This window comes from Neoarius graeffei, chromosome 19 (genome assembly GCF_027579695.1).
Source record: "Neoarius graeffei isolate fNeoGra1 chromosome 19, fNeoGra1.pri, whole genome shotgun sequence".
NCBI lineage: Eukaryota > Metazoa > Chordata > Actinopteri > Siluriformes > Ariidae > Neoarius > Neoarius graeffei.
The window spans coordinates 25,220,029-25,292,117 of NC_083587.1; the positions used below are offsets into that span (position 1 = coordinate 25,220,029).

General features: G+C 40.9%; 1 protein-coding gene across 1 annotated transcript; it reads right to left on the reverse strand.

Annotated features, from left to right (window-relative positions):
* Positions 1 to 7,799: 7,799 nt before the first annotated feature.
* On the reverse strand, positions 7,800 to 45,820 carry LOC132867158 (ferroxidase HEPHL1-like). The gene is made up of 20 exons (XM_060899923.1): positions 45,506 to 45,820; positions 38,253 to 38,497; positions 26,797 to 27,009; positions 26,531 to 26,707; positions 26,001 to 26,255; positions 24,952 to 25,123; positions 24,670 to 24,809; positions 22,683 to 22,814; positions 22,321 to 22,526; positions 21,995 to 22,148; positions 20,536 to 20,748; positions 19,943 to 20,162; positions 19,689 to 19,828; positions 14,143 to 14,271; positions 13,921 to 14,021; positions 11,952 to 12,177; positions 11,597 to 11,736; positions 11,365 to 11,518; positions 9,449 to 9,478; positions 7,800 to 9,331 (listed from the first exon to the last, which is right to left on the reverse strand). Exons 1-20 carry the CDS (start codon positions 45,652 to 45,654, stop codon positions 9,264 to 9,266), a joined length of 3,264 nt encoding a protein of 1,087 aa, XP_060755906.1. The 5' UTR covers positions 45,655 to 45,820; the 3' UTR covers positions 7,800 to 9,263.
* Positions 45,821 to 72,089: the final 26,269 nt, after the last annotated feature.

Sequence of the window (72,089 nt, forward strand, 5' to 3'; positions counted from 1 at the left end):
TTGAGCCTGACCAAAGCCCTGGCTTCAACCCCACTGAATACTTTTATAATCAATCAGAATGCCAAGTGTGTACCAGGATTCCTTGCCTGACCTTACCAATACTTGTGTGGCTGAATGAGCAAATCCCCACCACCATGCTCCAAAATCTAGTGGAAAACCACCTAAGAAGAGTGAATATTATAACAAAAGTAAATATGGGACTAGACCTGGAATGGGATGTTCAGTAAGTACAGATTGGTGCAATTGGTGAGGTGTCCATACTCTTTTGGCCATATAGTGTGCCTTCTGGGAGGGCTGTCGTCTTGGTTGAAAGGTCAAGTTTAGTATTTTTGTTGTTGGATTTTTGAATTCAAATATGGTGGTTTTATTAGTCACTAGTCTTGATAACTTTATTCATGCAGTGTTACTGGTACAGATATGGTGCTTTTCTTGCAGTATTCCTGGTCCCAATAGGGCTCATCTTATGCCCTGTTACTGCTTTCAATATGGTTATTTTCATACAGTGATGGATGTAAACCTTCTTCTCTTGTGAACATGTCAGTAATTAGAGATGGGTATCAAGAACCCGTACTCAGTTGGTACCACTTTCTAACTGGTCAGTCTGGAAATGTTAATAACCTCCTGGTTAGCCCTGGATATGACTTTAAACTACAACTGGTGGTGAGTCTCAGGTCTGGGAGGACTTGAGTATTGGGGAAAGTGGAGTTTCCTATTAATCGCCATTGCTCCCAAGTCTGCTCTGACCTGGAGTGGTAGCACCTGCCTGGGTTCCAGCTATGGGTTAAATAGTACATCACCAATAAGGTGCTGGCAGCAGGGTGCTTTTTGGTGCAATGTGGCAGATGAACCCAACAGGATCAATGGCACACCACCAGATGGCATGCGGAAGAGCCACTCAAATGGCCAACAGATGGCATCACTTGGAAAGTCATTTGTCACTGCGGGGCAACTTCTATACCCATCAGGTTTGTGGCACTTTTGTGCACCACTTGGCATCAGGTCTGGAGGTCCAGAGAGACAACACGATGGGGCACAACATAGTTTGTCTTACCTTACTGTGCAAGGCTCTTTGTTAGGAGAGGAGACTAGTATGTGAGAGCTCACAAGGCCAGACATTCCATGGTGGCTTGGCTGAGCCATTCATGCCTCTGGTGCGGGCCTCATGGCCCATCTGCATTTCTGTGCATCCTAATGAAGCAGTTATCATTGCTAGCGATGGACAGCCAACAATTAATAACCTCCTGGACAAACAGTGGTGCTACTGGTATTTGTCTAAACTACCATTTTCAAATTTTTGGTGCTCGATTGGATCAGTGGAAGGGACTGGAGGGATGCTTTGCTCCTTGTGATGAAAGTGTTCACATGCCTCTGATTAGCTAACCCTTACCTCACCCTGACCTTAACCATTCTGAATGCTGAGCTGAGCATCATTCTGTGCTCTCCAGACATGGTAAAATGTTCAAAAGGTGTGAGCTCACTTTACCAAATTTAATGAAAATGCAGCTAAATGCAATATATGTTCAAGATAGTTGAGGATTCCAGTTGGTTTAGGTACGTTTGTTAGCCAATTGCTAGCATAGAAGAAATGATCCTGACAATCAGTGATCACTATTCTGAATGTGTTTGTGTTCAAAATTAGTAAGGAGAGATCTCCAATTCCTCCTCAGAAAGTCAACACGATTATTTTACTTTGAAACAAAAAAGTTTAGCTGCTGGTAGTGAAGCAGCATTAAGGCACATCACCAGACGTTTGGAGTAATTACTCCTTCATTAGATTCGATTCGATTTGATTCGATTCAACTTTGTCATTGCACATGTCACAGGCACAAGGCAACAAAATGCAGATTGCATCTAACCAGAAGTGCATAGCAGTAAATAACGTGTAATATACAAATATAAATGTACTGGAATTACAGTATATGGAATAATGATATGATAGATATTTACAGTATGTACAAATGTGTGATATAAATGTACTGTAGTGCAATGGTATGATATGGTATAGATATTTGCAGTATATACAAAACGCGGTATGAATAAACAGTAGTGCAAATGGTGATGGTGCAGTGAAGTCAGTTCAAGTCAATTCAGTTTGTTTGCGGGTGTTGGTTGGTGAGTGTGTGTGTGTGGAGGGGGGGACCATGGAGGGGGGGACGGAGTTCAGCAGTGAGACCGCTGAAGGAAAAAAAAAACTGTTCCTGAACCTGGTGCTTTTGGTCCGAAGGCTCCTGTAGCGTCTTCCAGAGGGCAGGAGAGTGAACAGTTTGTGTGCTGGATGGCAGGAGTCTTTGTTGATGTTTATGGCTCTCCTGAGACATCGCTTCCTGTAGAAGTCCTCAGTAGCAGGAAGTGAGGCTCCCATGACACGCTGGGCGATTTTCACCACCCTCTGCAGTGCCTTCCGGTCTGAGACAGAGCAGTTCCCATACCAGACTGTAATACAGTTGGTTAGGATGCTCTCGATGGTATAGCGGTAGAAGTTCACCAGGATGTCTGAAGAGAGGTGGTTTTTCTTCATTCATTCATTATATATACAAGAAAAATTTAACGTATTATTTCTGTGAAAAAGTAATAATAAAAAAAAACTGTTGAATCTTTTCACATCTTATGTCATGTCTTGATTTTTTTGCACCAAATTATGAAAAGTGGTATCAATAAGAAGATCTGGATGAATGAGCAGTATCAGTATCTTTATTGGTATCAATAAAATCCGAACGATACCCATCCCTACCAGTGATGCACAAATTATTCCTGTGGAGCAATTTTCCAAATATTGATTTCTTTGATGAGTTTTTGATCAACAGAAAACCATAAAAATACCATTTTATGTTTCACATCTAATGCATTTCAAAATATGAAAAACCGATCAGTAAAAGCATTGAAAATATTCAAAAATTGACAAATCATAAACTTCTACAAAGCCTTAAATATTATGTTTATTTAGCCAACTTGTCTTTTCTTTTCTTGCTTTCTGTCCTTCCAGTCCATGAGCACTGCAGAACGTTCTTCATCAACAAATGTGAGGTTCATGGTCCACCTCTCTTCATCCCTGATATTCCTGTTCCTCTGGGCTGCACTAATCGAGCCAGACAAACCCTGCCGCTTGGTCTAGAGTTTACACAGAATGGTGCGAAAAACAAAAAACACAGAGTGAGTGAGTGACAGTTCTGTGGGTGGAAACAAATGCCTTGTTGATAAGAGAGGTCAGAGGAAAATGGCCAGATTGGTTTGAGCTGCCAGGAAGGATATAGTCACTCATAGCAACTCATTACAACCGTGGTGAGCAGAAAAGCATCTCAGCATATAACAGCAGAAGATCACATTGGGTTCCACTCCTGCAACCAAGAACAGGAATGTTCGAATCAAGAACAAGTTCCTATTAAAGTGGCCAGTGTGAAACCAAATTAAATAGCGTTCGAGCCTAGTGTATCAGTTTTGCTCTGATTCAGACTCAGCAAAAGGACTAACAGATGTGAAAGCACGCTAAGAAGGATTTGGAAACGAAGTTGCTTTCTTTATTGAGAATTCAAATTCAAATTATTTTTTATAAAATTAGTTTTGTGTTTCCTGATTATTTGTGGACTGATTATAAAACTGGAATCGAGGAATTGTGGCCAAGCAGGGTCCAGTCAACCTACCAAAATCTACTTCATGTCCACTTTAACATTCTTCTTGTTTTTATTGAATATAATTATAGTTTCATTGCATTTTGTACATTGAGTTCCTAATGCTGTAGTTCACTCTCTGTTCCAGGGAAGAGCAATTTCCTGCTGCAAGTCTTCTCCTGCTCCTGGCGTCCATTTTTATATACATTTGAAATGTACCTTGACGAACACGTCAAGAGATGCCACCGTGAGGAACCCGACAATCTGCGGAAAATAGCCGAGACAACAAGCTCGAGTCAGCAAACATCATCTGATACTCTGTGCATTAAAACCTCTGGCATCCAACTTCAGAAAAAAGGGTTCCAGTGCTCATATTGTGAAAAGAGTTTTCCTCACCTGAGTAATTTCCAAATCCACACATGCGTTCACACCGGAGAGAAGCCGTATCAGTGATCAGAGTGTGGGAAAAGTTTTGCGCAAGAGAACAACCTTCAGTCACATCAACGCATTCACACGGGAGAGAAGCCTTATCAGTGTTCTCACTGCGGGAAGAGTTTCAATCGAGAGGATAACCTACGGATTCACTGGCACGTCCAAATAGGACAGAAACTGTATTGCTGTGGAGTGTGTACAAAGAGTTTTGCTCACCGGAGTGCTCTTCAAATAGACCAGCTGTCCACCAGGGCAGGAATTTCACGAGGGCCATGGCCCTCGTGCCCTCTCAATTTGGCCTTGTGCCCTTGGAAAAAAATATCTGCTGTAAGGCCACAGTGGCCTTGATGCCCTGTGGTTTTGTAGTCTGCCTCGTGACTGCCAATAGGCTTTAACATCACCTGCGTCTATTGAGAAAAAAATATGTCTTTTGATGACATTCTGGATTCTTATTGGGCAACTCATCAGTGGTGGATTGGACTCGAGCCTGGCATGAACCGCTCCGACGTGCTATAATGACACCAATCTATCACCAGCCAACCAGGAGACTTAATCAAACGCATCCCCTGCCCACTTGTGTCCGCATCTGAGATGTTGAATTTTCACAGAAGGAGGGAAGAAGTTGACTGAGGTAAGACTGTGTGATAAATTAACGAACGAATAAGAGAGGAATTTCAACATATAGGGCTTAAGTTTGTTACCGTTAAATAAGCATTGCTTGTACAGTAACGTTATGTCGTTACAACGTTGACCCACTTTTAACGTGCCGAGTACCGGCTGTAGCCGGTAACAAATGCTAATTAGCTTGCTGTCAAGTTTTTCCTTTGTCAAGCTTTAAGCGTAAGGTCATGGATGTTACTACTGCTTGTTCCTGCCTTAATATGATACGTGATATGTGCTGTTGTCTGTTCATAGCCACTTTTTTAATCTATGCAGTTAGCATTGTTTTGTTACTAGTATTGTATGTTTCTTTTTGCTGTTTAACCGAAGTGTAACTGCTGCCATCTTGACGAGATCACCATCGCAAGAGATTTTATCTCATTGTTAAAAACAGAAAAATGCAGGCATATTGTCCAAGGAGCATGCAAAGTGCAAAGACCTTAATTGCTCTGTGTAAATTAGAAAATGGCGCAACTTCCTCTGTAGCCGTCAGCAGACAAGCACAGACTTGTCTTGAGTTTTGAGCCAATCACAACAGGGCAGCACTGTGGCCTGAGGTAAAACATGATAGTTTAAGTTTGTTTAAATTACAAAAATGAGTACACCCAATGACTGTCTCATATACTCTTCATATGCTCATACTGTTTAAGTAATGCAATAAAAATAATCTTTAAAAGTGGTATTTCCTCAAACTGTTTGCATAGAATGAACTTTCGGGTTAACAGTGTAATAGTGTTGCAGTGTTCTGCAAATTTGCAATTTAATATTTCAGATCTTGAGACATGAAAGTGCTATTTTAAAAAATAAAAGGTCAGAAATGTTTTCTTTGTCGTCTATTTAGTTCATTTTATTTCCTCAATAATTTTCCTTGATTGAGAAATCGGTCTGGGCTCTTATGGGTTAATCAGTAGCCTGCATGCTAGTATATGTTCCATTTACAGTCAAACATTTTGATGGACTCCAGGCTCAATTTTGATTAATCAAAAATCTGCGTAGTAGTACAGTCTGAAGATGCTCTTGCACATTCGGTGTCAATTGAACAAAAATTATGGGAGGATATAGGTTGAATAAGTTTTACAATTTTTGAAGTGAGTGATGGATTGATAAGTTTCGATGTGTTCAATATTTTCTTATCTTCAGACATAATAGTGTAGGAGATGTTTCTTTACCTGCTTGATAGTTTCGACTGAGACTCCAATCTTCCTCAGAAGAGTCATTAGTCCTTAAATTAAATTCATTATAGACGTGAACTTAAAATCATTGTTTTATTTTATGGCCTTGGTGCCCTGGCTTTTGGCCTTCGTGCCCTCAAAAAATTGACAGCACAAAAGGCCAAGTGGCCCTGCCCCTAAAATGACAAAATTCCAGGCCTGGTGTCCACACAGGAGAAAAGCCGTACCAGTGTTCGCAGTGCGCCAAGAGTTTTTCTCAACTGACTCATCTCCAACAATACAAGCTCACACACAACAGGGAAAAGCTGTACCATTGTTTAAGCTGCAGGAAGTGTTTTACTCAGCAGTGTTATTTCCAAGCGCACCAGCGCATTCACATGGGAGAGAAGCTGTATTGCTGTGCACAATGCGGGAAGAGTTTTACTCACCAGAGCACCCTGCGGCGACATGGGCGGGTCCACAGTGGAGAGAAGCCGCATCACTGCTCGCACTGCGAAAAGACTTTTGCTCACAAGAGCACTTTCCAAATACACCAACGTACTCACACAGGAGAGAAGCCATATGAGTGTTCGGAGTGCGGCAAGCGTTTTACGCACCAGAAAGCCCTGCTACTGCACCAGCGCACTCATACTGGACAGAAGCCGTATCACTGCTCGCAGTGTAAGAAGAGCTTTCATAACCAGACTCATCTCCAGCGACACCAGCGCACTCACACTGGACACAAGTCATATTATTGCTCACGGTGTGGGCGAAGCTTCTGTTATACAAGTACGTTTAAGACACACAAGTGTGTTGCCGCTATCACTATGGAGCCATCAGCTCTTTCCTAGTGAGTCACAAATCACAAAATCAAACATCAAAGTAATCTTTTGGATTGTCTAAAATATATATTAAACTTTGACCTCTTCTTGGAGGCACATGTTATGTTTTTTTTTCTTTTTTGTCACAACCATTCAGAAAAGCACTGTTATTCTAAGTGCTTTTTTCTTCTTCCTACCAGCCAATCAGGTTGCAAGTCGAAGAGCATTTATATCGCTTTATGACACATTGAATAGAAAATATTTCATCGTCGTTATTTTAATTTTAATGTTGGTACAAACTGCTACAGTCAAGTCACACAAACAGCTCCAGTTTTCTTGAGTTTTCTTGAGTTCCTTCTTCCAAAGATAAGTTTCTTCACTTCCAAAGTGAAAGCAATCAAGCTCCTTATTATCACTTAATCTTTATTGCCAATAATAATAGCTAGAAGGGCACTCGGTAGAGTCCATACGTCCACCAAGCCACATATTATCAACGTCAAAATCAAATCACTTAAACCGAGGATAATACTAAAGCTGTACACCAAATTTCATTCAAATCTGTTCATTACTTTTTGAGCTACGTTGGGAACAGACAATGAAAATCCTGGATCCACATACAGTACATATCCAGATTTTCATTTGAAAATATTGTTCCTTGACCCATGGCTCATCTTTCCTCCAAATTTCATCCAAATTCGTTCATTGCTTTTTGAATTACGTTGGGAACAGACAAACAAAGGCGAAAACATAACCTCCTCCATCAACATTGGTGGAGGTAATAATAATAATAATAATAATAATAATAATTCTACATAGCAAACTAAAACTGCACCCCAATCTATCCCTAACTTGGTTTTTGACCTGTAGTACTGTTCAACTTTGGAAGAAAAGAGGTAGAGGAAAATAAAATCGGTTGTAAACAGAAATGTTGACTTGCATGAGTGATATTTTGAGGATTCAGTTTTCCGTTTGTAGAGACTTGACAACAAATTCATCTGAACATACACGTACAGATATAGTACAGATGCTTGTACTACAAATACTGAAGATATGAGAACACAAGAGAGAGTCGTTTGTCAACTCATAATTTTATCACTATTGTGAGAGAAACTTAATCAAACACTCAGGACTGAATAGTAAATGTTGTTTATTAAATAGCAGTCACATTGATCACTGTTCAACAGCAAAGGCAATACTGAAAGATGTAAAACTCTAATTCAAGTTTGTGGAGTAAAAGGGCTAGAAATCAACCCCCCAAAAAACAATAACACACTCACAGATGTAATGCATGCACTGTATATAAGCATCACTAGAAGACTGAATGTATTTTTTTCCTGCTCAAACTTCAGTGCAACACTATGCTTTTGGTATGTGTAATAAAGTTTAAATACAAGAATGCAGCCATGTGGTCAGTTCTGGCATCATCATTTCAGGCAGGTGGCACGGTGGTGTAGTGGTTATCACTGTCGCCTCACAGCAATAAGGTCCTGGGTTTGAGCCCAGTAGCCAGCGAGGGCCTTTCTGTGTGGAGTTTGCATGTTCTCCCCATGTCCGCGTGGGTTTCCTCCGGGTGCTCCGGTTTCCCCCACAGTCCAAAGACATGCAGGTTAGGTTAACTGGTGACTCTAAATTGACCGTAGGTGTGAATGTGAGTGTGAATGGTTGTCTGTGTCTATGTGTCAGCCCTGTGATGACCTGGCGACTTGTCCAGGGTGTACCCTGCCTCTCACCCATAGTCAGCTGGGATAGGCTCCAGCTTGCCCGCGACCCTGTAGGACAGGATAAGCGGCTACATGGATATACACACACACACACACGATGGTCAGTCAAAATGTTCTCAGACAGATGTTATAATTTCAAAAAGTGTGAAAGACATCCCCCAGAATTCTACAGAGAAGGAATTCTCTGATGGAAATACCACTTGCATTAGTGTTTAGACTTAAATGGAGGATATGTAGAGAAATAGCTTTGTTATTTTCAGAAATAAAAATAACAAAGCTATCTTAGAACTTTTTGACTTACCCTATATAACACTGCACCTATAAACATGCATAAGAGAAAAGTACTTTTGGCAAAACATACTTAAGGGGGTCAGGTTAGCCCTTCACAGTTTGTTCCAGCTCATTGTTTTTATTTTGAAAGCATGTGACTGCTACCTGCTCGTTATTTGTACAGCCAAACCTCTGCAAAGTCACCATTAGTGATCCTTCAAAAGCCGTCTCAAACTTTTCCATTATCCAAGTGTCATATGTAGAAGCTTAGAACAAAATATGCCTTATCTTTGGAATAGTCAGGACTTAAAATATAAATACTGTGACAAAGTATCTTAAATTTTAAGATACAATTTAAGATCTATAGCCTGGAGTTGTTGTGGATTGTTTTAGAAATATTGCTAGCATTAAAAATGGCGACTCACTCCTTGGCGCAGAGGATCCTGGGAAAGGTGAGTCGGCCCCGTTAAGGCATTCATTCTGTCAGCTGGCTGAATGTCCACAAACATAGTGTGCAATTTGTAGTGTACTTTTCTGCCTCCCACTTGTCTCTGTTCAAACCACAGTTTGGAGTGAAGTAGATTCCGATTAATCTTTTGTGAGTCACTGAAGCCAGAATGCCACTGCGACGAATAGTGGGATGAGGGGTAAACTGTGCAAACATGTGCAGCCTGAAAAACAGTGGAGTTTTTAAAAATAATTTCAACAGAATATGCAACCAAGGAAAAAAAAGATACCATTGAATATTCACAGTACATCATGGTATAGTCACAGAAAAATGAACCTACCATTTCCCCCATGTTTCCTTGTTTCTGACTCTGCAAATGCATTGGGAAGAAAAAAAAAGAAAAGTTGAATTAAAGTATGCTAAATGGAAACGAGTTTCTTTGTGCTTTTATTATATATGGCTATTTTTTGTTACTACAGCTTGTTGGCATAAATACAATTAATTATAGAATAATTCACAAATATAGGATACTTATATAATATATTGAGAATATTACACGGTTGCGCGAAAAAAATGAAGTTTATCTTCGAGGGGTGAAAGTAGTATTTTTCACCATGAAAAGATAAACTTCACATCTTTGTGCCACCGTGTAACGTTCTTTATATTATATTGCCACATCCACAAAAAATACGCAAGCTAATCAAAAGAATTTTAATTTTGAACCGGTTCGCCATTTTGACAATGCACGTCTAGTCAGCAGGAAAACACTGGGAGTGATGCCATCAGAGTGAAATATCAGGAATTGTTATACATACAGGACACTTTTTCGATGGAATAAAAATGTGTTATATTCCCTTCTAGCAGGTTTCATTCATTTGGTTTGATAGCATGCAATATTGTTAGCATATCGCTTATCCTACGTGTATTATGTCACTCTACCCAATGGAGAATGAGCATTGAATATGGTTTACGATACTGCACGGTTGTCAAGACAACATGACGTCACACATCAGAGAAATAAAACTTCCACGCTAGCGAGCGACTGTGACAATTTGTAAACAAACATGGCCGCCAGGTTTGCTTCGTTAAATACAGAAGATTTTGAGAGAATTTTGAATGAGAAAGACGTGTTGAACACCTGAAAGGAATGTGTATGTATAATCCATCCATCCATCCATCCATCCATCCATCCATCCATCCATCCATCCATCCATCCATCCATCCATCCATTATCTGTAGCCGCTTATCCTGTTCTACAGGGTTGCAGGCAAGCTGGAGTCTATCCCAGCTGACTATGAGTGAGAGGCGGGGTATACCCTGGACAAGTCGCCAGGTCATCACAGGGCTGACACTGTATGTATAATAATAATAATAATAATAATAATAATAATAATGGCTTTTTTCGTGGTCTATCAGATATATTCCATTCAGCTACTCGTCTTCGACTCGTTCAATATCATGCTAGCTGAATGGAATATATCTGATAGACCACTCAACACCAGCCAATATTATTTAAATATGTCACTCAGATCCGCGATGTATTTTGGATGAGAAATAATAAATAAATAAATAAATAAATAATAAGTTACATTTATATAGCGCCTTTCTCAAACTCAAGGTCGCTTTACATAGATCAGAGAAAACACCACAAAAAAAAAAAAAAAGAGTTGCTAAAGAGTGGTGAGTTTATGCACTGGTGGAGAAATGCTCATGAAACAGAAAAATGGGAGTTTTTCAACAGGAGAAGATAAACTTCATATCTTCAAGCCAACGTGTGATTTTCTTTTTATTATATCGACACATTCACAAACAAAAAGTATGCAAATTTATCAAAACAATTAATCGATTTCTTCACGAGTGACATATAGAGGAATATGTCACGGGTTTGGTTCTCCATGTCCCGGATGGAGCTCGTATGAAAAATACGAGTGGTGTATTTCCCAGTGAAACACTCGTGTCCATATAATGGTACAAGTCCTAGTTGTGTTTATTTAGCTATATATTAGGAGTATAATGCAGCGCCAATATCTGTATCCAGATTTAACCTTGAAGTGGGTGCAGCCTTTAGGAACACTACATAGAAATGCCAACGCAGTCAGAAAGGATCCAATTCTTATTTTTGTTTTACCTGGTTCTGTTTCAATATCTATTAGCCTAATTTAAACCACCATTACAGATTTACATTACAGATCTTGAAAATGTTAATATTTACCAATAATATGAGGCCTACATTAAAAATGTGTTTGTAAATCTAACCGTTGATGGTGAAGGTTGTCTCCATGCCGGCATGAATGTGGTCTGTCACATGGCAGTGAAGGAGCCACGTTCCAGGAGTTCCAGCTATCAGATCCACCCCTTTAAATGTTCCAGGGAACAAGTCGTACACATCAGCACGGTGGGGGTAATCCGTCTGATAGAGGAGAGAAAAGATATCAATTACAGAGTGGACACTGTAAAATATGAAATAAATAATGAAATAAATGTGTACCTTGTATATGAAGCTCTGAGCGTGAAAGTGCACTGTGTGCATGTCTATCTCGTTTCCCAACCCCATTAAGTGCCACGTGGTCCTATCTCCTCGCTGCATCTTCAGACCGTGCAGGTTGCCATACAGTTTCCCGTTAATACCTGATCAGCACATGAAGAAAAGATTATCGTGAGAAATAATTTCAGTTCAAGTCGTATAGTGCTTTTATATACAATGTACATTGTCACTAAGCAGCTTTAGAGAACTCTGAATATAGATTTAGATCCCTAATGAGCAAAGCAGAGATGGTAGAAAATGGCAAGAAAAAACTTAGGGTTTATAATGTCAATTGAATGCACAGACAAAAGTGACTAACCATGCATCATGTTGCTCTCCAAAAATCCCTCATCGTCTTTATCAAAAGTGTCTGGGTCTTTGCCTAGATGTGTTTTAATATTGTCGTTCAGATACCAGGATTCATTCTCATCGAAGACCATGAAGAGCAGAGCGAATTCTTTGTTCACATCCATTCGGTGTCTGGCTTTGTTTAGAGTGCCTTTACGACACACCAGCAATGGTCCAACCAGGCCACTCGCCAAATCCTATCCCAGTCCAGCAGACACAACAAAAATCAGACAAACAACAACCACAACAGCAACATACAGTGTATAGAAAAAGTGTACACAACCCTGTTAAAATGATAGGCTTTTCTGATGTAAAAAAATGAGACCATGATAAATCATTTCAAAACTTTTCCCAACTTTAATGTGACCTATAACCTGTACAATTTAATTGAAAAACAAACATCTGTTGGGGGAAAAACATAAAAAACAAAAAACATACAATAAGCTGGTTGCATAAGTGTGCACACCCTTAAACTAATACTTTGTTGAAGCACATTTTGGTTTAATTATAGCATTCAATCTTTTTGGGTCGAAGTCTATCAGCCTGCCACATCTAGACTTGGCAATATCTGCCTACTCTTACTTGCAAAAGCGCTCCAAATCTGTCAGATTGCGAGGGCATCTCTTGTGCACAGCCCTCTTCAGGTCACCCCACAGATTTTCAATTGGATTTAGGTCTGGGCTCTGGCTGGGCCATTCCAAAACATTTTTGGGGTCATTGTCATGCTGAAAGATGAAATTCCTCTTCATCTTCAGCTTTCTAGCAGACACCTGAAGGTTGTGGACCAAAATTGACTGGTATTTAGAACTGTTCATAATTCCCTCCACCTTGACTAAAGCCCCTGTTCCAGCTGAAGAAAAACAACCCCAAAACATGATGCTGCCACCACCATGCTTCACCGTGGGTATGGTGGTCTTTTGGTGATGCGCAGTGTTGTTTTTGTGCCAAAGATACCTTTTGGAATTGTGGCCAAAAAGTTCAACCTTGGTTTCATCAGACCATAACACATTTTTCCCACATGCATTTGGGAGAGTTGATGTATTTTTTTTTTGCAAAATTTAGCTGGGCCTGGATGTTTTTCTTTGACCCTACCTCATAGTCCAGACATATGGAGAATATGGGAGATTGTTGTCACATGTAGTACACAACCAGTACTTGCCACAAATTCCTGCAGCTCCTTCAGTGTTACTGTAGGCCTCTCGGCAGCCTCCCTGACCAGTTTTTGTCTTGTCTTTTCAGCAATTTTGGAGGGATGTCCAGTTCACGGTAATGTCACTGTTGTCCCATATTTTCTCCACTTCTTGATGACTGTCTTCACTGTGCTCCATGGTATATCTAATGCTGTGGAAATGTTTTTGTACCCGTCTCCTGACTGATACCTTTCAACAATGATGCTTTGTAAGCTCTCTGTGAACCCTGGCTTTTGCTGGAAGATGCAACTGAGTAAATGTCTGAACTTTATTTGGGGTTAATCACAGTCATTTTAATTGATGGTAGGTATGTACATAAAAAGACTGAATGCTGTAATTAAATCAAAAGGTGCTTCAATAAAGTATTAGTTTAAGGGTGTGTACACTTATGCAACCAGCTTATTGTACGTTTTTAATTTTTTGTGTTTTTCCCCCTAACAGATTTGTTCGTTTTTCAGTTGAATTGTACAGGTTATAGGTCACTTTAAAGGTGGGAAAAAATTTGAAATTATTTATCGTGGTCTCATTTTTTTACATCAGAAAAACCTATCATTTTAACAGGGTGTGTACACTTTTTATATCCACTGTATTTTCCTTTTAATGAAAAGAATACAAACAACAAACTAGCACTCTCCAGACACAGCATTACACACACACACACACACACACACACACACACACACACACACACACACACACACACACACAGAGCGCAAAGAAGTACACAGTATTATCTAAGGTGTGCTGTACCTTGACAAAGTTTGCTGATGAGTAATAAACAAAGGTTATGCAGTTGGGATCAGAACGCCCAGGTCCTGAACTGATAGTCAAGTTATACTTTATAACATCACCTAGAACACACACAATATTATTAGCACGCAAAATACATGGTAATAAAACCGCACCAAAGTGTGTACAAGTTGTCTGAGAACATCATTTGTCATCAGTAATATAGAGTCGTCTGTGAGGTACCTGGAGCAACAGGTTTCAGGTTTTTCTCTCGGGCCTTCACACCATGAGCATGAACTGAATATGGCTTGCTGGCATTGTTCTTAAACACAACTTGAACCTTCTCCCCAACCTCCACCCTGAGAATGGGACCTGCCAACATAAAGAAATAAAGGTACTTTCTTTGTACCAGGGTTGTGCCATCAAGGGTACATCTTTATTCCTTTGTCGGTGAATGTAGTGTACCTTCAAATGTGCTTTTAGGATAAAGCTTTGAAGGTGGTTAACCATAAGGTTCAATTATGTACCTTTTCATTATTTCTAAAGGTGAAACATATGCTGTAATTGTACAAAAGACATACCCTTGACCCTAGCATCAGTTTAGGACCTTTATTTCTGTGAGTGTACTGTGATTAACATGATCTTGTATTAATAAGTCTAGAAATAGAAATCAAGTTCTCAAAACAGTGATTTAGCCAACCAAATCCCTCTGATTTTAAAACTCAATAGGTTCAATATTCAAATACATTCCAATATGAAGTATTCAATCATTTGAAACTACCTCAAACATCGCAACACATTAGCAGGATCACTATGTTTGCATTGTTTTTTGTTTTGCAAGCTATAAATGTTATTCTATTGACAGATAAGTTTGTTTCTTTCTAGAAATAAATACTTACACTGAGTAAAATTATCTGCCCATAGAACAAACTACAGTATCATGCTTGAAATGAGCAAAAATGTCTTCAAATAGGCTTAAAAACCTTGGTTTATTTTAAACTTTTAATAAGAAATACTATAGTTGATACATTTGACTATATTCAAGGTATTTCCACTTGCTAAGATGTCATCTTAGCTGTATGTTTAGATCAATTACAAAATTGAATGGTGCTGGTTAGAATAATAATTCAGCTGAGGCAGGTGTGTGTGTGTGTGTGTGTGTGTGTGTGTGTGTGTGTGTGTGTGTGTGTGTGGTGAAAAAACTCAGAATTTCCAAAATTAAAGTCAGACATTTACGAGAAAAAAAGTGGAATATTCTCCAAGATCATACAGTCATAAATTTTCAAAAAAAACAACAACACCCCTCTCTTGCTTCCTGGCTGTAGTGCATTCTGGAAAATCTCTTAGCGCTAAATTTAAATAATATTGGCTAGCGTTGAGTGGTATATCAGATATATTCCATTCAGCTAGCATGATACTGACCGAGCTGAAGATGAGATTATATTAATAATAATAATAATAATAATATTAATAATAATAATATTATACATACACATTCCTTTCAGGTGTTCAATGCGTCTTTCTCTTTCAAAATTCTCTCTAAATCTTACGTATTTAATGAAGCAAACCTGAATGCCATGTTTGTTTACAAATTGTCACAGTCACTCACTAGCATGGAAGTTTTACTGCTCCGACGTGTGACATCATATTTTCTTGACAACCATGCAATATCATAAACCATATTCAACGCTCATTCTCCATTGGGTAGAGTGACGTAATACACGTAGGATAAGCGATATGCTAACAATATTGCATGCTGTCAAACCAAATGAATGAAACGCACTAGAAGGGAAGAGAACACATGTTTTTATTCCATCGAAAAAGTGTCCTGTATGTATAATAATCTTTTATATTGCATGATCGAGGAGGAAAGACTGTATTTCCTATGACTCTTGGCTCAGCCGTTTCAAAGTAACAGAGATTTGGGCAGATGTGAAGAAGCCACACACTGATAGTATAATGAAACTGCTCTTGCACAATAATTATACATTTATAAACAGCTAAGGCAAAAAAGGTTTATACATTCATCTCCTGTCGCATCCAGGAATTGCAACAATCGATCACCTCCTGGCTACAGTGCATTCTGAGAAATGCAGTCTGTAGGGATGGACTGCCACGCCGTAGCCATAGTAACCAATTCCCTTTCACTGTACAGCATTGAACACACCAATCCCTGTACTCAATGCCATGTTCTATCTCTGCCCATTCTTCTGACTCCCTGTAATGGTATTGGATACAGAGATGATACCGGATACCAAATACAGTGACGTCACGACTGTGCTTTAAACCCGTGGCGGAATCAAAATTCTTTCTCTCTAGCGGTGGGTTTCCACGTGTGAAAGAGAGGCCGTTGCATCTGTGCTACAGGAGAACAAAGGACAAAGAACGAGCTATTGATACCGGACCTTTAGCCAAAGTTCAATGTATTTGCTCTTCGCATAGTTGTAATAATAACTGAACTGGTTAGTTACTGCAGCCCACACAGTATTTTAAAGAGGAAAGGCGACCGGATCCCTTTTCCCTTTCACAACGTCAACGAACTATAAACAAGATTCCTTCCAGATCATCAGACAACCGAAGGGACACCGAAGATCTTCAGCTGACGAGCTGTAAAAGTGAAAGGAACAGAACTGTTTTCTCCCTGGACCTGCGCTCCGCGCTGTCTTCGGATAACAGACGGCGCACTTTCAGTCGCCAAACAAGAGCGATCTCAAGTAAGGCTGTCATCTGGGCAATTGTTAGTCTTAGTTGTGGCTAGTTAATGAGAAGAGTGTTTATTTGAATTCATTCATGGTTTAAATGTACGCATTTTGATTCAAATGAAAGTCGGTCTTAGACCGCGTGTTGTTTGATTTACTTTGTTTACTATCTGTATTTAGTTAGATTGTGCATGCATTTTTTCTCTCTCTCTCTCTCTCTCTCTCTTTCTTTTTAATTCTCTCCATCGCACCACACCCTTCAACATTGGGATTTCAGGAGTAGCTAAGGTTGAGTAGAAGTTTGGCTTTGAGGCCTAGCACAAAGGCTCGCGCATTCCATTCACAGCCTCACTCCCCTCCTCCTTGTCATGCGCCTGCGCACGCCCTCTCTCCCTAGCTCCTCCTCATCTTGTTAGTGCGCAGCTGTGCACATGCACACACATACACTCACACACACACACTCTTACACACACATATTCTCACACAGACCACATGAACACGTGATTTCCCTCTCACATTTCAACATCCACTCGTCCCTACACTGTAACACTGGCATATAGTTTATTACTTCTGATGACCATTAGTGCCTTAATTATCATCATATACACTACTGATTCTTATTTTTATACATTGTATCAACATTTATATTGAATTATTCCTTGGCTGCTATTGTTGCCATATCTGATCAGTATTAGTTTGCTAATTCATGTCAGCTATTTCAATAAATGGTATCTTTGGAATAAACTGTGTCCTGTTTATTGCTCCAACATCCACTGAGTACCAACCTCTGCCAAACAAGTATTCTAATTGCCTTCGCCCATTTGGTGGTTATATGCATGTTATAGATCTAGAGTAAATGTATTACATTAGAGCTACAATACTCAATAAACTATACCAACATCACCACCAAGTTATTCCAGTGATTTTAATAGTTTAGCTATAAACTATTAGACACTTGAATTAATGATTAATGAATTTATGAGACTGATCCCTTTTTACATGAGACTGATTTGATAAGCCTATTGCACCTACACAGTTGAAACTCAGCACTTTATTCTTTTATATTGCGTGACTGAGGAGGAAAGACGGCATTTCCTATCCCTCTCGGCTCAGCCATGGCGTTTGTAGTGTGATTACTCTGCAAGGTTGGATCAATGTTTTGTGTTTTGGTTCCTTGACAAAAACACTATTTTTTCCAATTTTTTTCTCATAAATTTCTGACTGGGCGGCACGGTGGTGTAGTGGTTAGCGCTGTCGCCTCAGCAAGAAGGTCCGGGTTCGAGCCCCGTGGCTGGCGAGGGCCTTTCTGTGCGGAGTTTGCATGTTCTCCCTGTGTCTGCGTGAGTTTCCTCCGGGTGCTCCGGTTTCCCCCACAGTCCAAAGACATGCAGGTTAGGTTAACTGGTGACTCTAAATTGACCGTAGGTGTGAATGTGAGTGTGAATGGTTGTCTGTGTCTATGTGTCTGCCCTGTGATGACCTGGCGACTTGTCCAGGGTGTACCCTGCCTTTTGCCCGTAGTCAGCTGGGATAGGCTCCAGCTTGCCTGCGACCCTGTAGAGCAGGATAAAGCGGCTAGAGTTAATGAGATGAGATGAGAAATTTCTGACTTTTTAATTCTGGAATTAGTCCTGGAGATTTTTTTCCTTGCAAAAGTGTAATCTCGGAGATATAATATATAATAATTTTTTTCTTGTAAATGTATGACTTTAAGCTCGGAAACTCATTTTTTTGTCTCAGATTTTTTGCCTCACCTCAGTGCCTTTTTAAAAATTGACCCACAATGGCCCTAATATGCCATTGCAGTTCTTGAGATATTACGCTAATGAGAATCTCGGATGGACACATGGACAGATGGACCTGAAAACAAAATGTCTCCACCTCCTAGTGGTTGATTCCTAAAAAATGAGTGTCTCCAGAATTATAATAACGCAATATTATAATTTTATCATAAACCATAAAGATTGATATTATAGAATATATATTTAAGAATTATGCCACGACATTGAGTCATACATGAGCTGACAGCCAAGTTGGCTATAAGCCATGTACGATCAGATTGAGTGGAATAATTGTTTTATTCTATCCACATTCACTGGATTTTGAGAAACAGAGCATTTTTATTTTTATTTTTTGCAAATTCGATAAATAAAAACTTTATACAAAACATCTGAAAAAATAATTTCCTCTTAGGTGGACTTCTTAAAACCCATTGATGGCTGCACGAATTGAGTTTAGTGTTTGGTGTTTTTTTTGTAGAAATTGCCGTCTTGCCGAGGTACAGATTAGCTTTAGACATTTATTTAATTCTTCCTTGGACATTTCAGTTATGTAATTTTCAAACTTCTTTGAGCTTTTCAACCAGTCTAAAATTTTAATGCTTAAAGATGAAGAATGTAAACAAACCGGCAAAATGACAGTAGCAATTTGTGAAAAATGCTGTAATAATAATTCTTGAAAAAAAAAAAAACGTTCTTACCAGCAAATACTTTCATCCCATATTTTGTTGCTTTTTTGTATTTTTTGCGGTTTTGTTTTTGAATAGAGTTTTTATTTTGTCCTCGGTTGGTTCAGCAACATGCTCCGCCATTTTGTTTTTCTCTACTCATGGTACCGTATATGAGCTGATTGGCTACTCTACTACTAGGCTATCAGAGCACGCAACTGCTCATATCCAGTGAATATGGATAGAATAAACAGCATTTTTTTTCCTGTTGCTGATATTGTCTCAGATTTACATTTTACCATCTATATTAATTAACCATCTTCATTATTATTTTTATTAAGATCTGACACACTGTTAGACTGAATCCCAAATTACTTCCTAATCACTATATACTGTATATGTGCTTACTACATAGAGTATAATGGTGTTGTAGTAAGTATCAAGGCTTTTCCTATATCATTTGAAAAAAACTTTCAGGAACACACATTTAATTAATGTTAGGTGACTAAAAGCAGATTAGTAACATCTTAACATTTCAATATGATTTTGCCCTAACCAAAACAGTGCTTTTATTAACCCTAAAATGTAAAGAATTCAGCTATGCTGATGCTTCAAAGATACCAGTTTAAAAGTGTATATTTTACCCAGAATGCCAAGATGCTCCTCATCAGGACCTCTGGGCTTCTTCTTTGTAAAGGTGTTGTCTGTGTACTGGCTGTAAACCACCTTTTTGTATTCAGAGCCAATCCGGTTCTCAGATTTATTGAGGAAAACATTTCCAGGGCTGAGAGAGAGAGAGAGAGAGAGAAGAACAGAGAAATATCAAATAAACACTTTGTCTACAGGTGCGAGACATATCATGTCTGAAGGTGTTTTGATACTAGTGATCAACACCGACCTCTCATATAGAGTATTGTGGTGATTCTCCAGCTCCCATGTCCGGTTTGGGGCATAGTTCCACATTACTTCTTCAGCAGCCAAGTAGAAATACACATCAGGCTGGAAGGTCGTAGCCTCCGATTCATGGTTCTGGTTTGTTGTGCAGCGTTTGACTGTATACAGCTGGAGCATGCCACCACGGTAGTGATCAGCTGTACGACAACTCAGCCCAAACACACCTAGAGTCCAAAAGCAAAGACATAAAATGTCAGCAGATTAGAATGAATTTATGAAGATATTTAAATTCAGGAAAGAAAAGCATTTTTACGTATGCGGTCCTTTTAAAGCGGCCTTTTCAGATTATTACCTGTCACACTGGATGAGTTGATTCCAATAAAATCTTGTGAATTTCATTAATAACACATGGCTGCTAATTCCTGTCTTAATAATCGTGGAAGTAGAAAGGGTGTACTTATTTTTCCTCCACCTGCTTTCTGAACGTTGGTTTATGTTTTGAAACTGTATTTCATTATTGGAACTTAATTGTCTTGTGAGTTTTAGGCTATTTTTTAAAAAATACATATTTATATATAAGACTTGAGAGTAGATTACCGTCATTGTCTGGTACCATGGAGACAGTGACACTGGTGTGAGGAAACAGGTTAAGTGTGTCGTGTGTATTGCCGTCCCGCTGAAACGTGTTTCCCTGAAAATAAACGCCGTGGAGATCCACTTCTGTACCCAAGCCTAGCAGGTGCCATACAACATGGTCCCCCTCGCACAGATCAAGGCCAGGAAGGTTTCCGTACATGAAGCCATTTACACCTGAGAGGGAGAACACACACACGTGGGAGTGAGTTGAGCAGAGTAAAGGAGGTTGTACATTTACATTGTAACAGACTAAATGAACATGTTACTGTTACATATTTGATACTACACTGTAAAAAATTATTTGTTTTTTTAACTTAAAAAAGTTAGTACCCGGGCTGCCTTAAAATTTTGAGTTCATTGAAATTCATATAGTGAGTTAAATTGTGGGCGGCACGGTGGTGTAGTGGTTAGCACTGTCGCCTCACAGCAAGAAGGTCCTGGGTTCGAGCCCCGGGGCCGGCGAGGGCCTTTCTGTGTGGAGTTTGCATGTTCTCCCCGTGTCCGCGTGGGTTTCCTCCGGGTGCTCCGGTTTCCCCCACAGTCCAAAGACATGCAGGTTAGGTTAACTGGTGACTCTAAATTGACCGTAGGTGTGAATGTGAGTGTGAATGGTTGTCTGTGTCTATGTGTCAGCCCTGTGATGACCTGGCGACTTGTCCAGGGTGTACCCCGCCTTTCGCCTGTAGTCAGCTGGGATAGGCTCCAGCTTGCCTGCGACCCTGTAGAAGGATAAAGCGGCTAGAGATAATGAGATGAGATGAGTTAAATTGTTTGCTTAATTGTGTTAACTTACTATATTAATTTCAATGAACTCAAAATTTTAAGGCAGCCCAGATATTAACTTTTTTAAGTTAAAACAACAAATCATTTAGTACTCGAGACCGGTCTCAAGACCACTTTTTGAAAGTCTCGGTCTCGTCTTGTCTCAGAATCAACCATGTTTTTACTAGGTCTTGTCTCGGTCTCAAACATACTGTAGAGAACTCGGGATTTTATTTCAAGACAGGTCAAGACCACAACTGTGGGGATTTCACTAAATTGCCTGTGCATTGTCTGATTTATTTCTTAACATCATTACTGTGATTGGATGTAAAATTTCCTGCTTCAAATGCGACCAATAACGTGACTTGTTGCTAATTTGAAATTTTTCTTCCTGTTAATGACTGTCACCCCTCCCCCACCCCTTCACCATACTACTCTGGTCCTGGTCTTGACTCAGTCTTGCCTTGCCTTGTTCTTGGTCTTGACTTGACCTCAACCCCTCAGCGTCTTGGTCTCAATACACTTTGGTCTTTGTCATGACTTGGTCTCGGTTTATGTGGCCTTGACTACAACACTATTTGGTACACACACACACACACACACACACACACACACACACACACACACACACACACACACACACAGTGGCAATCCTTACAGTGCATTTTGTTGCTCTCTTGGAATGCTGGGCTTTCTGGGTCTGAATCATCACTCCCAAACTCATCGGTATTATTCTCCAGATACCAGCTTTCATTCTCATCAATCACGGTGAAGAGCAGAAAAAATTCTTTCTGCACCTCCGACCCTGTATGCTACACAACACAAACACACAAGCATGTGGGTTCATGTTAATAAAAGAATGTCACTATCAGTGACACTGTATTCAGTTACAAAGCGAACCAAGTTCATTTGCTAACAATGGGTCGTTCCGCAAACCTGCTTTGACTTTAAGCAGGAATACATAAAATGTGTGTTGAAGCGTACCTGTCGACCACTCTCATCCAGAACTCCTTTCTTGCACACCTGTAACGGTCCCACCAAACCAGAGTTGGTGTCCCGGACAGGATCTGTAGCTGAGTAATACAGGTATGACAGGCAGGGTGGGTCACTGGGCGAGGGGCCTTCCATCACCCTCCATCGATAGGTAAAGGTCTGACCTGGTGCCACACTGGCCCCTGCTTTCTGAGAACCTGAGGAGGTGAAAGGAAGAGTGAGATGTCTCATCTCCACTTAACTGGAGAGATCTGAGTAATGATATGCATGTGTATATGAAGGTGTTAACAAAATTAAAAAGGTTTACAGTATATTTTTTCTATTTGGAAAACCAAATAAAGGTTATGTCTTACCGTCTTGATACATGGCCCCTTCGTAAAGTTTATCATACGACAGACCATGAGGTTGCAAGCTGTGGTTGTTCGATGCATTATTCCGAAAGGTTACCACAATGATATCTCCAGGTTCTCCTCTAATAACTGGACCTATGGAGTTTAAAAAATATATATATTATTATTAATATCATTTAAAAAAATAATTTTACTTTGGGGGCGGCACGGTGGTGTAGTGGTTAGCGCTGTCGCCTCACAGCAAGACGGTCCTGGGTTCGAGCCCCGGGGCCGGCGAGGGCCTTTCTGTGTAGAGTTTGCATGTTCTCCCCATGTCCGCGTGGGTTTCCTCCAGGTGCTCCGGTTTCCCCCACAGTCCAAAGACATGCAGGTTAGGTTGACTGGTGACTCTAAATTGACCGTAGGTGTGAATGTGAGTGTGAATGGTTGTCTGTGTCTATGTGTCAGCCCTGTGATGACCTGGCGACTTGTCCAGGGTGTACCCCGCCTTTCGCCCGTAGTCAGCTGGGATAGGCTCCAGCTTGCCTGCGACCCTGTAGAAGGATAAAGCGGCTAGAGATAATGAGATGAGATGAGATGAGATTTTACTTTGGCACATTTTTTGACACATATTTCTCATTGCCAGATATCAGGATATTGTAGATAATAATAAATACCCACCCAATACCCACCCACTAGCAGGTTCTCCTTTATTTCAGAACAACTACTGACAACAGCTAAGACACACCTCATCAAAAACAATGTATTTTTATAAACTGGTGCTTATCACCTCACATAGCAGCTGAACTTGTGTGGAGCAGCGTGCTAACTGACCTCTTCTGTAAACCTACAGATGGCCACAATTCACTAGCACAACGCCAAAACCCCAAGAATCCGGAGATATCTTTTCAAATTCTTGCAAGTATCTGGATCATATCTGGAGATTTTTTTGACAATGCCATGATCGGAGAGTATCCAAAATGGACTTCATCATATATGGGTCATAGTTTGAAATATCCAGGCAAAACCATTTCTGGATTCTGAGGTATTTTGTGCAGTGTAGTTTTGTATCAAAGACGTTAATTTACTTAGAAATGCACTTTGTAGGTGTACAATTCCTGACTGTCCATCATTTCAAAAGGTTCTTCTTCTTCCTCTTCTTTCAGTTGTTCCCATTAGGGGTCGCCACAGTGGATCTGTTCCCCATATTTGATGGGTGGGTTTCCTCCAGGTGCGCCAGTTTCCCCCACAGTTCAAAGACATGCAGATTAGGTAAAATACCCAGCCACTGGGGTTGTACAAGACAGTGCATACTTACTGCTGGTCCCAAGCCTGGATAGATTGGGGAGGGTTGTGTCAGGAAGGGCATCCGGTGTAAAACCAATGCCAAATCAAATATGTGGAACAGATCCGCTGTGGCGACCCCATTTCAAAGGTACCACTACTAACCAGATATTATTAGGGTAATGGATCATTCTCAGAACAGCAGTATATAGTAGTGTGTGTCGTTCTGGTAGAAGTGGATCAGCGTCACTGCTGCTTTAAGAAACACTCAACCAACCAGAAATCTCTAGCGCTGCAGTCAGAAATTGACACTAATGCAAGTGTAGAGATAATTAACTCACATTCATACACAATATGCATGGGGTGGATGAACAAGCTGGCTGTGTTTAAATGGATCTTGAAAGTTCCTACGCACTCCAATCAACTCAAAAATGTACAATTTAAATGGGAAACAATGCTTCAGTTACATTGTGTTCACGATCATTTCCACGGGTGCCAATAATAGTGGTGCATGTGTTTTTGTTGAAAAGAATTATTTCTTGATGAGGGATTTGTTTTTCTCTGAATACATTCATTTCAATTAAATGTTGGATTTTTCTCATTTTTTCAGCGTGAGATGAAGCGACTTCACCAAAAGGTTTTTTTTCTAACCCTTTTTACTAATCTTTACAAGGAGTGACAATAATTGTGGAGGACAATGTATCTACAAAATAATGTCTCAGTTTACCCAGAAAGCCAAAATGGTGTTCTGAGCCATGCTGATCAATCTTGGTGGTAAATGTGTCATCATGGTATCCAATGTATCTGACTTTCCAGTACTTTCCGCCCAACCTGCCGTCCACTTTACTGAAGAATTCTGCAGCATCACTGCAGAGAGAGAATCAGAAACCATACATACAGACATATTTAACACATCATTGTGTTCTACACTGTTTCTTACTGAGTTTATGATTGTGTATGCACCAGTTGGGTGTGTGATCATGGAATAACTGTGTGCGAGTATAGTCACCTTCCGTTCTTATCCAGTGGTTCATTTGTTAATCTGTTCATCATTGAAGGGGCGTAATCCCAAATCTCCTCCTCAGCAGCAATGTAGAAACGTCTCTCGTGGCCAGGAGGGACTGTGGGTGCAGCGTCATCCTTCCCACACAAAGACACCTGATAGAAGCCCTGCATACCTGCTACTCATCAGCAACGATGAGCCGAAACAAAGAGAAAATATGTGTTCTGATGTACATATGAATCCATAATCCTCTTAAACATATATGCATCCACTATATATGTATATAAACACATATATGAGTAAAGCCGGATTGGCAGGTGCATTCATGATTTCATGATTTCTATTTTGTTCTAGGTCTGTGATGGTGTACTGCACTGTAAAAAAAAAAAAGTTACGCCAACTTAAAAATTCAAGGCAACTTACTGCACAGGATTTTTGAGTTTATGTGACAACTAAGATTTTTAAGTTTTGAAGAAAGTTGTGCCAATTTATACTTTTGGTCTCAGATAACTTTGCCTTCATATTCACACAAACTTAATTTTTTCAGTTTTACATGATAAGAATTCAACTTTAAGGCCACTAATCTTAACAAAGAAGCACTTAACAAGTGTTAACAAAAAAGCACTGCCACTACAGTTTTATAGCAGTTTTGCTACCATCATGTTAAAATAAACATGCTATTTGAACTGGATTGTTATTTGTTTTATTGTGGGATAAAAAGAAAATTGAACTCAAATTTTGAAGTTTTTACTTGGATGAAAGATTAGTGGCCTTAAAGTTGAATTCTTATCATGTAAAAGTGAAAAAATTAAGTTTGTGTGAATATGAAGGCTAAGTTATCTGAGACCAAAAGTATAAGTTGGCACAACTTTCTTCAAAACTTAAAAATCTTAGTTGTCACATAAACTCAAAAATCCTGTGCAGTAAGTTGCCTTGAATTTTTAAGTTGGCGTAACTTTTTTTTTTTTTACAGTGGTCCGTGCTATTTTTCATCTGAATACCAAACATGTTAAAGAGACAACAGAAAAGACTGAAATCCCAGGAACAAAGAATACCTTGCATGTGGTCATTCACTTGACAACTTAACAGCCACTTTCCTGTTGTCATGGGAACCATTTTTGCCGTGACAAAAGTGGCAGGAAACAGGCTGAGCACGTCAGTACGATGTCCATGGTTGAGCAGGGTGTGGCCATGAAAGTATACTGAATGAATATCTACTTCGTTGCCAATGCCAAAGAGATGCCAAGACACAGTACGTCTGGCACAGACGTTTAACGGTGGCAAGTTACCATAAACAAAACCGTTGATCGCTGAAGAAAGGAAGGAAAACATTTAGAGAAGTGAAACTCAAAGCCATCTGCAACATTTGCAACTCATCATTATGGGTACAGCTAAAAGGCATTTCTATAGTGAACTGAGAGTAGTGAGTCATTGAGTTCAAACTTTAGGTTCTAACAGAGCAACATAAAAACTAGGTTTGTATCACTTTGGTAGAAGAATATATTTTTTATAAAAAAGTGAGTCTTGGATACCCTTGAATGTGTCCATTCCTAAACAAAGAAAACACTAATCTTGAACCGCTTACAGTGCATAAGGTTGGACTCCAGAAAGTCGTCATCATCTTGAAGATTAGCAGCACCAGGGCTGAACTTGCGAATGTTGTCCTTAAGATACCAACTAAGATTTTCATCGACTACACTGAACATCAGGAAGAACTCTTGATCCACATCAGAGCGTTGAGTTCCAGTGTTGTCTAGGACTCCTGAGAGCAGAAGAATACAAATAACATGTTAAAGCATGTATGTTTGTGTGGGCAAATATACTTTTAGGGAAGTGTCTCCTTAAGGTTACCCTTATTGCAGGTGAGAAGAACCCCGATAAGCCCCGATGCAATGTCTCTAGGTGCATCTACATGGGAGTGGTAGATCCAGGTGAGGCAGGTGGGGTCAGATTCGGTCGGGGCAAACTCTTCTGTCACCTTCCAAGTGTACGTGTATTTTGCACCAGGAGCCACAGCATCATCTTGCTTATTACGACCAGATGTACCATCCGGATACAGTGCACCTGGTGGTCAACAAACACAGACACTTCCTGAAATCTAGAGCTCACCGGAGGCAAGACATTTGTAAGTACCTGGGCAAAAGTTACACTGTGAAGCATGATTAACTAACTAGCCAGCTACTATTATGGTGTGTTTGGATAAAGCTCCGACTAGGTAACAAAAATAAAGAAAATGCCTTCACAACTCAAAATTCCTACTCAGAACCTCAGCAAGTCTCAAGTTTCCTCAACCCCTAAGTATGTGATATTATATGGGGAAGCCATGGCCTAATGGTTTGGGACCAAAAGGTCACCGGTTTGATTCCCTGGACCAGCAGGAATGGCTGAAGTGCCCTTGAGCAAGGCATCTAACAAACAACTGCTCCCTGGGCTGCTCTGGGTGTGCTGTACGTTGCTCTGGATAAGAGCGTCTGCTAAATGCCATTAATGTAATGTAATATTAACATGGCTTATCACAGCATCAACAGCAAACAAAGTATCACTTATTTACTTTACTTAATGGGTTATACTTTATATAGATACTGTATGTTAATCAACCCACTGACAAATTAACTTGTTAAATCTAAACCTTCATTATCATACAGTTTGCTGTTTTGAGGAAGTAAATACATGTATCACTCACATCCCTACCATTAGCTACGGTACCTGGATTTATTGCTAGCAAAAGACAAACATGGATGTTTTTCCCCTCACTTTGTAGCTTGAATACACTGAGGAAGAAAATGATGACTTCAAGTCAAGTCATGCTTGACAAAAAAAACAATTTTTATTTGTTTCGTGCTGTTAATAATAGCCATTGTCGTAAAGGGGTGGCACGGTGGTGTAGTGGTTAGTACTGTCACCTCACAGCAAGAAGGTTCTGGGTTCGAGCCTAGCGGCCGTCGAGGGCCTTTCTGTGTGGAGTTTGCATGTTCTCCCCGTATTTGCATGGGTTTCCTCCGGGTGCTCCGGTTTCCCCCACAGTCCAAAGACATGCAGGTTAGGTTAACTGGTGACTCTAAATTGACCATAGGTGAGAATGGTTGTTTGTCTCGATGTATCAGCCCTACAATGACCTGGCGACTTGTCCAGGATGTACCCCGCCTCTCACCCAAAGTCAGCTGGGATAGGCTCCAGCTTGCCCGTGACCCTGCACAGGATAAGTGGCTACAAATAATGAATGGATGGATGGATGGATGGTATTGTCGCAAAGCAGTTTTACAGAAATATATACATTTTAAACATTTGAATTTATAAATTTATTCCAAATGAGGACTTCCCGTGCAAAAGTTGAACACAGCATTAACCAGCAAAATTTCTTTGCTAAAAATGCATACAGTTTATCCGAACATGTAAATTAAACAAACATATTTAAAAAAAAAAACAGCAAGTCTATGAGCAACACTTATTTGTGAGTTTTATTTCTGCTCAGCTTTTTATGTTTACAGGAAACCAATAACTGTTAGACAAGCTCAAATGAGGTTGAAAGAAAAACAACTCTAAAACTATTCTTGTAAAGGAAAACACCTTGAAAGACACAAAAAAAGGGAAACCACCTCAAGTCTGTTCCAAGATTCATAACATGTTGAGCAGAGCTGACACAAGATGCTACTGCTAAAAAGAATCTGATCTGGTTTAGAATTGCAGGATTCTACACAATACAAAATTTGCCATACTGAGTGTTACCATTAGAGTAGTACATCCGGAGCCATACCTATGTAGAACCTTTGATGCATTTACAATGGAGCTTAAAGGGCTTGACATTGTGAAGTAAACAACAGAGATTTTTTTTTTTACATTTTCTGATTCACAATATTCACAATAACAGTATTTACCACTATATATAAACTCTAGGTTTTCCTGGTAATAATTAGTCATGTTAAGCTTATGAGCTTGATTATGACAAAATACTATGGTTTTGGCTTTCTAAGCATCAACAACAATTTACTATGCATGAATATTTCCTAAGAATGAAGTTGTCAGAAAACTGCCCCTTACCCTAACTTTCGAACTTTATATTGTGGCCTGGCTTATACAAGTTCTTATGATACCATGTGAGATTGATTAGTGGAACTTGATTTGGCTAGAGAATGTCTTATACCAGCTGGCGAAAGTAAAAACTGATCTCAACCTCATTGTGTGCAAGATGCCCTCGACCTTCTCCACTCTATGATCCCCCTGCACATGCAGTAACCTACATAGGAGATTTACAACCTGGCTTCTTGGGCCTGAGAAATAAGATCTGGGTGTTGTAGCACCTTGTCACCTGCTCTTAACACTTTGCACCCAGTGTAAAATGTGTATTTCTGTGGTGTAATTGGTTAACACGGTCACCTCACAGCAAGGAGGTTCTGGGTTCAAGCCCAGCGGCCGGTGAGGGCCTTTCTGTGTGGAGTTTGCATGCTCTGTCTGTGTGGGCACCCTCTGGGTGCTCCAGTTTCCCCCACAGTCCAAAGAGATGCAGTTAGGTTAATATGGGACAGCCTTGGGCTGAGGTGCCCTTGAGCGAGGCGCTTAACTCCCAACTGCTCCCTGGGCGCTGTTAGCATAGCTACCTACTGCTTTGGGTATGTGTGTGTGCTCATTGTGAATGTGTGTGTTCACTGCTTCAGATGGGTTAAATGCAGAGAGGAATTTCACACTGCTGATGAATAAAGTTCTTCTTCTTTAAGCTTTTCCCAACATAGTTGTTATGCTATATTTCTGCTACCTGATTAGGCTGTCTCTCAGAAAACATCACTTTTTTTTTTTTTTATTAGGTATTCCTTCAGAACATGCTCCTTGTCTAAGCTGGAGTTTCCCTGTAAACTGGATTTTCCTGCTTTCGAAATCTTTTATGGAGTTTCCCAATGGATTGAACTTTAGCACCACTGCCAGCAAGGTTACCTCATCATAGCAGTGGAGGTGAGATGTTGAGATAAGAGCTGACTAGGTCTGTCAATCCCAGTAAAGTCTGTTATTTTCCTCAATGTTTCATACTATAGCTAAGCAGGTTCACAAAAACCATACACCTAGACAATGAGCAAACATACAGTACTATAATGAAGGAAGATAACTAGAGATAGGAGACAAAGTAAAGGAAAACCTAACATAATGTGAGTATTAAGGTTTTCGGTTGCCAGAACAACTTGTGTTCTTTGGCATAGATTCGTCAAGTACTGGGGGAATTCTTCAGAGGTGGACAGTAACGAAGTAAGACAGTAACGAAGTACATTTACTTGAGTACTGTACTTAAGTACACTTTTTGAATATCTGTACTTTACTTGAGTATTTTTTTTAAACTTATGACTTTAACTTCACTACATTTGAAAGGCAAATATCGTACTTTTTACTCCACTACATTTCTATCAAGGTCCTCGTGACTCGTTACTATGAAGCAGCTTTGAACATGGATGTTTTTTTTTTCTAAAACGTGATTGTTTTTTTCGCAGGTGACACTGAGACAGCCTATCAGTGACTACGTTTACATGCACATCCAAATCGAGCTGCTGTCGGTAATCGAGCTGAAGGTCCCAGCAGGGTGCCAGAGAAATCCAATCGTACATGCACACAATGAAATCGGGCTATTGTGTGAGGTGCATTGTGCACCCGAGCCACAGGTGGCACTACACGCCCCATCGTGTTGGTACACTTCCAGTTGTCATCATGAAGAAGAGCTATTCAAGAGTGTAAACAAAGTTATCAGTTCCGTGTTCTCCATTGCGCGTTTTTCTCCCGTCCATGAATTTTAATATATTCAACTCCTTAAGCTGAATGAGCATGAACTCTGTCTCCTCATTGCTCCAGAAGTGCACGTTTCTGCTTGCCTGTGGCAGTGGGGGCGTGGTTAAGCGCCGGTCTGTGACAGGAGGGCGGAGCCAGGGAAGGTGAGTGGCAGAACGACGGTACACCTGACGGTAATTAACCTGTGTTTGTGTGTCTTCCCAGTAACCGCGCCCTATTTAAGGAGGCAGAGGGAGAGTAGAGGTGACAGCTCATCCCGGGACTAGAACACAGCGCGCGAGTGTGTGTGTGTGTGTGTGTGTGTGTGTGTGTGTGTGTGTGTGTGTGTGTGTGTGTGTGCTTTCTCTCAAGAATAAAAGTAGGCTGTTAAACTGAAAAGTCTGACAATAAAAAGCCTATTAGTACCAGAAGCTTTGTCCTGCCGTCCTCTGTGCTCCACCCACACTTCAGAGAGCTCTACATCCACATTTTCTCTTCTTCGTTTGTTCCTCCTGACCTCTTATGCTGCTCGCTACTACTGTTGTCATGCCGACCGAGGCTGTTGTGTTTCCCGCTTGTGGTCTCGTCACTCGTCACTTCCGGAAGTAGCTCGACAACTAGCTCGATAGGGTATACATGCACAAAGTAGCTTGGCAGAAATCGCATAAACTAGGTCGTGTAGCTCGATTCCGAGAAATCAAGTTCAGTTCAATTTCAGCCGAATTAAGGTGTATACATGGCATTTTGAACTTCGATTTTAGTCGAGCAACGGCAGAAATTCGATTCTCTCTATGTGCATGTAAACGTAGTGAGTCATTACTCGTCACATCACGTCCATAGACGGGATAAAATCAAGTTCAATGATTTCTCAGCAGCATTATTTGAACACGATCAGTTGATCGCAGAATGGAAGGAGGCGGTTCTTCTGAGGAATGCATGCACCCATGGCCATATCGAGAACCCATTTTTCAGTTTTCTGAAAGGATTAAAGATGCGTTTAGTTTTAAATGTTTGCTTTGTTTGTCTAAAACGAACCACATCACGGCCTACAAAAACTCACCGTCCAACCTGCGGAAGCATATTGAGGGATATAAACGTTTTATTCCAAGAGAAAGCTTGCAACAAAGTTGTCTGTGCTTTAGAGCTAGCGATAACGTTGCAATAGCTATGCAGTCTGGTTAGTCAAATGACTTTCTATGGATTTGCCCGCCAAGTTGCCATCGCCTTGCCCACGGCTAATGTGAACACATAGCTAGTTAACTTGGACACTGTTAGTTAGCATGTAAACATGGAGTTACGCTAACATGAATAATGTTAACTTATCTGAAGTCCTTTCAGAAATATGTTTTAGCATAATTATTTTCTGTGCAAGCTGCATTTACAGCTATTCCACTGTCTTCATGATTAATATACACATACATGTGTGCACACACTGCCAGAGCTGTGTCAAAGCACTACCATGCTGCTTTGTGGGGGTGGGTAGGGACTGGGTAGTAATTCCAGTCGGTTGCTTCAGAGGCATTAGGTTTTGTGTGGCAGTAATACAACAATGCATTGACAAAAAATATACTTTTAATACTTAAGTATTTTTAAAAGCATGTACTTCAGTACTTTAACTTAAATAAAAATTTGACTGGACAACTTTCACTTGTATTGGAGTAACATTTGACCAGTGGGATTTGTACTTTGACTTAAGTAATAAAGTTGGGTACTTTGCCCACCTCTGGAATTCTTCCAAAAGATATTCCCTCATTTGGTGTTTTGATGATGCCTTTATCACACATGGCTCCAAAATCTGCCAACTGGGTTGAGAACTGGTGAATGTGAAGGCCATAGCATATGATTTACATCACTTTTATCCTGATCAGATCATTCAGTGAACCCTCTTGCCCTGTGGATAGAGGCGGGGTCATCCTGGAAGAGACCACTGCCATTAATATCAAGGTTTCGACAAAATGTTTCAACGGTGAGCATTCAGAAGAACTCTGCACTCATATTTTATTCTACTGGGACAATGGGATGCAAACAGTACCAGCTATACAAACAAACAAACAAACAAACAAACAAACAAACAAACAAACAAACAAACAAACAAACAGTGTCCCATATACCATAACACAGCTACTGTTTTTCCCCTTTAACTTTTCCCCTTTAACCCATCTATTTTTACACAACATTCAAAATCAACAGGACCCTGAACGGCCCTAAAGTTTAAACGGTAATCATTAAGGAGCACTGCAGTTAGTGGATTTATCTGAATAATTGACTTTATTGAACAGTGTATTGCAGCAACAAAGAACACTGGGCAAGATGACACTGCCAGTTTCCTCTGAGAAATTAACCTTCATCCTACCAAGTGGGGTCCATCTGGACCCCGCACCTATATGTTTGTTTGCCATTTTAAAAATATGTGACATACTGCCTCACCGTTTTATGAATTTGTCGGAATTTATGTCTTAATTAAAACACTAAAGCACCGGAAGATCAGCTTTTTGCATTGTGAAGGTATAATTAATTTGTTACTGGGGTCCAACCGGACCCCAGAGTAAAGTTTATCTGTCTTTCATTTTATAATTGAATAGCACACTGAAAGTTAACTTCTTTTATTTCTTTTATGTTCCATAATGAAACTACCAAGGCATTCCTTCTTGGGGTCTGTGTGGACCCCACTGCTGCAATAAGCACAGGCTGCAAAACAAAAGCCCTAAATTATTTTACAATTACTTTTTTGTTTTAAATTCTGTAAGAAAAGACCTAAGTTGTAATCCAGAATGTTTTACAGCTGTATGAGCTGCAAAAATCATGTATATAATGCCAATTTTTTTTGTGGCGCTATAATTTGCTACATGTATGCTAGTTATTGCAATATTATTGCAATGTTATTGCATTTATAATACATCATTGATATTCAGCCATAGTGGATTTTGTTCTTCAATAAAGTTATGTCTGTTTGCTGCATTGAATTGGTTCTTACTGCATTGATTTCAAGGTATTCCCTCCTGGGGTCCATACGGACCCCGCCTGGTAGTTTGTGTATGTAAAATTGGCTGGTAGGATGAAGGTTAAGTGTGTTCTTTATGCCTTGGGCCCTTTAGTGTATTGCTGTTATTAATACAAGATGTTCTGAACAAAACTTATCTGGTGAGTTTGTCTTTATAAGCTTTAATTTTAAAGAAAAGTATTGGGGTCCAAACGGACCCCACATGGTAAGATTAAGGTGTAAAATAGCATGGTAGGATGAGGGTTAAAGATTGTGCCAATTATTACACAATTGCAGTGTAACATTATACATTACGCCTCACATGGTCAATCAATATCTCTGTGTTGCAAGTAGCAACCAGAGTTTTCCATATAACGGACAGTTGCAAAAGAAGAACACCTAATTATCTAAAGAACCCATGAGGAACCTGCAAATAAACACTATTTTGGTAATTTGCCTTTCTCATGCACATTCCTCTCCCAAAAGAGTGTGAATTCAGTTGCACTATACTATAAAGGTTTTACTTAGGTTTACTTGCTAGATAATAAAATACTATCTATGATACTGTGGTTAATAGAGCATAATTAGATAAAGTATGTATCTGTAGCTATAAAGCCTACAGCCCAAAATCAGTTGCAAAACAGGCCACGCCTTTGGGATTTCTCCTGAATCTCCTCATGGCCAGTTCTAGCCTGTCAATGAATACCAAGAAACCTGCTCATACTCATCCTCAGTCTAAATAAGCTGGTCCATGCATATTATAATCTATTTACAGCAAATCATTGTCCTTCCAAGTAACAAAAAAAAAAAAAATCAATAGAAATAAATGGAGACCTTAAGATCTTTGTCAGTGAGTTTCAAAAGAGGAAAAAAAAAAACACTACAAAAACATTTGCACTAAAAATGCAAAACACTCTCCATGAAAGAAATTATATTCCCACTCAAGGTTGTTGATCTGAATCGCCTCATTCGGAATCCCATTTTTTCTCTTTTCTTTATACTCAGCTTCTCTTGGTCTTGGTCACACCGACAATGAAGTCTAGTAGGCATGTAACGATATTTCGTGTGATAATAAATTGCGATAAAAATTTATGACGATTTGAATCAATGAAATAAAAAAAGAATCATGATTATTTTCAGGCTGAAAAAAATCTCTTAGTTTTTCCTATCTATAATTACATTGTTTAGACAGCACAATAGCGTGAATGCATGCGACTTCATCCTAGGCAGAAGTAACACAGCTCTAATGCTGGGAAAAAAACACACACACACACACACACACACACACACACACACACACACACACACACACACACACACATAAAACAGATCTAAAATGGGAAAGAGCTGTTGTGCGATTCTCATCTCATCTCTAGCCGCTTTATCCTTTTACAGGGTCGCAGGCAAGCTGGAGCCTATCCCAGCTGACTATGGGCGAAAGGCGGGGTACACCCTGGACAAGTCGCCAGGTCATCACAGGGCTGACACATAGACACAGACAACCATTCACACTCACAGTCACACCTACGGTCAATTTAGAATCACCAGTTAACCTAACCTGCATGTCTTTGGACTGTGGGGGAAACCGGAGCACCCGGAGGAAACCCACGCGGACACAGGGAGAACATGCAAACTCCGCACAGAAAGGCCCTCACCGACCACGGGGCTCGAACCCGGACCTTCTTGCTGTGAGGCGACAGCGCTAACCACTACACCACCGTGCCGCCCTGTTGTGCGATTGACTCTACAAATATATTTCACAAAAAATCTGAGCTAGGAGGTAATACAAATGTTCATAAAAGTTTATTAAGAAAAGGTGTATTTGTTTTTAACTTTTTTCATTTTTAATAAAAGGAATATTTTTTCAATAGGCTATTATATTTTACTCAAACCTTTACAAATGTGGGTAAATAATTATTGTTTGTAAGAAAATGAAACCAAAGTTGTTTTTTATTTTAAAAAATAAATATTTAAGTTGATAAAGAATAGGAAAATAACTTGCATTTTTGATAAAAATTCTCTTTTTTTTTACTAGAGGTTTAAAAAGAAATCTGAGCTCTCTATTTACAGACTGCTGAAAGATAAAGAAAAGATAAAGAAAAGCAAATAGAGGTAGTAGAAATGTTTATAAATGTTTATTACGAAAAGGCCTACAGTGGTGCTTGAAAGTTTGTGAACCCTTTAGAATTTTCTATATTTCTGCATAAATATGACCTAAAACATCATCAGATTTTCACACAAGTCCTAAAAGTAGATAAAGATAACCCAGCTAAACAAACGAGACAAAAATATTATACTTGGTCATTTATTTATTGAGGAAAATGATCCAATATTATATATCTGTGAGTGGCAAAAGTATGTGAACCTCGAAGATTAGCAGTTCATTTGAAGGTGAAATTAGAGTCAGGTGTTTTCAATCAATGGGATGACAATCAGGTGTGAGTGGGCACCCTGTTTTATTTAAAGAACAGGGATCTATCAAAGTCTGATCTTCATAACACATGTTTGTGGAAGTGTATCATGGCACGAACAAAGGAGATTTCTGAGGAGCTCAGAAAAAGCGCTGTTGATGCTCATCAGGCTGGAAAAGGTTACAAAACCATCTCTAAAGAGTTTGGACTCCACCTATCAACAGTCAGACAGACTGTGTACAAATGGAGGAAATTCAAGACCATTGTTACCCTCACCAGGAGTGGTCGACCAACAAAGATCACTCTAAGAGCAAGGCGTGCAATTTTGTGGATGGATGAGACCAAAATAGAACTTTTGCTTTAAATGAGAAGTGTTATGTTTGGAGAAAGGAAAACCCTGCATTCCAGCATAAGAACCTTATCCCATCTGTGAAACATGGTGGTGGTAGTATCATGGTTTGGGCCTGTTTTGCTGCATCTGGGCCAGGACGGCTTGCCATCATTGATGGAGCAATGAATTCTAAATTATACCAGCAAACTCTAAAGGAAAATGTCAGGATATCTGTCCATGAACTGAATCTCAAGAGAAGGTGGGTCATGCAGCAAGACAACGACCCTCAGCACACAAATCGTTCTACCAAAGAATGGTTAAAAAAGAATAAAGTTAATGTTTTGGAATGGCCAAGTCAAAGTCCTGACCTTAATCCAATCAAAATGTTGTGGAAGGACCTGAAGCAAGCAGTTCATGTGAAGAAACCCACCAACATCCCAGAGTTGAAGCTGTTCTGTATGGAGGAATGGGCTAAAATTCCTCCAAGCCGGTGTGCAGGACTGATCAACAGTTACTGGAAACGTTTAGTTGCAGTTATTGCTGCACAAGGGGGTCACACCAGATACTGAAAGCAAAGGTTCACATACTTTTGCCACTCACAGATATGTAATATTGTATTATTTTCCTCAATAAATAAATGACCAAGTATAATATTTTTGTCTCATTTGTTTGACTGGGTTCACTTTATCTACTTTTAGGACTTGTGTGAAAATCTGATCATGTTTTAGGTCATATTTATGCAGAAATATAGAAAATTCTAAAGGGTTCACAAACTTTCAAGCACCACTGTATTTGCTAGTAAGGGTTTTTTTTTTCATTTTTAATAAAAGGAATATTTTAGTTAATAGGATATTATATTTTACTCCAACCTTTACAAATGTGGGTAAATAATTACTTCTGGTTATTAAGAAAAGGAATATTTAAGTTGATAAAGAATAGGGAATAAATGTTCCACTTGGTAATTTCTTTCATTTCTTTCTTTTTTTTACAAAAAAATCGTGGGAAAATCAGATCGTGAACTGAATTGTTCACTGTGTGAATTGTTACATGCCTAAAGTTTAATGTTTCACAACCGTCTATGCTGTTTGGGTCCTGTGGCACAGCTGAAGGATTGCAGTTGGTGGTTACATGAGCAGGAAAACGCAGATGTGTACCCAAACACACTCTATTGCGGCTGATAAGTGACAATGTCGCCCTAACGACCTGGGTCAGGTATGAAAGTAACACTGCAGTGTAAGCAGATCAGAGATTGAGGTGATTTGTATGAGCACCTTGAACTGTTTATATATTTTAGTTTTTTATTTATCCTTTATTTAACCAGGGTAAATCACATTGAGACGGAAGTCTCTTTTCCAAGTGAGCCCTGGCCAAGAAAGGGCAGCACCTAGCTAGAATATAAAACATACAAACAAAAAAATGCAATACAACATACAAAAGAAATAAGGACGTAAACAAAATAAGGAAAATATAATAACGACAATCTAAAAGCATATACTTGGTCAACTGCATGCGATGCTCTGCAGCTCACCTTCAAAGCAAACTACTGATCATGCAATATAACACCAATTTCAAATGGCAGTCCCCCCCTCCCCCTAAAAAAAGGTATTTTGTGAGAAACATAATAATAATTTAATTTTTAGCTTTGGTAGATAATGCTTTTCAAAATCAGAGTGACATCATGTGATATTTTCTCTTAAAGAAGCACAAATCATGTCTTGATCTCTAGTCACTGAAGACAAAATGATTTATGTGAATTCCACAACTCCCACGCTTGAGGAGACTTTGCAGCTGACAAATGCACAGAACCTCCCTCCTAAAAAACAACAACAGAGACCAGTCCTACCTTCAGAATCCTTCTCATAAAAGACTCCATGAGGATGGATTGAATAATTTCGAGATGCAAAGTTCTTCATGTGCACCACGATGTCATCACCCACTTCTGCACGGATCACGGGTCCAAGGAAGCCCAGCTGCACTGGCTTAGGGATCTCAGTAGAGAAATTCTCATTTGTGTACTGCTTATACACAGCTTTTTTGTACACGCTACCAATCCGGTTTGGACCATTGTCCAGAAATATCGAGGCATGCCTTTAGAGATGAGAGAAGTCACAAAAACAGAGAAAAATTAAGCATAAATGTGTTGACCATCATTAAACTGTGTGGTTTATTTCACTGCAAATGAAAATCGCTTTTCATGGCAAGTCAGTATGCAGGTTTCCACTGCAGTTTTGCGCAAAATAGAAGCAAATTTATTTTTTAAAAAGTCGATAAAATGCAATTGCAAATGTCTGTGTTTCCATTGAGTGATTCTAAACAATTAAAGCTAGGTTTTCTCCTCCATGATAGTCATTCCAATTAAGCATGGCCACGGATCTCCAAGACCTGATAACTGTTTTCGTAGCTATTTCGAATGCAAAAAAAAGTGTTTCCATTTCAATTTCGTGAAAACAAATCGTTCGAAAAACCACGTCATGTGAGCATATCAACTTTTTTGTGATATTTGAGTTTTTTTAAATTCACACAATTCCATTACTCATTATTTCGTTTGCAATTTCAAATTACGCATTAAGCAGGTTACAGGTAGACTGCCTTTCAGATTTTTCAAGTTTAGGTCATAAAAAGAATTTTCCCCAACACCCAATTATTTTTGTATCATGGATTGAAGGCTACTGAATTTGAATCACAGACTTCCAATTTTATTAGATTTAAAAAAAAAAATAGAATAATTAATGAATTTAGGACCACGTGGTCTCCACTATTTTTTCCTGCTTCACCATGACCCAATTCAAGATACTACACCATGCATCACGTGGTGGGCTTTCCCCGTTCGCGCAAGGCATTGTGGGATACAAATTTGAAACGGGAGAGAAAAATGGAGGACGTGAGTGTGTGAATGAAATGTGAAAGACCAACTACAGTAACAGAAAGCCAAAAGAAAAGACGTTATGTTGCGAAGGAAAGGAAACACAGGACCAAACTAATAAATATCAGCGGTCAGCGAGCATCTCGGTGTGATCAGCTGTTTGTTTAGCAACAGAATGATGTAACTGTCAGTGCACAGTCAAAGGTAAACCTGCGCATGCGTACACGGACTTCCTCTGTCTGCTTGACTGTGCGACGCGAGCGATTTTATGTACATTATTTGCAAGGGAATCCCCTCAAATTAAATAACTTCCCAGCCACAGAATGGCCTTTTTTTTTAAAGATATTACAGAAATAAACATATATCACAATGACCAAATTTTAGAGGGAACTAAATTTCACCGATTTTATGAAATCGAAAGGCCATTTAGCTTTCATGGAAACCTGCCTAGTGTCGCTTTCGCATTTCTTATCTTGATAACAAAATGGTTATTGTACATAAGGCTGCAAGCATATAAGGTGTTTTTTACATAATTTTTTTGCAGAAATACATTTTTTGTTGATATGAAAGAAGAACATTTTACATTCTTACCAGTCCTATAGTTATTATCTGCTAACTAACTAGCCAAAGCAGTCCATAAGTTATAAATTAAAATATCCAGTTTTATACACATTCCATAAAACTAATATACAGTACTGTGCAAACGTCTTAGGCACATGTAAAGAAATGCTGTAGACCAAAAAGGGCTTAAAAAATAATGAAATGAAATGTTTCAACGTTAAAAAAATATATAAACAGCAGTAAGCCATAATAAATGAAACAAAGTCGATATTTGGTGTGAGACGACCCTTTGCGTAAAAAAAAAAAAAAATGAGTGCAGTTTTATAAAGAAATGAGCTGTAGGTTTTACTGAGCATCTTGCACAACCAGCCACAGTTCTTCTGGACACTTTGACTGTCACACTTGCTTCTTCATTTTGCACCAAAACCCAGTAGCCTTCATTATGTTTTCTTTTTTAATCTGAAAAGTGCTCTCTTATGTAATATGCTGCTCAGATACAAACTTTTTTTTCTGTAACATGTAATTTTGTGCTGGAAAACGAAAGTTTGGACTCTAAAATGTTTTTGTACTGAATCGATAATGTATTAGTCATAAAATAGAAATCTAGAACAAAGTTTGTATTAAAAAAAAATAGGGTGCCTAAAACTTTTGCACAGTACTGTATCTCGGAAAATTAGCCGAAAAAATAATGCAAAAAAATCAATTAAGACTGGATTAGAATCCTGACATCATAAAGCAACACTGATTTTACGGCAGGGTTTTAAAGCAACTGATTACAATAAAATAATAATCACATTGGAAAATCAAATGAAATTAAAACGTATGCCAGATGCTGGTATCTAAGATGCCTTAAACTGATAAAACACCGTACAGGTAGTACAAAAAAAAGAAAAACATTAGACATCGTCTCACAATGCTGGAGACTTAGCAACAACAATATAGCAAGAATAAGTAGTGTTGCAGCAAATCTTTTAAAGTAACGATCAATCAAAATGATGATGTTGGTCAATGAAAGCGCATCCTAAGTGAAAACTGAAAGCACTATAAAACAGACTAATAGTTGTTGTGGGTTTTTTTTCTGTGTAGCATAAACCAAAAGCTGCACTGAGCTTAACAGTGAAAGGAGGCAGAAACGGATTATGATCAACTCCAACCAAAAAAGGTCCTGTTTCTCGAAACTGATCCCTGCCTGTTTTTACAGTTAATCACACCCCTTACCACTGTCAACTGAAAATGCGCTGCAAGAGGTAATCTGAGATAAGGCCCAGATAAGGAACCTGATAACCCCACTGATAACACTTGAGCGTTTTTTCCACAGTGAGTGTTACACAATACTTAAAGTGTTCATTAGCATTAGAACTGACATTCTCAGATGTTCATCATGGTAAAACCCTGCCCTATTCTAATGCTAACACATTTTCTTTTCTCTCCTCACAAACTGACTCTCAAAAGACCACAGCAGAACCTAATTCTCATTCAGATGTAAATGACGCCTTAATGTGCTCAGTGCTCTGCGTCCTGGCCTTGAAATTTTTTTTTTTAATTGGTGTAGTGGTTAGCACTCACAGCAAGAAGGTTCTGGGTTTGAGCCCAGTGGCCGAAGGGGGCCTTTCTGTGTGGAGTTTGCATGTTCTCCCTGTGTTTGCGTGGGTTTCCTCCAGGTGCTCCGGTTCCCCCCACATTTCAAAGACATGCGGTTAGGTTATCATGGGGCGGCCTTGGGCTGAAGTGCCCTTGAGCAAGGTACCTAATCCTTAACTGTTCCCCACGCGCTGTAGTGTGGCTGGTCACTGCTCTGCATGTGTGTGCATGTATTCACTGCTTCAGATGGGTTAAATGCAGAGGTTGAATCTCACTGTGCTTGAGTGTGTATGTGACAAATAAAGGTTTCTTCTTCTTCTTCTTCTTCTTCTTCTATTTACGTATATATAAAGAATATGAAAATAAATGTTGCATTTTTTGGGGAATAAAATTTTCTTCATTTATTTTATTTTCTCAAAAATATCATGGGACAATCAAATCGTGAACCTAATATTGTGACTCGTTACATGCCTACATACTTCCCTTAACGAGTCACCCTGTTTAGGGCTGCTACGCTTCCAGGTACCCGTCATTCTGCACCTCAGGGACCTGTACCTGCTCCCAGAGGACATTACAGTGAAATGGTAGTTGTGGAAGTGTGTGATGTTCTGTAACCTTTGCTGTTGTGTGTTATTGTTACATTACATTACAGGCATTTAGCAGACACTCTTATCCAACATACCCATAGCAGCCTGGAGAACAGGAGGGGTTAGGTGCCTTGCTACAGGGCACTTCAACTTTTCCTGCTGATCCAGGGAATCGAACCAGCAACCTTTTGAGCCCAAAACTGCTTCTCTAAGCTTTAAGCCATGGTTTCCCCCATAACTACCCAATGCTCTGGGTATGTGTCTGTGCTCATTGCTCACTTGTGTGCATATAATCACTGCTTCAGATGGGTTAACTGCAGAAAGGAATTTCCTGTGCTGTGTGTACATGTGGCTGCTTCTTTTGTACTATTGTATTTGCATCGCCTTACAGTTGAGCCACGAGAGACTGGTTGTGGGGGACGTATTATATCAGCAGCATTGTTAGTTATTCATGTGAGTTTGGCCCAGTTTGTGACAGACCGAGAGTGTGTAAAGACCAAGATGCTTTAAACAATACTTTTTTTTTACAGCAGTAGATGGAGATAGGGCGTAACATGGAGTTCTTTGTGTCGTACAGTTTTCACAAGCACCATATGGCTGCATTAAGTACAGCGTGGGTGCATCCTGCCATCTGATGAGAATATAAAACATGAAGCAAAATCAGCAGAACCAAACCAAAAACAGGAAGCTGTACTTGTTATTCTGACTCTCTCAATGCCCAGACAAAAAGGTAGTGAATGTAATCAGACAGAATAAGAACTGAACTGATACACAACTCAGAGCAAAAGGTTATAAGTGAGCCAGAAAAGCTGTTTGGATAATACTGCCTAGTCATCCTAATTGTCTTCATCCGTTTGGTCAACTTTCCGTCTTTGCAGATGGTCCGAAATGTTTACTATAAAGACTGCACGTCCAAAAACAGTTCCTTTTTCCATTTTGGTCTGTCTTCCTTCCTGATTTCATCTCAGGAATGTTTCTTCCTGTAAATGTCAGGACATCACAACCCTAAACACATCCAGATTTCTGTGCATCTGCATTTCTTTGTGACAATGTCTGGTGTTAATCGAGATGCCATGCAAATAGAACTGAACTGAGCATAAACATGAGGTTAGAGGCAGTTCATGATATGGAGACCAGAGGTGGACAAAGTACCCAACTTCATTACTTAAGTCAAAGTACAGATCCCACTGGCCAAATGTTATTCCGATACGAGTGAAAGTTCTTCAGTCAAATTTTTTACTTAAGTTAAAGTACTGAAGTATTTGCTTTTGAAAATACTTAAGTATTAAAAATACATTTTCTGTCAACACATTGTTTTATTATTGTCACAACGCTTATAATACCTCATGCCTCTGAAGCGACTGACTGGATTATTTTGTGAATTCACAAAATGAATGCATGCTGTGCCATCATGTTGGTTTAACGTTAAGCTAGCTAGTCAGTGAAGCTCCACCTGACATGCTAGCAAACTCTTTTCAAACTCAAAATCATATTGGGTAGCTAATGCTACTAGAAAAGAAAGATTTCTACATTCTGTTTATTTGGTAAGATTATGCTAAAACATATTTCTGAAAGGACTTCAGATAAGTTAACGTTATTCATGTTAGCGTAACTCCATTTTTACATGCTAACTAACAGTGTCCAAGTTAACTAGCTATGTGTTAACGTTAGCCGTGGACAAGGTGATGGCAACTTGGCAGGCAAATCCATAGAAAGTCATTTGACTAACCAGACTGCATAGCTATTGCAACGTTATCACTAGCTCTAAAAGCACAGACAACTTCACTGCAAGCTTTCTCTTGGAATAAAACTTTTATATCCCTCAATATGCTTCCGCAGGTTGGCTGGCGAGTTTTTGTAGGCCGTAATGTGGTTCATTTTAGGCAATCAAAGCAAACATTTAAAACAAAACGACTCTTTATTCCTTTCAGAAAACTGAAACATGGGTTCATGGGCCATGGGTATGTTCATTCTCCAGAAGAACCGCCTCCTTCCATTCTGCCATCAACTGATCGTGTTCAAATAATGCTGCGGAGAAATCACTGATCTTGATTTTACCCAGTCTATGGACGTGACATGACCCTAGTGATTACTGATTGGCTGTCTCAGTGTCACCTGTGAAAAAACCAATCACGTTTTAGAAAAGAAAAAACATCCACTTTCAAAGCTGCTTCACAGTAACGAGGACCTTGACAGAAATGTAGTGGAGTGAAAAGTACAATATTTTTCTTTCAAATGTAATGAAGTTAAAGTCATCTCATTATCTCTAGCCGCTTTATCCTGTTCTACAGGGTTGCAGGCAAGCTGGAGCCTATCCCAGCTGATTACGGGCGAAAGGCGGGGTACACCCTGGACAAGTTGCCAGGTCATCACAGGGCTGACACATAGACTCTTACCCCTTTTCCACCAAATCAGTTCCAGGGCCAGTGCTGGTGCTGGTTCACAACTCGTTCAACTTGCGAGCCAGCTAAGAACCAGTTTGCTTTTCCATAGCTCGCGGTGTTAACGGAAGACACGTCATTACGTCACTGTATACGTCAGTTACGTCACTACGTTTGCATAAAGCTTTGCGTGAATATCGAAGCAAAAACAACACGGAAAAAGCAGCAGCAGCAACAACAACAACAACAACAATAATAATAATGGATGACTTCGCGTTTGTACAGCTGCTGCTTCTCGTCGCTTAAAAATGGCAATCTTTCGCGGTCTTGTTATTGTTGTTGGTCTTAACAACTCCGCTCCCCCGCTGAAGTAAGCGGTTCTTTCCTCTGGCCCAGCAGAGAGTTGGTGCTAGCCTGGAACCGTTTTTTCTGGCCCCAGAGCCAGTTCTTTGTCAGTGGAAACAGAAAACCCGGTTCCAAACTAAGCACTGGCCCCGAACCAGCCCTGGAACTGCTTTGGTGGAAAAGGGGCAACAGACAACCATTCACACTCATGGTCAATTTAGAGTCACCAGTTAACCTAACCTTGGACTGTGGGGGAAACCGGAGCACCCGGAGGAAACCCACACGGACACGGGGAGAACATGCAAACTCCGCACAGAAAGGCCCTCGCCGGACACGGGGCTTGAACCCGGACCTTCTTGCTGTGAGGCGACAGCGCTAACCACTACACCACCGTGCCGCCCAGTTAAAGTCATAAGTTTCCAAAAAAAAAATAAAAATACTCAAGTAAAGTACAGATACTCAAAAAATGTACTAGTACTCAAGTTTGTTACTGTCCACCTCTGATGTAGGCATACTGTATGAGAACATGTATGAGAACATTTACACTATATCACACTCAGAGTTTGGTTGTTACTTGTGATAAAGAAGAAGCATCTATGAAATCACTTCTCTATGCAACTGTCTTTTTTTAACACCAAACAACATGCAGTATGAAGGAAATATGAATGGAGGAAACTCTGGTTTGTATATTAATACTACTACTACTAATAAAAGCAATCTGAGATGTGCACTGATGACTGTTGACAGTGTAAATATAGTCTTGTTGAACTGAACTTACTCGTCTTGTTTGATTTTCAGGCCATTGATCAGATTCTTTCCACTAGGTGCATAATTCCAGTAGACCTCATGAATCGCGATATAATATGTTCTGGTAAGACATCGGCACGATCCGAGCAGGATCAGAAAGATCAGACAGCTTGTAGTCATTGTAGGAAGAGTCGCAGATGAGTGAAGAGATCAGGTCAAACAGCAGGATTTGGATTTGTGCGTGTGTGTGTGGGTGTGTTTCTACAGAGCGACGAAGGGAGGCGAGAGCCAGTTGTGTGTGTGTGTGTGTGTGCGAGAGATAACAGATCGATGTCGTCACTAAACTAAAACTGAAAGTGTTCTCTGGCAGCTTCTCTGGGGGATCGTAGGTAAATTTCCGTTTCCCAGAAAAAAAGACGTTTCTTGAGCGACTTCCGGTTTTGTAAACATAGAAACAAGGCATACACTGTGTACCCCTTAGCAAAAAGTAGTATACTTAAAGTTCATTTTATTAAGTATGCTTCAGTATAAGTATAGCAAGTATACTACCAGTGGCGATCCTAGAGTGATTTACTCCCCGGGCGAAACCCCCTGCTGGCGCCGCCCCCCGGCCCAACCCGACAACCACCTCCCACCCAGCACCTAAAGGCCTCTGCATGCTCTTGCGACAAGGCTTTCGCAGATAGCTTTTCGCAGACAGTTGTAATTTATCGTTGAGCGGGGAGTAATAGGCGTGCGCGATGTTATTCACCGCTACAACGCAAGGGGGCGCGAAGTCGCGAAATCACTAGGAGTAGTTGGTGGGTGTGGTTAGTGGAGTGTTTATCCTCCGGTTACTTAAGGCCAATTTATGCTGACAACCCAGTCCTCGCAGATAGCGTCGCAGACAGTGTCTGCGTAGCCCCCCCACCTTCGCAGATGCTCTGCGTGCACCTCCCAAAAATTGTGACCACCGCAGAAGCCTCGCAGACAGCGTCGCAGACAAGAGGGCTCTGATTGGTCCACTCTACAGGCCTCTGCATGCTCTTGCGACAAGGCTTTCGCAGATAGCTTTTCGCAGACAGTTGTAATTTATTGTTGAGCGGGGGAATAGGCGTGCGCGATGTTATTCACCGGCACAACGCAAGGGGGCGCGAAGTCGCTAGGAGTAGTTGGTGGGTGTGGTTAGTGGAGTGTTTATCCTCCGGTTACTTATAATGACTAGAACTTTTTTTTTTATAATGACTAGAACTGGAGTCGTATAGATGTACGTACTTCCTCACTTCCTCAATCAACCGCTCTTCGTGCTGCTCCATCTTCGCTCGTGTTTTTAAAAATGCCGGTCGTGAAAACAAAAACCGGGAAAGTAGGGAAGCGGAAGTGCGTGTACAGCGGGTAGAGTGGACCAATCAGAGCCCTCTTGTCTGCGGCGCTGTCTGCGAGGCTTCTGCGGTGGTCACAATTTTGGGGAGGTGCGCGCAGAGCGTCTGCGAAGGTGGGGGGGCTACGCAGACACTGTCTGCGACACCGTCTGCGAGGACTGGGTTGTCAGCATAAATTGGCCTTACATCCGCTGTACACGCACTTCCGCTTCCCTACTTTCCCGGTTTGGTTTGTTTTCACGACCGCCATTTTTAAAAACATGAGCAAAGATGGAGCAGCACGAAGAGCGGTTGATCGAGGAAGTGAGGAAGTACGTACATCTATACGACTCCAGTTCTAGTCATTATAAGTAACTGGAGGATAAACACTCCACTAACCACACCCACCAACTACTCCTAGCGATTTCGCGACTTCGCGCCCCCTTGCGTTGTAGCGGTGAATAACATCGCGCACGCCTATTACTCCCCGCTCAACGATAAATTACAACTGTCTGCAAAAAGCTATCTGCGAAAGCCTTGTCGCAAGAGCATGCAGAGGCCTTTATAATGACTAGAACTGGAGTCGTATAGATATACGTACTTCCTCACTTCCTCGATCAACCGCTCTTCGTGCTGCTCCATCTTTGCTCGTGCTTTTAAAAATGGCGGTCATGAAAACAAAACAAACCGGGAAAGTAGGGAAGCGGAAGTGCGTGTACAGCGGATGTAGAGTGGACCAATCAGAGCCCTCTTGTCTGCGACGCTGTCTGCGAGGCTTCTGCAGTGGTCACAATTTTTGGGAGGTGCGCGCAGAGCGTCTGCGAAGGTGGGGGGGCTACGCAGACACTGTCTGCGACACCGTCTGCGAGGACTGGATTGTCAGCATAAATTGGCCTTAAGAAAACACTATTGGTGCGTTCATGTGCTATGGGAATTATGGTAAATACCAAACGCCGACATGGGAAGCACACATGAACGCCCCCTCTTGTGGTATTTTCCACTGGGCAACTCGTAGAAAATTTTGATACACGAGTTGCCGAGATGAGATGAACCTTTTCAACATGGCGGCGAGCGGTACAAGACTAGCTTATGAACCAAGAAAGAAGTGGTTTTCACCTACGGAAAGCTGACTCTCACCTTTTAAACGAGTCATGTTATGTATATTATATTATTATAATACGTATATTATAGCCTAATACAAAATATTCTGTGGCTGTCCAAAGAACGCCAACAATGATCTAGATACTGGCTACTCTCATTGTGGCTACAGCCAAAAAACTGCGTGGCATTCAATGTGTTAAGAAAATCTCTACTTGTCATGATCAGGAAATATTCAGCATTATTTACCTTTTGACTTTTGATAACTCATATTCCTGCTGCAGCTGATGAACAAGGCAATCTATAATTGTTTTAGCCAAATAACAGGCCTGATTCTGAATCTGGTCCACCATCTTTAATTTGTCAACAACAACAAAAGCATGTGAACACAACACACTGGTAAATACCACTTCCCAACTGGAAAATATCATCTTCCCATAGCACATGAACACAGCATAACTTCGTCCAGAACACACACGACCCCATACACAAACTCACAACAGCTATTTTCAAGAACAAATTTCCAGTTTTAATGACTAGTGCAATAAAAAATACAAAGATAAACAATAAAAGATAAACAATAAACAAAAAGACTCAATGACTTCACATTACTAGTCTGGCTAACGCGACTTCAAAGCTCTGCGAGCATTTGGTCTGGCAAAGATATTAAGCCCAACCGTTTCCCAAAGGCATGGTTGACCCGCCTCCCTGAAATGCCTCAGTTTGCTACTGGTCGAAGCCAGAAAAGGCTGTGACGAAGCTTAAACCAATCACATCACTCTTTCCTCTGACGTATGTCATGCGACGGAAACTGCTTGAGTAACAGGAAGAAGATAAATACCTCCAGGGCTGCTCTTTGCTCCGTTTTCAATGAGATCTTCCCGTTGAATGCTTTCAATACAGCATCTACCGCTGTGTCAAAGGCTTGCCGCTGCTCCATGTTCGTAATGTTTCTAGTGAATGAAGCGCTTCTGGCATAGATTCTGTAAACAATCTATGGCTTCCGGTCGCAGTTCTACTACATCACTGCCTTGAACGTGCCTCTACCCAGGACCGTTGGAGATGCTCAAAGTTGATTGGCTCCCGATTTTTCGGGAGCTTGGAAGAGCTGGAGATAGCTTGCCTTGCCAGACTAAGGGCCTCTGCATGCTCTTGCGACAAGGCTTTCGCAGATAGCTTTTCGCAGACAGTTGTAATTTATCGTTGAGCGGGGAGTAATAGGCATGCGCAATGTTATTCACCGCTACAACGCAAGGGGGCGCGAAGTCGCGAAATCGCTAGGAGTAGTTGGTGGGTGTGGTTAGTGGAGTGTTTATCCTCCGGTTACTTATAATGACTAGAACTGGAGTTGTATAGATGTACGTACTTCCTCACTTCCTCGATCAACCGCTCTTCGTGCTGCTCCATCTTCACTTGTGATTTTTAAAAATGGCGGTCGTGAAAACAAACCAAACCGGGAAGGTAGGGAAGCGGAAGTGCATGTACAGCGGATGTAGAGTGGACCAATGAGAGCCCTCTTGTCTGCGAGGCTTCTGCGGTGGTCACAATTTTTGGGAGGTGCACGCAGAGCGTCTGCGAAGGTGGGGGGGCTACGCAGATGCTATCTGCGACGCCGTCTGCGAGGACTGCATTGTCAGCTCGCAACAGGCCCTCGTGTTGCGTCACACTTAGGATGGGCGGGCCCAGGCTATCGCATTACAGCTATCCACAGCTATTTAAGAAAGCACAACTGCAGTACAGCACCACCCGATGGTCAAAATATTGCACAAGTCAGTCAGTTTTACCAACAGAGTGCACAATGAATTATCATAGAGTACCATTCACTATTATTATTAACAAGAAGACTTAAACCTCCATTAAAGTCGCACCATATAAATAACAAAAGAAGCTAAACAGTTAAACAATCACAATTACAGAATAACATGAAGTGACAAAAGATCTAAAAATACTATACATTAAAGTGGCAAAAATGGTAAAACGCAATCATGTATCATAAATAAATGAACTAACGACAGAGAAGAGGTAAATCCTATACATATTACTGTACACATAAGAAGAAATAACAAACACTTGTGTATCATAAATAACAAGAAGTAACAAATGAAGAAGTTAACACTCTTTAAAGTGGCAAAAATGGCAAACCACTATAATTTGTCATAAATAACAAGACGTGCAAAAGTAGTAAGAGGAAAACAGTCTACATTTAAGTGGCAATTATATTCAGGATGCAAACATGAAAGCACAACCTAAAAGTTGGCTTTTCTGGCCTTCCTGGATGCAAATTCTTCCACAATGTCTTTATATGAGATTTGTTCCCCTAAGGCGTGGTTTATGCTGATCACAGTAAGGCCACTGAACCGTTCCTGTGACATTGTTGACCTTAGGTAAGTCTTGATCAGTTTTAGCTTCGAGAAGCTCCTCTCTGCCTGAGCCACAGTGACAGGCAGAGTGGAAGCAATTCTGAGTCCAGTCCAGAAATTGGGGTAGATCTCTGATAGCTCCTTCTCGTGCATGAATGTGATCAGCTCAAGGGGGGGGTCACAGTTGCTGACGGCAAGTCAGGAAAGTTCCTGATCTCCTGCACAAGCTCTTTTTTTTTTTTTTGGGACCGTTTTTTTTTTTTCGTGCCCCCCCCAGCAATGCCGCCCCGGGCGGCTGCCCGGTCGGACCACCCCCAGGACCGCCCCTGTATACTACAGACCATGTACTTTTAGTGTACTAACACTTTTTCGGACTAAATTGGAACATTTCAAGTTTATAAAAGTATACTTTAAAGTTCATTTTAAGTTTGCAAAAGTACACTTTAAAGTATACAACAAGTACACTCATCTATATACTATCAATGTACACTACTGTTCAAAAGTTTGGGGTCACTTTGAAATGTCCTTATTTTTGAAAGAAAAGCACTGTTCTTTTCAATGAAGATCACTTTAAACTAATCAGAAATACACTCTATACATTGCTAATGTGGTAAATGACTATTCTAGCTGCAAATGTCTGGTTTTTGGTGCAATATCTCCATAGGTGTATAGAGGCCCATTTCCAGCAACTATCACTCCAGTGTTCTAATGGTACAATGTGTTTGCTCATTGCCTCAGAAGGCTAATGGATGATTAGAAAACCCTTGTACAATCATGTTAGCACAGCTGAAAACAGTTTAGCTCTTTAGAGAAGCTATAAAACTGACCTTCCTTTGAGCAGATTGAGTTTCTGGAGCATCACATTTGTGGGGTCGATTAAATGTTCAAAATGGCCAGAAAAATGGCTTGACTATATTTTCTATTCATTTTACAACTTATGGTGGTAAATAAAAGTGTGACTTTTCATGGAAAACACAAAATTGTCTGGGTGACCCCAAACTTTTGAACGGTAGTGTACTTGGTATATCCCTCTCGTATGCTTAAAGTATACCACAAGTACACTTATCAATATACTGCCATTGTACTAGTTAAATACTTCGAGTCCCTATTTTTAGTTTATTATTGTATACTTTAAGTATACTGTTATAAACGTTGGTTATTTCACTAGTTTACTTGTTATACTTTAAGTTTGCTTGGCATATTACTTGTAGCTTACTATTTATATACTGGAAATATACTCCTTAAAGTATTCTTAAAGTTTACTCATACTGTATGTACACAAGAGTGCAAGGGAGTAACTTTGATTTTGACATTGGTGGGGACACAAAAGTGATCCAAGGCAGAGCTTCCGAAAGGTGTTTTTTTTTCCATTAGCAATCATAATTTCATGTCATGCAGATCTTATAGGTTAACGAGGGCAGCTGTGGGAGTTGGTCTTTGGATCCCAGGGTTGCAGGTTCAAATCCCACCCTTACCTCACCCTACATCTCCATCCATGGCTGAAGTGCCCTTGAGCAAGGCACCTAACCCAACATTGCTCCAGGGACTGTAACCAATACCCTGTACCAAAATAGTAACAGTAAATCGCTTTGGATAAAAGCGTCAGCTAAATGTAATGTAACATTTCATGTAATGAAAGTCAAGGAGGCAACTTCAGAGTTCTCAGCTTTACTCATGCAGGATGTTAAGGGCTGCAAAAGTGCAACATACTGTCAATTAACATACATCAAGAACATTGAAACACATAACTACAACATGTAAGTACACATAAATGAAATGTAAATGTGTTGGTTACTGATACTCAAACATAAACACAACCATTTACACTGGTTGCTCCTATTTGAAAGAACCAAACATGCTGCAGTTACCAAGGACCATGGATTTGTTGTATCTAGCCTAGCCTAGTAGTAGTAGAAAGAGGTCTCTGTAAAACGGTGAACGCAGCAGACTCAGCGGCTGTCACGCTGTTGATTCTGAAATGCAAGTCGCACATCTGCATGGCCATGCAGTAGCCTACATCTGACTACTTACATTCTGTAAAACCATTAGGTCTATAAATTTAACATTAATTCATCGAGGATATTATCTAACACCAAATTACATTGCTCCAGTATTCCTTTTCTCTGCAGCTATGCAGTAGCCTAGCTCTGATGCATCCTGTCACGTTGCTAAACCTGCCTAAGGAGCCGCAGTGATACTTTTATGAAGGGTTTCCATACATCAAAAGGATTTTGTTGAGTTTTTAAAGCTTGATGGAAACCCTGCACTTACATTCTTGACTTTGAAGAAGAATGAACGAATGTCTTGTTTCTTGGGAGGGGGGCCGTCATCCATGATACTCAAGTCAGCATGTGAGTCGTAGGGCAAGCATGCATGGACATCGAAGTTCAGCTCAATTTGTAGGCTGATGGAGAGTGGGGTGTGTGTGGGGTAGGTCAGGTGTGTACGTGTGAGATACGGGGGGTTGATGGGCAGGTACTCACGGCTGCTGTGGGAAGTGTGCTGCTTTTACAGCAGATGGAGTGACAGCTGGGATAGCCAACCATGTAAGTTAGCGAGAAACAGGTAGCTAATCAGAGAATGATATCTACGTTAGAGGGGGGATTATTAGCAGTGTCATACATTTAACCCTTTGTGTGCCATATAATCATTGCTCAGGTTAGGACATTGGTTTTATTGATCGTGATTACACAGTAGCGGCTGAATATTGGTAGGGACACGTCCCTAGCGTCCCTACCCAAAATTATGCCCTAGCAAGAGTGTGATGCATTTACAAAATCACAGGACAGAATGTTGAAAACAAGTTTGATATATTTTGAAACGTTTCAAAAACAAACACCTATGAAATCAAGTCCTTCCTTACTGGAGAAAATGAAAGGAAAAAGTGCACATTTGCATGTAAAAATGTAAACATAATGGTCTCTTGATCAATAAAGTCAAGTCAAAAGTTTTTTCTGTTTTTGTGTATGATTTTAAGGTACATAAAGATGATGCAATTGAGCACACATACTATATACTGTAAAGTTTTAAACTCCAGCATTATATTATATTAAATTAAATGTTAAACATGAGTCAATGACTTGACCTTATTATGCACTTGGAGCAAGATATACTATTAGTATTTTGTGGCAGAAAAATGTAAAAAGTATACTTAAGTATAAGTTTTAGTATTCAAGTATAAGTGTAAGTCTTAGTATTAATGTACTTAGCCTTAGACTTTTGTTTATAGTTTTCAGTATAAGCCAAGTATACTTCACTATACTATTCTTAAGTATATAATATATAGTTTATAAAAAGTCAACTTCAAGTATACTTCCTCAGTTTTAGTAAAAAAATAAGTATACTCATAGTACACTTGAATAAACTTCTTTTTGCTAAGGGACTACATGCTTTTACATGCAGAACTGCCATATATGATATGATCCCTAAATGCAATTTTTCATCGAGGAACGTTTTTCTTAAATTGTTTTGACTTCTCAGAGACTCTGCCTATCTGGGGTGCGCTTTTTATACCCCAACATGTGACTGACCTGTTGCCAAACAGTTAAATAATAATAATAATTAATAATAATAATAACAACAACAACAACATCTGGAATGTATATGTGCTTAGTCTGTTAATCTGTGTTAATTTTATTTTCATTTTTTGGAATGCCGGTGTGCTTAATATTGCATGTTCTATGTGTATGTTGTATGGGTCGCCTCACAGCAAGAAGGTTCTAGGTTCGAGCCCAGCGGCCGGCGAGGGCCTTTCTGTATAGGGTTTGCATGTCGTCTCTGTGGGTTTCCCCCACAGTCCAAAGATATGCAGTTAGGTTAACATGGGGCGGCCTTGGGCTGAAGTGCCCTTGAACAAGGTACCTAACCCCTGACTGCTCCCCGGGCGCTGTAGTGTGGCTGCCCACTGCTGTGTGTGTGTGTTCACTGCTTCAGATAGGTTAAATGCAGAGGATGAATTTCACTGTGCTTGAAGTGTGCATGTGACAAATAAGGGTTTCTTCTTCTTCTATGTTGTCTATGTATATTGAAACTTTTTATTTGCTGCCACCTTGGCCAGGACTCCCTGGAAGAAGAGATAATGTATCTCAATGGGACATTCCTGGTAAAATAAAGGATAAATAAATGAATTAAACAACTTCTCCACGGTGGCACAGTAGTTAGCACTGTTGTCTCACAGCAAGAAGGTTTTAGGTTCGAGCTCAGTGGCCGATGGGGCCCTTTCTGTGTGAAGTTTGCATGTTCTCCCCCATCTGTGTGGGTTTCCTCCGGGTGCTCCAGTTTCCCCCACAGTCCAAAGACATGCAGGTTAGGTTAACTGGTGACTCTAAATTGACCGTAGGTGTGAATGGTTGGTTGTCTCTATGTGTCAGCCCTGCGATGATCTGGCAACTTGTCCAGGGTGTACCCTGCCTCTCACCCATAGTCAGCTAGGATAGGTTCCAGTGCACAGGATAAGTGGTTATGGATAATGGATGGATAAGTAAACAACTTTTCCAGGGATGCACGGTGGTGTAGTGGTTAGATGTCATCTCACAGCAAGAAGGTTCTGGGTTCGAGCCCAGTGGCCGACGGGGGCCTTTCTGTGTGAAGTTTGCATGTTCTCCCCCTGTCTGTGTGGGTTTCCTCCGGGTGCTCCAGTTTCCCCCACAGTCCAAAGACATGCAGTTGGGCTAATTAGCTACTCTAGACTGCCCATAGGTGTGAATTGTTCACTGTAAAACATTTAAAATTGGTTTAACTTGGAAATGCAAGTTCACCTGCTGCCTTGAAAATGCAAGTTAACTCAATTTGATGATTATCTTTGTGTCAACTCAGAAGAAGTCTCAATTAGTCAAGACAACTAAGTAATTCAAGTCTAACCTTTGAAAACTTGCACAGATTAGTTCAAATTAAAACACTTTTCAGAGCTCATTGAGTTAAAAAGAAAAAGTAAGTGGATATAACTAAACAAGGCTGAAATGTTTTACAGTGTAGTTTCCCAAGCCCAGAAATGGGAGGGTCGTGGCAGGAAGGGTATCTGGTGTAAAACTGTGCTCCAGTTAGTATGACATGTGGATCAATAGGATCCACATGGACCCTGACCTTGCAATAGTGCTGGATAAGGAAGAAGAATCAACTTTTTCCAATCTATTGTTGCCCAGGTTACAACTTTTCTGAAATGTCTTCTTGGCATCAGATTCAAAATGAGCATATATTTTTCAAAAAACAATACGAATTTCAACATCAAGCTGTCTTTCTACCACACTGTCAGAAATAGTGGCACAGTAGGATTCCATTTCTGTTCCCCAAGGTACAATCTACACTTATGTACCCCCAGGGATCATTATTGGACCTCAAGGTAATTAATTATGTGTACCTTTTTAGGGACAAAAAAGGTACACATATATGTTCTCAAACAGTATCTCAAAGGTACTGCCCCAGTGACAAGCCATTGTGCCCCTAAAGGGACAAGAATGTACTTTATTTTCTGAGCGTGCAGGGTTTCCATGATTTGCAAATCATCACTTTTGGTTTTTATTTGTGCTTTACACAGCATCCCAACTTTCTTGGAATTGGGGTTGTATATCTATTATATGGTAATAATATAAAGTCATTCAGGACTTAAGAACCATTTAGAAAAGCTGCATGTTTGAATTTACTTGATACTACAAACATACAATGTTTGTCTCCTGTTTTTCTTAGGGTTGCTGTGCAGGACTGTCACAGTCTTCTTTTTTCGGCTGTTCCTGTAAGGGGTCACCACAGCAGATCACCCAATTTATGATCTGCATATTTGAATTGGCATAGGTTTTTACACCGGATGCGCTTCCTGACACAACCCTCCCTAATCTATCCGTGCTTGGTGCCAGCACTTACTATGCATATGCATTGTGTTGTACATGCTGTAAAAACATAAGACATGTCTAGGGTATTTACCTAAAACACAGAGATATTTAAATAATACAGTGATGCTTGAAAGTTTGTGAACCCTTTAGAATTTTCTATATTTCTGCAAAAATATGACCTAAAACATCACCAGATTTTCACACAAGTCCAAAAAGTAGATAAAGAGAACCCAGTTAAACAAATGAGACCAAAACATTATACTTGGTCATTTATTTATTGAGGAAAATGATCCAGTATTACATATCTGTGAGTGGCAAAAGTATGTGAACCTCTAGGATTAGCAGTTAATTTGAAGATGAAATTAGAATCAGGTGTTTTCAATCAATGGGATGACAATCAGGTGTGAGTGGGCACCCTGTTTTATTTAAAGAACAGGGATCTATCAAAGTTTGATCTTCACAACACATGTTTGTAGAAGTGTATCATGGCACGAACAAAGGAGATTTCTGAGGACCTCAGAAAAAGCATTGCTGAAGCTCATCAGGCTGGAAAAGGTTATAAAACCATCTCTAAAGAGTTCGGACTCCACCAATCCACAGTCAGACAGACTGTGTACAAATGGAGGAAATTCAAGACCATTGTTACCCTCCCCAGGAGTGGTCGACCAGCAAAGATCACTCCAAGAGCAAGGCGTGTAATAGTCGTCGAGGTCACAAAGGATCCCAGGGTAACTTCTAAGCAACTGAAGGCCTCTCTCACATTGGCTAATGTTAATGTACATGAGTCCACCATCAGGTGAACACTGAACAACAATGGTGTGCATGGCAGGGTTGCAAGGAAAAAGCCACTGCTCTCCAAAAAGAACATTGCTGCTCATCTGCAGTTTGCTAAAGATCACATGGACAAGCCAGAAGGCTATTGAGAAAATGTTTTTTGGATGGATGAGACCAAAATAGAACTTTTTGGTTTAAATGAGAAGCATTATGTTTGGAGAAAGGAAAACATTGCATTCCAGCATAAGAACCTTATCTCATCTGTGAAACATGGTGGTGGTAGTATCATAGTTTGGGCCTGTTTTGCTGCATCTGGGCCAGGGCGGATTTCCATCATTGATGGAATAATGAGTTCTGAATTATACCAGTGAATTCTAAAGGAAAATGTAAGGACATCTGTCCATGAACTGAATCTCAAGAGAAGGTGGGTCATGCAGCAAGACAACGACCCTAAGCACACAAGTTCTCATCTCATCTCATTATCTCTAGCCGCTTTATCCTTCTACAGGGTCGCAGGCAAGCTGGAGCCTATCCCAGCTGACTACGGGCGAAAGGCGGGGTACACCCTGGACAAGTCGCCAGGTCATCACAGGGCTAACACATAGACACAGACAACCACTCACACTCACACCTACGGTCAATTTAGAGTCACCAGTTAACCTAACCTGCATGTCTTTGGACTGTGGGGGAAACCGGAGCACCCGGAGGAAACCCACGCGGACACGGGGAGAACATGCAAACTCCACACAGAAAGGCCCTTGCCGGCCCCGGGGCTCGAACCCAGGACCTTCTTGCTGTGAGGCGACAGCGCTAACCACTACACCACCATGCCGCCCAGCACACAAGTTGTTCTACCAAAGAATGGTTAAAGAAGAATAAAGTTAATGTTTTGGAATGGCCAAGTCAAAGTCCTGACCTTAATCCAATCGAAATGTTATGGAAGGACCTGAAGTGAGCAGTTCATGTGAGGAAACCCACCAACATCCCAGAGCTGAAGCTGTTCTGTACAGAGGAATGGGCTAAAATTCCTCCAAGCCGGTGTGCAGTACTGATCAACAGTTACCGGAAACATTTAGTTGCAGTTATTGCTGCACAAGGGGGTCACACCAGATACTGAAAGCAAAGGTTCACATACTTTTGCCACTCACAGATATGTAATATTGGATCATTTTCTCATCTCATCTCATTATCTCTAGCCACTTTATCCTGTTCTACAGGGTCGCAGGCAAGCTGGAGCCTATCCCAGCTGACTACGGGTGAAAGGCGGGGTACACACTGGACAAGTCGCCAGGTCATCACAGGACTGACACATAGACACAGACAACCATTCACACTCACATTCACACCTATGGTCAATTTAGAGTCACCAGTTAACCTAACCTGCATGTCTTTGGACTGTGGGGGAAACCGGAGCACCCGGAGGAAACCCACGCGGACACGGGGAGGACATGCAAACTCCGCACAGAAAGGCCCTCGCCGGCCACGGGGCTCAAACCCGGACCTTTTTTGCTGTGAGGCAACAGCGCTAACCACTACACCACCGTGCCGCCCCTCAATAAATAAATGACCAAGTATAAAATTTTTGTCTCATTTGTTTAACTGGGTTCTCTTTATCTACTTTTAGGACTTGTGTGAAAATCTGATGATGTTTTAGGTCATACTTATGCAGAAATATAGAAAATTCTAAAGGGTTCACAAACTTTCAAACACCACTCTACTTCAGTGTCTTCTAGGAAGATGTGGGTGTATATGGAGGATGCACAAAAACGCATGTATATTATAAAGACATCGGCGTCTATCAGTAGACACAAGACACGTCTTCTAGGTATTGCTAAATACCCTAGACATGTCTTCCAGGTATTTTTAGTAAATACCCAAGACATGTCTTCTAAGTGTTACATTTAGGGGTATTTAAATAAGACATGTCTAAGCCCTTTTATTTACAGTGCAACTCCAGTGGCTGGGTATTTTTTTACCTAACCTGCATGTCTTTGAACTGTGGGGGAAGCCCAAACACCCAGAGGAAACCCACAGACAGGGGGGAAACATGCAAGCTCTACAGAGAAAACCCCCCATCAGCTGTGAGGTTCACCTTCTTGCTGTGAGATGATAGAGTTAAATCATATCCGCAGAATCATGGTCTCACTTTCGTTTATAATTGCCTTGAGACATCAAGAATGACACAAGAATAGTTTTAAGCGTTAACAATAAATATAATATAGTAATTTTTACAATTAAAGTGATTTATATAGGTAGCAGTCTGAGTGAATGATGTTGTCGTCCGTAATGTCACAACAGGAAGTCTATCGGTCTCGTCGCCATTTCCGCTATACTAAAACACAGAGCTGACTGCAACTCTGATCCTCCATTTTGAGCTAATTTATTACCATGCCACATAGATGTGCCAGCAACACGACAGAAGGTGGATTTACATTGCATTCATGGCCCAAGAATGTTCAAACTGCAAAGATTTGGATGCGTTTTGCGAGAAGTTCACGGGCACATTGGGTGCCTACGAAGTGGTCTCTCCTCTGCTCTGCACATTTTACTGAAGACTTGTATGAGACCTCTGATCTGTTGAGGAGCACTGGCTATAAGCCCGTATTGAAAGAGGGTGCAGTACCAACAATTAAATAAAACTACAGGAAAAGGAAAGCATTTATTTTATTTATTTTTTAAAAGGAAAGTAAGTTCAGTTGCACCGGTTCTCCCGGAGTGTGAGCCGAGGGTTGTTGGTAAAACCCGGGATGGAATGGGACAGGACATATCGCTTGGGCAGTGACCACCCCACGGTTGTTGCTAAAACTGGTGACATTCCATTCTGTCCCAGGTTTTAGTAATTGCCTGAGCCAAGCAGTAATGGCAGAGTACTCAGTAAAGCCTAGGTCACAACCGGATGTACGATTTTTTGGCCGTGTGATTTTTGGCGTTTCCCAAATCGCTGCGGGTTTTTTTGTTCGTGGAGAAAGACGCACGTTGGCCGTAAGTTTGTCTTGCAACCTGAAAAAAATGTAAGCGCCCGCAGAGTTTGTTTGACATGACAAAGAACCTCTGCGGCCGGTCTGCAGCCAGTCTACGGCTCGAAAATCAGCACATCACACGCGCACCCTCCGTGCGTTTCTTGTGTTTTTTGCATGTAGACCTAGCCTGGGCCCGCCCATCCTAAGCGTGACGCAACACAAGGGCCTGTTGCGAGCTTAGTCTGGCCAGGCAAGCTATCTACAGCTCTTCCAAGCTCCCGAAAAAACGGGAACCAATCAACTTTGAGCATCTCCAACGGCCCTGGGTAGAAGCGTGTTCAAGGCACTGACGTAGTAGAACTGCGACCGGAAGCCATAGATTGTTTACAGAATCTTTGCCGGAAGCGCTTCATTCACGAATGCTGTATTGAAAGCATTCAACGGGAAGTTCTCATTGAAAACGGAGCAAAGAGCAGCCCTGGAGGTATTTATTGAAAGGAAGGACGTTTTCGCCTTGCTTCCGACCGGCTTCGGTAAGAGTTTAATAATAGGATGTCTATGGTTTAATCTACTAGTTAGCCCCGTCGCGTCACATACGTCAGAGGATAGAGTGATGTGATTGGTTTAAGCTTCGTCACAGCCTTTTCTGGCTTCGACCAGTAGCAAACTGAAGCATTTCAGGGAGGCGGGTCAACCACGGGCTCTGGGAAACGGTTGGGCTTAATATCTTGGCCAGACCAATAGCTCGTAGAGCTTTGAAGTCGCGTTAGCCAGACTAACGTAGACCGGCCATAGGAGCACGTTTCTCCATTAAGCCTCGGTTGTGACCGAGGCTTAATGGAGAAAATGGAGAATGAGTGGAGCAGCCGTCTGATTTCTTCACTGGATATTGCTGCCATCTCGCCCTTACGTGAAAGAAGCGAATGAACGGAGAACTGAATGAACAACTGAAAGTCGGATTGTTTCAAAACCACAAGAAGCGAGAACACAGACGGGTAAGCTCTGACTCTCATTTGGATATAAAACAACAAAAACACATTGTTTACCTGCATTTAACTTGTATTGTGTATTTAAGTAACCGGTATAAGATTATTTAATTTGCTTCAGAATGTCTCAGTTCATCTGATTATTTAATTAGCCTTTTACGTTTTATCAGTGAAAATGCATGCACGTACGTGTATGTTGCATAAGTTATAACACCAATCCTGTTTTAATGAGAGTCAACCCACAATCAGTGAAGTCAAATCAGTCTTAGTTGAGCAAGTCGGTGACGGTATTTCTTACTTTCACCATAAATTTTTATTTATATGACTTTGGTCTAGGCGGCACAGTGGTGTAGTGGTTAGCGCTGTCGCCTCACAGCAAGAAGGTCCGGGTTCGAGCCCCGTGGCCGGCGAGGGCCTTTCTGTGCGGAGTTTGCATGTTCTCCCCGTGTCCGCGTGGGTTTCCTCCGGGTGCTCCGGTTTCCCCCACAGTCCAAAGACATGCAGGTTAGGTTAACTGGTGACTCTAAATTGACCGTAGGTGTGAATGTGAGTGTGAATGGTTGTCTGTGTCTATGTGTCAGCCCTGTGATGACCTGGCGACTTGTCCAGGGTGTACCCCGCCTTTCGCCCGTAGTCAGCTGGGATAGGCTCCAGCTTGCCTGCGACCCTGTAGAACAGGATAAAGCGGCTAGAGATAATGAGATGAGATGAGATGAGATGAGACTTTGGTCTATAGCTGTCAAAGGCCTCGGCCTTAAAACCGGTTCCTGCTGTGACATCACCCACTCAGGGCTGGCTGGCTCAGCGGGGCAGCTCAAATGCCAACTTTGCGGTCGATTTTAACTTTCAAAATAATATATATATTTTTAAATTCCCCTTTATGCAGCATACAAGAGTCAAGAGTGGAGATACTACCCACTCAGAAATGTATTTAAAAATAAAGGTTCTGCGTATCTGCTTTAACCATTGCACCACCATGCTGTCCTGTCATGGTCACAATATCTCATCTCATCTCATTATCTCTAGCCGCTTTATCCTGTTCTACAGGGTCACAGGCAAGCTGGAGCCTATCCCAGCTGACTATGGGCGAAAGGCGGGGTACACCCTGGACAAGTTGCCAGGTCATCACAGGGCTGACACATAGACACAGACAACCATTCACACCTACGGTCAATTTAGAGTCACCAGTTAACCTAACCTGCATGTCTTTGGACTGTGGGGGAAACCGGAGCACCCGGAGGAAACCCACACGGACACGGGGAGAACATGCAAACTCCACACAGGAAGGCCCTCGCCGGCCCCGGGGCTCGAACCCAGGACCTTCTTGCTGTGAGGCGACAGCGCTAACCACTACACCACCGTGCCGCCCCTGGTCACAATATATTTTCATAATTTCAGTTTAGGAAGCTCGAACTGCTCAGCTTTCTGTGTTTGTTGAAGATAAGAATGATTGGCAGATTATCTGGCAGGTTTTCAGCCCAGAACAGACTTTTAAAAAACTGATAACATTAAAGGATTTTTCTAGAGCAAAAGCAAAACAAAGCTCTTTGTCTCTGAAGAGCAGGTTTGGGGTATTTGTGGATTGTTGGTGTGCTACATTGTTTAGGAAAGTAACATCAAGCTTCCCTATTGTTTTTCTCTGCTCACTCTGTACAACCCAAAGGAGGACATGTGGCCTCTTGAGCACTATTCAAAGTCTGTTGTCTTTGTTTGAGCTGATTATACAACCAAAAGAAAAAAAAAACAACCTAAACTCATTAAAACACTCTGAAGCACTTAGATGAACTCAGACAACCACAATATGATCAGTTTAATCCATATGAATCTAACTTCTCTAATATAAGAGCTAATAACCTCATGGACAGAAAGCTGTTAAGTTTTTAGAAACTGACCACAGGGGCAGGAGAGTGTACATAGTGCCCCTCTCACACAGAGCAACTGCTCTGTAATTCGACACCAATCTCTGAAAGCCAGGCCAGAACAACACAACCAATACTCTGTCTGGAGTGAACTAGGTCTACACTGTTCATAATCAGCAGCAGGCCCCTGCTGTAAATAGGAATTTGTTCTTAATGTCTTAAAAAAACAAACAAAACACTCCTACCTGAATTTCAGTAAATAAATACAATTTTAAAAATAAAAGTGCATTCTTTGTAATGATGCTATAGATGCTTTATAGATGCATAATAATCAGGTTCTGGCAGGTGTCTGTCGTAACTGACAATACTGTTGAAATCATCACTCCATGGAAGATGAGCAGGCCCGGCCCTTACCAATTTGACACCCTAGGCAAGATTTTAGGTGGCGCCCCCTCCCCAACATCAGTTAAACCAGGGGTGCCCAAATTGATCCATAAAGGGCCATGTGGCTGCAGGTTTTCATTCCAGCCATGCAGCAGCACACCTGATTTGGCTCATTCAATCAACTGAACTGTCTTCACACAGTCAAATACTTGCAGCCACACCCACCCTTGATTAAAGGGTGGGTGTGTCAGTTGATTGAATAAGCCAAATCAGGGTGCTGCTGCATGGCTGGAATGAAAACCTGCAGCCACATGGCCCTTTATGGATCAATTTGGGCACCCCTGAGTTAAACCCACTGATAGTGTATCTATACAGGCCCGGCCCTTACCAATTTGACACCCTAGGCAAGATTTTAGGTGGCGCCCCCTCCCCAACATCAGTTAAACCCACTGATAGTGTATCTATACAGGCCCGGCCCTTACCAATTTGACACCCTAGGCAAGATTTTAGGTGGCGCCCCCTCCCCAACATCAGTTAAAGCCACTGATAGTGTATCTATACTAACAAGAAATGGAGTAGCTTTGTCTTAAAACATTCTTTTATTTAAACAAAAAAAATTGCATGTTCAAAATACTTAATTAAAGGCATTAAATAAAGAAATTGCACATTCAAAATATTTAATACTGAATTAAAGAAACAAATACAAAATATGAACTGAATATATGAAACATAATATAATATAAATGGCTTACATAAAGTATTACATTTACAGTACTCCCAAAATAAAAAATGTAAACAAGTGTTGTAATTCGTAAATGCAATATAAATAAGGCATTGTACAAAATAAGATATTAAAGAAACCAGTGTGCGTGAAAAATACAAGGATTTAAATAAAAATAAAAAAATATAAAATTGTGATATTAAAAAGACCTCTAGGCGGCACGGTGGTGTAGTGGTTAGCGCTGTCGCCTCACAGCAAGAAGGTCCTGGGTTCGAGCCCCGGGGCCGGCGAGGGCCTTTCTGTGTGGAGTTTGCATGTTCTCCCCGTGTCCGCGTGGGTTTCCTCCGGGTGCTCCGGTTTCCCCCACAGTCCAAAGACATGCAGGTTAGGTTAACTGGTGACTCTAAATTGACCGTAGGTGTGAATGTGAGTGTGAATGGTTGTCTGTGTCTATGTGTCAGCCCTGTGATGACCTGGCGACTTGTCCAGGGTGTACCCCGCCTTTCGCCCGTAGTCAGCTGGGATAGGCTCCAGCTTGCCTGCGACCCTGTAGAAGGATAAAGCGGCTAGAGATAATGAGATGAGATGAGATGAAAAGACCTCTAGTGGTGTTTTTTGGTACTGACTTCAACTTCAACTATTGAAAAACTAAATGTAGAACAGGGGGAGAAAAACTGTTGATATGTAACTATATGTGTATATGTTGATATTGAATATAGTACAAGGGAAATACTAGTTTACTATATGTTGATATGTTGTGCTGCTTTCCTATTTTTTTTCTCAGCACTTTGATGTCTGTCCTGTCTCTGTCCACGTATGGGAGAGTGAAAAACATAATTTCAGCTCCTTTGTATGACTTTTTATGGCGTTTTTCCTCCTCTTCTTTCCTTTTCTTTCTCCCCTGGGCTCCTGACAATTTTGGACGTTTTGACATTTTTTCAGCTTGCATTAAAGCACGACCATCCTCCCCAAGTAGTAGTCTAGCATACAACCCCGATTCCAAAAAAGTTGGGACAAAGTACAAATTGTAAATAAAAACGGAATGCAATGATGTGGAAGTTTCAAAATTCCATATTTTATTCAGAATAGAACATAGATGACATATCAAATGTTTAAACTGAGAAAATGTATCATTTAAAGAGAAAAATTAGGTGATTTTAAATTTCATGACAACAACACATCTCAAAAAAGTTGGGACAAGGCCATGTTTACCACTGTGAGACATCCCCTTTTCTCTTTACAACAGTCCGTAAACGTCTGGGGACTGAGGAGACAAGTTGCTCAAGTTTAGGGATAGGAATGTTAACCCATTCTTGTCTAATGTAGGATTCTAGTTGCTCAACTGTCTTAGGTCTTTTTTGTCGTATCTTCCGTTTTATGATGCGCCAAATGTTTTCTATGGGTGAAAGATCTGGACTGCAGGCTGGCCAGTTCAGTACCCGGACCCTTCTTCTACGCAGCCATGATGCTGTAATTGATGCAGTATGTGGATTGGCATTGTCATGTTGGAAAATGCAAGGTCTTCCCTGATATAGACGTCGTCTGGATGGGAGCATATGTTGCTCTAGAACCTGGATATACCTTTCAGCATTGATGGTGTCTTTCCAGATGTGTAAGCTGCCCATGCCACACGCACTAATGCAAGCCCATACCATCAGAGATGCAGGCTTCTGAACTGAGCGCTGATAACAACTTGGGTCGTCCTTCTCCTCTTTAGTCCGAATGACACGGCGTCCCTGATTTCCATAAAGAACTTCAAATTTTGATTCGTCTGACCACAGAACAGTTTTCCACTTTGCCACAGTCCATTTTAAATGAGCCTTGGCCCGGAGAAGACGTCTGCGCTTCTGGACCATGTTTAGATACGGCTTCTTCTTTGAACTATAGTTTTAGCTGGCAACGGCGGATGGCACGGTGAATTGTGTTCACAGATAATGTTCTCTGGAAATATTCCTGAGCCCATTTTGTGATTTCCAATACAGAAGCATGCCTGTATGTGATGCAGTGCCGTCTAAGGGCCCGAAGATCACGGGCACCCAGTATGGTTTTCTGGCCTTGACCCTTACGCACAGAGATTCTTCCAGATTCTCTGAATCTTTTGATGATATTATGCACTGTAGATGATGATATGTTCAAACTCTTTGCAATTTTACACTGTCGAACTCCTTTCTGATATTGCTCCACTATTTGTCGGCGCAGAATTAGGGGGATTGGTGATCCTCTTCCCATCTTTACTTCTGAGAGCCGCTGCCACTCCAAGATGCTCTTTTTATACCCAGTCATGTTAATGACCTATTGCCAATTGACCTGATGAGTTGCAATTTGGTCCTCCAGCTGTTCCTTTTTTGTACCTTTAACTTTTCCAGCCTCTTATTGCCCCTGTCCCAACTTTTTTGAGATGTGTTGCTGTCATGAAATTTCAAATGAGCCAATATTTGGCATGAAATTTCAAAATGTCCCACTTTCGACATTTGATATGTTGTCTATGTTCTATTGTGTATACAATATCAGTTTTTGAGATTTGTAAATTATTGCATTCCATTTTTATTTATAATTTGTACTTTGTCCCAACTTTTTTGGAATCGGGGTTGTATGTAAAGCCTGGTCGGATGAGAAGGGGCGCCTTGGGAAAGTAACAGGTCTATTAATGATAATAATAATAATTATTATTATTATTATTTACTGAATTCCTCACCACCCGCTCGGTGAGTTGCTTTTGTGTCTTCTTCCTTTACAGGAGAGAAAGTGTGCCATTTATGCTATTTGTAAAGAGAACACATCTGAGTGCTTGTTTCGTTTCCCTGCAGTCTTGATGCACTGAGATTGTTTCTTGTTTTCAACGCGTTTATTATATTTTCCTCCAGGAAGCTCTTCGCAACATGGTTGCTTGAATGAGTTGCTAAACTGTCATTTTAATGAGAACACAGATCAACAAAGCAACTTTGTTTTATTAAAAAAAAAATGTGCCAGGTACCATGGGAATATCTTGCTGCGAAACGTGTTCGGTGCATTAAAGACCTTTACTTCAGCCCAGACTGCTCAATGACACCGACAGACTGCTCCAAGTGCAGCCATATTCAAAACAAGCAACAGATCTATGTCAGTTATCTACGTTATGCAAAAACACTCTTTAGCCAACAACACTTAGGCTATTACATGGCCAAAACAGAGAATAGCCGCGGATGCGCACTTGCGCGCCCGAAGACACACTATAGACAGGGCGAACCACTGTTGAGCGCTTATTGTTTCATGATTAACAACCACCACCACACCCCACCCCGCCCCGCTTCTTTTGACAAATCGCACCCTGACTACATGCTTTGCTGTACAATTAAATTAGGTTAATACATTATAATGCTGACTCGTTTTCAGAATAGTGGAAGTCATAATTTTTCTCCCCCCGTTTCTGCGCCCCTGGATGGACGCAGGGCCCTCAGCATTTGCCTATATTGCCTATGCCACGGACCGGCTCTGGAAGATGAGTGTTGGCGACGTCTCTTGAGTTTTTACAGGTTATCAGCATGATCCTTCTTCCTTCCAGAAATTAGACTAGAGCACCATGTGTTGTGACTCTGTGAGAGCTGTGTCCAAGAGTCTGGATTGATGCCAAAGTCCTTTAGAGCTCTCTTGAGCACATCCTTCAATCTGAGTCTTGGGCGACCAATAGGTCATGTGCCTTCCTTTAGTACACTGTGAAGTACCACATGAAGCAGCTGATCTTTAGGTATTCTGTTGACATGGCCAGCCCAGTGCAGCTGCATAAATTTCAGCTTAGATGATAGTGGCTCAGACTTTGTGAGCCGAAACACTTTTTCGTTAGTCATGTTCCCAGGAAACTCCAAGGATAGACTTCAGGCATCTAGTATGAAAGGCACTTAGGCGTGATTCTTGAGGGCAATATGTGGGCCAAGATTCAGCTCTGTAGAGTAGCACACTCTAAACACATGCCTCATATACCCCTTTTCCACCAAATCAGTTCCAGGGCTGGTTCGGGGCCAGTGCTGGTGCTGGTTCACAACTCGTTCAACTTGTGAGTCAGCTGAGAACCAGTTTGCTTTTCCATAGCTCATGGTGCTAAGGGAAGCCACGTCATTACGTCGCTGTATACGTCAGTTACGTCGTTGTATACGTCAGTTACGTCACTACGTTTGCATAAACCTTGGCGCGAATATTGAAGCAAAAACAACACGAAAGAAGCAGCAGCAGCAATAACAACAACAACAATAATAATAATGGATGACTTCGCGTTTGTACAGCTGCTGCTTCTCGTTGCTTAAAAATGGCGATCTTTTGCGGTCTTGTTACTGTTGTTGGTCTTAACAACTCCCCCCCTGCTGACGTAAGCGGTTCTTTCCTCTGGCCCAGCAGAGAGTTGGTGCTAGCCTGGAACCGATTTTTCTGGCCCCAGAGCCAGTTCTTTGTCAGTGGAAACAGAAAACCCGGTTCCAAACTAAGCACTGGCCCCGAACCAGCCCTGGAACTGCTTTAGTGGAAAAGGGGCAATAGACTCTGACTTTAGTGGTGATGGTAAGATGTTTGTTTCTCCAAACATGGTCAGTTAGGTGGCCAAAGGTTGTCATGGCATATCCCAGCCTGGATGAGATCAGTCTCCAATGATACACTTTTATCTATAGTTGAGCCAAGATACCTGAACTTGTCAACATTTTCCAGCATCGTGTCTTTTCCCACATTCCCATCGCTCCTTTACATCCCGTTATCTCTCCACTCCAGCATAAACACGTCTTCATCCATTATCTGTAACTGCTTATCCTGTGCAGGGTCGCGGGCAAGCTGGAGCCTATCCCAGCTGACTATGGGTGAGAGGCTGGGTACACCCTGGACAAGTTACCAGATCGTCACAGGGCTGACACATAGAGACAACCAACCATTCACACTCACATTTACACCTATGGTCAATTTAGAGCCACCAATTAACCTAACCTGTATGTCTTTGGACTGTGGGGGAAACCAGAGAACCCAGAGGAAATCCACATAGACACAGGAAGAACATGCAAACTCCACACAGAAAGGCCCCCGTCAGCCACTGAGCTCGAACTCAGAACCTTCTTGCTGTGAGGCAACAGTGCTAACCACTACACCACCATGCCACTCAACACGCCAACATGAACATGATGCTACAATGGCCACAGACTCACTGGGTATCCAGTTTCATGCCCACTATAACCTCATATTCTTGTTTCTGGCTGACAGGAGTCAAACCCCATATGGTCTTCTGTGGTTGTAGCAAACTTCGCATTATGGTTCAATGTGTTGTGCATTTTGAGATGCTTTTCAGCTCACCATGGTTGTAAAGAATAGTTATTTGAGTTACTGTCACTTCCAGTCACAGAACTGCTGCTCACTGGATGTTTTTTGGTTGGTTTTTGGCTTGTTTTAGCACCATTTTGTTTAAAATCTCAAGACTGTTGTATATGAAAATCCCAGGAAATTAGCAGTTTCTAAACTTTGCAAGCCAGCACATCTGGCAGGGCACCAACAACAAAACCACAGTCAGGTTTTCCCCTGTGCTGTCTGTTGTTGAAAGTTTTTGCATCCTTCTGATTTCTGAGAAATTAGAGACAGTGTGTTTATCTACCGTTCCTATACAGACTTATGAGCACTCTTACACATGTTTCTTATTGTGTAGCAGGAAGTTTCTACACTCAACTGCCATCTTTTGACTGTTTCAGCCCTAATGACTGAATCCCAGATCGACGTTTCAACTGTAGCTGGTGCTCTCGATTTACAGATAGACTTCTGTTTGATAAACAAAAGTCTGAACTGTGATTTAGTAAGATCATCTCAGCCAAAAGGGGATGAATATTACTTTCCTATTATTATTTGTTATTATTTAATTGCGCATTAATTATTACACACTTATCAAAGATAATACAGTTACGTAAAAATGTGCTGCTGGCTTTGACAGAAACCACATTCTGTTTTGTAAACTATTTGTGTGACTGGTCAGAAACAATCTGCTCAGGACCCTGCAAACAAGATCCACAGCACTATAGAAGAGTAATATGATTCAGTTACTAATTCTATTACAGTAACCAAGACAGATTCGGAGTACAGAACCTACTGAACCTACTGAGCTGTCACTCAAAGCATGGCTGCTGGTTAGTGGACATCTTTTGAAGAGATATGTTCATAAGAATGTGAAAAATTAAGCATGATAGACTTACGTATGGCTGATGTGAAGACACTGGACATTTTCTTTTTCTATATATAATTAGCGCACAACCAAAACCCAAGAGTTAACTTGGTTTGGTTAACATTTCAACTTTAAACCAGGGTAAGAGGTCAAAGTGGAATTTAAGTTGTGCTACAAGGAAGATTTCCAGGAACTCCACATGGCCTACTGGTATAAAACTAAGTTACTACTGACCTATGCTGGTAAAAATAGAAATTGCATGGAAATCATTATCTGATGGTGAACCCAGTCTTTCGAACTCTTTGAAAAGCTTTAAAGAAAATATATTGCAAATAAACAAATTGAGCTAAAAGTCAGTCTTTATAAAAAAAAAGCTGCATGTTGAATTTGTTCTTAATGATATAACCACAAAGTCAAGTCAAGTCAAAGTCCCTCTCACACCAGAATCTGGTCTTCCCAGGCAGTCTCCTGTCCCAGTACTAACCAGCTCTTTAAGGTGTATGGGTATGGCACTGATCTCCATTTTGATAGCCCTCAGCCTCTCGCCTATACAGCTAGGATTACAGTGGGGGGCTAGTCCTTTGGTAATTGCGAGAGTTTGACTTCCCCACTCGCATCTGTATTGCAGGTGCCTTACTAGACGGTAGTAGGTACCATTTTTATGATAGTCTTTGGTATGACCCGACCGCAAGTAGAACTCGCGATCTCCTGGTCGAGAGGTGGACACGCTAACCACTAGGCCAACTCACAGTCATAACCACAAAAGTGAGGAAAATAGACGGGACTATTTTTTGTCATGGAATCCACCATAACTCCATCGCTCATGATGTCATTTTCCGCGAGCACAGCGGAGGTGTACAAGTGCATGCTATACTAGACTATAGCATAATATTATGGTCTAGCGGAACTTCTTGGTCAATTTGTTTGCATTTCTACATAAAAATGATGGCAATGCAATATTAGAAAATGAATCAAAATAAAGTAGTGGCTAGTTTATTGCCTGTTTATTTTAAAATATATATATTTACCTTATCTTCCATCCGTTTGATGTGTGACACGGTGTGCTGTTGTGCTGCCGGTGTTTTGTGGTGAAACAAAGTCGGGATCGTGTCTGGCTTCAGTTGTCGTTGCTGCCTCATGTCTCGCTTCTTCCCAGTGATTTTTTCATACAAGTCCTCCACAAAACAATATTCCGTAAAATGCTCACTGCATAATTTGCTGCTTTTTCCAGGAGTAAAGGTTTTCTTGCTTTACCTGATGAAGCCACTTGGCCAAACGTTTTGAATCCAGGACGGAATGAAGAAGACGTGCAGAATCCTACGTCACGCAGTGCCACCCTCGTTTTCGTCTCCTAATACAGCCATGTATCTGGCTAATCCAGTATGGCCGCGCCTGAGGAAATGGCCCAATGGACTGATGTTACAACTTTAACATGTTTTTGAAGCTAAAATCCGCTTAATTTTTTTTCATCTAGAACATCTATGTATTAATGTATAATGATGACATTTCATAACCCCATGATTTCAGAATTTCCTGGTTAATCACTTTAAACCTTCTTTGGAGAGCTGTGAACTCTATGGAGCCCTCTAAGGGTCATGGTGAGGAATTGTTTTTGGAGCTAATATTGTGGTACCTCACAATACTTTTGCATTATCTCACAATCACAGTTAGGGTTAATGCTAAAGTATTATCAGGGAATGCAAAAGTACTGTATTCTGAGAGGCTTTGAGAGTGCTGTACTGCACTGTATATTGTTATTGCCACACAACCAAGTAACTGTGACATAATGGGTTGCAGATTAAAGGGAAAACCAGGTTTCATTGATGAGAGCAATGGTACAGACTATAGACAAAAAACAGAACCAGCAAAAATGTTCGAAGCATAAATCTAGATAAGTAAAATGTCAAATCCAAAAAGGGGGGTGTAGTTCTGAGAATGTGGGTGTGGATGAAAAGTGTGGAGGTGGAATTCCCTGAGAACAACAGTCTGAGAATAGTATATATATTTTTTTAACGGAGCCCCTAAAGGATCATGTGTAAAAAGGAATTGTTTTGAACATTTCTCATGCACATGTGAAAGAATGTGGTGTATCTGGTGCTCTGGTGCACACGTTGTCTGTTCGTCGATTTATATCTTCTGGCACATTTTGCATTC

Excerpts from the sequence above, each read along its gene's own strand:
- LOC132867158 (XM_060899923.1), bottom strand. The coding sequence starts at position 45,654 with ATGACTACAAGCTGTCTGATCTTTCTGATCCTGCTCGGATCGTGCCGA. Across the intron at positions 11,737-11,951 it reads GGAGAGCAACATGATGCATG|GTATTAACGGGAAACTGTAT; the intron begins GTTAGTCACTTT and ends TGTGCTGATCAG. Across the intron at positions 9,332-9,448 it reads AAGGAAACATGGGGGAAATG|GCTGCACATGTTTGCACAGT; the intron begins GTAGGTTCATTT and ends ACTGTTTTTCAG.